Source organism: Mauremys mutica, unplaced genomic scaffold (genome assembly GCF_020497125.1).
Source record: "Mauremys mutica isolate MM-2020 ecotype Southern unplaced genomic scaffold, ASM2049712v1 000184F_np12_subseq_742607:802116_obj, whole genome shotgun sequence".
NCBI classification, from domain to species: Eukaryota; Metazoa; Chordata; order Testudines; family Geoemydidae; genus Mauremys; species Mauremys mutica.
The window spans coordinates 1-59,510 of NW_025422876.1; the positions used below are offsets into that span (position 1 = coordinate 1).

Here is a 59,510-nt window from a genome sequence, read left to right on the forward strand (position 1 = left end):
GTACTGTGTATGACACAGGCAGAGCCCTGAGAAGGGACTAAAGGGCCTTGTCATAAACAGATAGTTAAGGGTTAATGTCTCTTTTACCTGTAAAGGGTTAAGAAGCTCAGTAAACCTGGCTGACACCTGACCAGAGGACCAATAAGGGGACAAGATACTTTCAAATCTTGGTGGAGGGAAGTCTTTGTTTTGTGTTCTTTGTTTTGGGGGTTGTTCGTTCTCGGAACTGAGAGGGACCAGATGTCAATCCAGGCTCTTCAAATCTTTCTGAATCAGTCTCATGTTTCAAATGTGTAAGTACCTAGCCAGGAAGGCGTGTTAGTCTTATGTTTGTTTTCTCAACCTGTAAATGTTTCTTTTGCTGGAAGGATTTTTACCTCTGTTTGCTGTAACTTTGAACCTGAGGCTAGAGGGGGTTTTCTCTGGCTATATAAATTTAAATACCCTGTAAAGCAGGGGTCTCAAACTCAAATGACCCCGAGGGCCGCATGAGGACTAGTGCATTGGCCCGAGGGCCGCATCACTGACACGCCCCCTTGCTGCCCCTGGCCCCACCCCCAATCCACCCCTTCCATGAGGCCCCACCCCTGCCCTGTCTCTTCTCCACCTCCTCCCCTAAGTGCGCGGCTCGCCGCTCCTCCCCCCCTCCCTCCTGGAAAGTGCTAAGCGCCACCAACAGCTGTTTGGCGGCTTGGCGGCAGGAAGCGCCTGGAGGTAGGCAGAAAAAAAAAGAAGAGTAATATAGTAGTATAGTATTAAAATATAGTATGCTATTAAAAGTCAATTTATTAACTTTTTTATTAACTTCTTTAACTGTAATGTGAAACGTCAGTGCTAATATTGACGTTTTGTCAAATTTTGTACTAATTTTGGTTATGTCATTGTGACAGTGTTGGTTGACACTTTAATGTAGAATCTACAGTTTTAATAAATATATACACTCAGTAATGCACCTCACTCAAAGGACAAAACACGCACTTAGATTTACTGCCTAAGGCTCTGGGAGGGAGTTTGGGTGGGGGTGGGGGAGGGGGTCTGGAGTGCAGGCTCTGTGCTCGGTGCAGGCTCCAGGCTGCGGCAGGGGGCGGGGGTGCAGGCTTTGGGACGGAGTTTGGGGATAGGAGGGGGTGCAGGGGTGAGGGCTGTGGGGCTGAGGGTGAGGGGTTTGAGGCATTGGAGAGGCTCGGGGCATTGGAGAGTCTCAGGACTAGGGCAGAAGGGCAGGGGAAGGGCAGCCTGCCCTGGCCCTAGTGCAGGGGGGCGCTAGGACCCTGCGGCAGCAGGTGATGCCGGAAGCCGGCATAGCGGAGGAGTGGAGTCAGCCTGAGCTCCCGGGCAGGCTCCCGGGCGGTGAGGGGGCAGCAAGTGGGGGCCGGGAGACACTGGGGGAAGGCGCGTGGGGGCAGCAGGTGGGGCCAGGGGAGAGACCCGGCCCCAAACATTGGGGAGCAGTGCACGGGGAGCTTAGGCACAGAAAATAACTCGGGGAGGGGGGCGGGGTGAGGGGAGTTTGGCGGCGACAGGCAGTAAATGGGGGACAGGGCCGGCTCTAGGCACCAGCGGGCCAAGCACCCGCTTGGGGCGGCATCCTGGGGAGGGCGGCAGATGGCCCCGGTGGACCTCCCTCAGGCATGCCTGCGGGAGGTCCACCGGAGCCGCCGACCCGCAACCGCCAGAGCGCCGCCCCCCGCCCCAGCAAATCCTAGCCGCGGCTGGGAGTTAAAAGACTCTGGGCACCCTGCCGCGGCGGGCAGCTCGGAGCCTTCTAATTCCCAGCCGCGGCTGGGAGTTAAAAGGCTCTGGGCTCCCTGCCGCGGCGGGCAGCTCGGAGCCTTCTGATTCCCAGCCGCGGCTGGGAGTTAAAAGGCTCTGGGCTCCCCGCCGCGGCGGGGAGCCCGGAGCCCCCTCTGATTCCCAGCCGTGGCTGGGAGTTAAAAGGCTCTGGGCTCCCTGCCGCGGCGGGCAGCTCGGAGCCTTCTGATTCCCAGCCGCGGCTGGGAGTTAAAAGGCTCTGGGCTCCCCGCCGCGGGGAGCCCGGAGCCCCCTCTGATTCCCAGCCGCGGCTGGGAGTTAAAAGGCTCTGGGCTCCCTGCCGCGGTGGGCAGCTCGGAGCCTTCTGATTCCCAGCCGCGGCTGGGAGTTAAAAGGCTCTGGGCTCCCTGCCGCGGCGGGCAGCTCGGAGCCTTCTGATTCCCAGCCGCGGCTGGGAGTTGAAAGGCTCTGGGCTCCCCCCCGCCGCGGGCAGCTCGGAGCCCTCTGATTCCCAGCCGCGGCTGGGAGTTAAAAGGCTCTGGGCTCCCTGCCGCGGCGGGCAGCTCGGAGCCTTCTGATTCCCAGCCGCGGCTGGGAGTTAAAAGGCTCTGGGCTCCCCGCCGCGGCGGGGAGCCCGGAGCCCCCTCTGATTCCCAGCCGCGGCTGGGAGTTAAAAGGCTCTGGGCTCCCTGCCGCGGCGGGCAGCTCGGAGCCTTCTGATTCCCAGCCGTGGCTGGGAGTTGAACGGCTCTGGGCTCCCCGCCGCGGCGGGGAGCCCGGAGCCCCCTCTGATTCCCAGCCGCGGCTGGGAGGTAAAAGGCTCTGGGCTCCCTGCCGCGGCGGGCAGCTCGGAGCCTTCTGATTCCCAGCCGCGGCTGGGAGTTGAAAGGCTCTGGGCTCCCGGCCGCGGCGGGGTGCACGGTGCCCCCTCTGATTCCCAGCCGCGGCTGGGTGTTAAAAGGCTCTGGGCTCCCTGCCGCGGCGGGCAGCTCGGAGCCTTCTGATTCCCAGCCGCGGCTGGGCGTGAAAAGGCTCTGGGCTCCCCGCCGCGGCGGGGAGCCCGGAGCCCCCTCTGATTCCCAGCCGTGGCTGGGAGTTAAAAGGCTCTGGGCTCCCTGCCGCGGCGGGCAGCTCGGAGCCTTCTGATTCCCAGCCGCGGCTGGGAGTTAAAAGGCTCTGGGCTCCCCGCCGCGGCGGGGAGCCCGGAGCCCCCTCTGATTCCCAGCCGCGGCTGGGAGTTAAAAGGCTCTGGGCTCCCTGCCGCGGCGGGCAGCTCGGAGCCTTCTGATTCCCAGCCGCGGCTGGGAGTTAAAAGGCTCTGGGCTCCCCGCCGCGGCGGGGAGCCCGGAGCCCCCTCTGATTCCCAGCCGTGGCTGGGAGTTAAAAGGCTCTGGGCTCCCTGCCGCGGCGGGCAGCTCGGAGCCTTCTGATTCCCAGCCGCGGCTGGGAGTTAAAAGGCTCTGGGCTCCCCGCCGCGGCGGGGAGCCCGGAGCCCCCTCTGATTCCCAGCCGCGGCTGGGAGTTAAAAGGCTCTGGGCTCCCTGCCGCGGCGGGCCGCTCGGAGCCTTCTGATTCCCAGCCGCGGCTGGGAGTTAAAAGGCTCTGGGGTCCCCGCCGTGGCGGGGAGCCCGGAGCCCCCTCTGATTCCCAGCCGCGGCTGGGAGTTAAAAGGCTCTGGGCTCCCTGCCGCGGCGGGCAGCTCGGAGCCTTCTGATTCCCAGCCGCGGCTGGGAGTTAAAAGGCTCTGGGCTCCCCGCCGCGGCGGGGAGCCCGGAGCCCCCTCTGATTCCCAGCCGCGGCTGGGAGTTAAAAGGCTCTGGGCTCCCTGCCGCGGCGGGCAGCTCGGAGCCTTCTGATTCCCAGCCGCGGCTGGGAGTTAAAAGGCTCTGGGCTCCCCGCCGCGGCGGGGAGCCCGGAGCCCCCTCTGATTCCCAGCCGTGGCTGGGAGTTAAAAGGCTCTGGGCTCCCAGCCGCGGCGGGCAGCGCGGAGCCTTCTGATTCCCAGCCGCGGCTGGGAGTTAAAGGGCTCTGGGCGCCCCGCCGCGGGGAGCCCGGAGCCCCCTCTGATTCCCAGCCGCGGCTGGGAGTTAAAAGGCTCTTGGCTCCCTGCCGCGGCGGGCAGCTCGGAGCCTTCTGATTCCCAGCCGCGGCTGGGAGTTAAAAGGCTCTGGGCTCCCCACTCTAGAGCTGGCCCTGGTGGGGGAGCTCCGCGGGCCGCAGGGAAGAGCTCCGCGGGCCGCATGCGGCCCGCGGGCCGCATGTTTGAGACCCCTGCTGTAAAGCATTTCCCATCCTGATTTTACAGAGATAATTTTTACCTTTTCTTTTTCTTTAATTAAAAGCTTTCTTTTTAAGAATCTGACTGATTTTTCATTGTTTTAAGATCCAGGAAATTGGGTCTGGACTCACCAGGAGTTGGTGGGGGGGAAAAAGGAGGGGGGATGGTTAATTCCTCTTTGTTTTAAGATCCAAGGAGTTTGGATCTGTGTGAAGCCTCTCAAGGCAACCCAGGGAGGGGAAAGTCTGGGGGGAAAGGAAGGGGGATGGTTAATTTCTCCTTTTGTTAAGATCCAAGGAGTTTGGATCTGTGTTCCCCAGGGAAGGTTTTTGGGGGGACAGGGAGTGTGCCAGACACTGATATCTGGATGGTGGCAGTGTTACCAGGTCTAAGCTGGGAATTAAGCTTAGAAGGGTCCATGCAGGTCCCCACATCTGTACCCTAAAGTGCAGAGTGCGGGAGGAAACCTTGACAGGCCTGATCCTTCTCTCACTTACACCAGGGTAAATTAGGAGAAACACCACTGGACTCCATGCAGGAAAGGAGAATTGGGCTCATAGATATGAAGGGCTTGATCCTCTGTGGCGCTGAGTGACATTGACTCTCATTGCCTGCAGTGCTGCGGGCACAGGGAGGTCTCCAGTATGGGGAGGGAGCACCATGCGCTGTACGGATGCCTGCTGGTGTCCCTGAGATCTGCTGGCCCCAGCAGTCCTATGCCAGCCCCACTTTTCCTCACCTGGCAGCTCAGTGTATGGGAGATGGCCTCCACATGCACCTCTGAGATCGGGTCGTTGTTGGAGGAAGAGGCCTCCACGATCTGTCCCAGAACCTGCAACAGACAGGGAGAGGCATCTGGTGGAGACGACACAGGGGAGCAGCATATCTGAGCTGCGCAGACACAAGCTCTTCGCTCATAGAGACTCCTGAGGCACCTAAGTCTCTGTGTGTGTCTGCTTCACCCCAGGAGGGCTTCACTATCTCTGGAAAGAGTGAAGTGGGGAGCTCTTGTAACACCGACAGACCCCAGTTGTTGATGGGCGGGATTGAACCTGGGACCTCCGGAGCTTAGTGCATGAGCCTCTACTGCATGAGCTAAAAGCCATGTTGCTCTTAGCTAAGGCTGTAGAGTAGACTCATTAATCTCGCTCTAAGTGGTCTTGGTGCCACTAGATGGGACAGAGCACCACACCCAGAAGGTGTGTGGGTTACACTCTGCCCAGTGCAGAGGCCCTGCCAGACTAGGGCCAAATTCTGCTCTGACCCTGGTGCAGCTCACTGCCATGATGGAGTCACTCCCTGCCTCACATGAGTGGAACAGGGGAATTGGGGGCTGCAGGAGGACATTGTGAGGACCCATGTGGATTCAGGCCCTCTCCTCCTGAATCCATGTTCACATCTGTCCTCACCAAAAGCTATGGGTGCTCCAGCCCCAAAGCAGCTATGGACCGAGTATACTGAGTGTAATCACTAAGGGCAGATTCAGCAACCAGAAGCACTGACCCATGGGCCCGTCACACAAGATGATAGGAGGAGCTCTGCATAGTTACTCAGGGGTAAAAGCATCTCTCTCAGCTCTTCAGGTAGACACAGATGGCTCCACACATGCACGGCGTGGCTGTGGGGGAGGCTTGGTCCAGGGCTGAGACAAAGTTCATTACAGAGCAGCTTTGCCCCTCAGGGATACCACGCTGGGGACAAACCCTGCCACATTCAGGAACCAATCTGCACAGGTACATCCCTGCCTCGGCCCCTTACTCCAGGGTTCATGCTGTAGACTCTCCCCCAATGCCCCCTGGGCTCATGCTGCTGTAGCCTCCAGCCCCGGGACACATGGGTCTCTGCCAGTGATTTCCCTACACCCCCCCAGGGGGGGGTGTACACCCCCCTGAATTTTCCCAACACCCCCCCCAAGTTTTGTGAGCTAGTTACATACCAATTTAGTGACTGTTTGGAAATCTGAATTTAAACTGAAACATTAATACACACTTTAAAAGCTTATACAGTATATGATAAAATACGTGTATCTGAAAAAGTATAAGAGATTTGAAAAGTATGAACATAGACTAGCTTCCTTGCTTCCTTATACAGCTGTTTTTTATGATGTCAGTGCATTGATTTCGGTGATGTTGGCCAACCTAATAATTTCAAATGATGATTTGTAAGCAAAGTCTAAATGAGCTCTCCCTGACAGCTAGTGATGAGCTGGGGCTAAGGCTTCAGGGCCAGATTATATTTACATTCACACCTAATCTACGTAGGTATCCAGCAAACAGAGCTGTGTTGTCCAAGTGATAGATTTTGGCTGGGGTTGGGTTACAAATCACTTGAATGTGGGGGGAAAGGGGGATGAAATGTTGTTCTTATTGTATGAGTAAAGGGCAGTAGAACTGTACTTAGCCTGTGATGATCTGAAGGCATCAAGAGAGAGGGTGGGGACCTGTCCCCCTCCACTGTTTAAAGACAGAGCTGATTAGGCTCCATAGTCTTTTGTTCTGTTAAGTGATCACTGCAGCTGAAATCACTGACAATCAGGTCTAAGTGCTTAGTCCTGTTGTGGGGACAGTGTTCCTGTGGGTACAGTGTTTTTGTGTAAGAGACAGCCCATACTGCACTAGCAGTGAGGTTCCCCCACTGAGAGCTCAGCTGAAATCACTGAGAGCTGGTGGAACCTCAAGAGACCAACTCACAGAGGTCACAGTGGTAGGTGACAGCAGAAGGTGACTGTTCAGGGCCATTGGCAACAGAGCAGTGGAGTGAACGGTGGCACAACGAACAGCAGTGGCCAGAGTGAACTGTGCCTTTTTGTCCCCCACCTGGGAGGTGTACTCACGTGAAAGCACCTCTGAACTCTGAGTGTCCACTGACCAAGGACAACACTGGTGAGTGGGGTGTGGTGGAGGGAAAAGTGAGGGCCACGTTAAATAAACATTTGTTTGTTGGACTATATTTTACTCACTTTGCTCCAGAATGCTAGATTTGTGACTGGGAATGGAAACTTATATAAATATGTTTCCCAGTAGGCCAAGTTTTTTAAAATGCAGTATTTGCCAAGGTTGTTATCTCACATTGTTGCTATCTTGGGAGGTCATTATGTTGGGGAGTTTCTGTACTAAACATTTTTATTATAATTAATTTTTACATAAGAATGGTCATACTGGGTCAGACCCATGGTCCATATAGCCCAGTACCCTGTCTTACAACAGTGGTCAAGGCCAGGTGCTTCAGAGGGAATGAATAGAACAGGGAATCATCAAGTGATCCATCCCCTGTTGCCCATTCCCAGCTTCTGGCAAACAGGCTAGGGACACTCAGAGCATGGCGTTGCATCCCTCTCATCCTGGCTAATAGCCACAGATGGACCTGTTCTCCAGGAATTTATCTAGTTCTTTTTAAAATCCTGTTATAGTTTTGGTCTTCACAGCATCCCCTGGCAAAGAGTTCCCTGGGTTGACTTTATATTGTGTGAAGAAATACTTCCTTTTGTTTTTTTAAAACCTGCTGCCTATTAATTTCATTGGGTGTCTGCTAGTTCTTGTGTTATGTGAAAGATTAAATAAAATTTCCTTATTCACTTTCTTCGCACCAGTCAAGATTTTGTAGACCTCTATCATATCCCCATTAGTCATCTCTTTTCTAAGCTGAAAATTCCCAGTCACTTTAATCTCTTCTCCTGTTTCATACCCCTCATCATTTTAGTTGCCCATCTCTGTACCTTTTCCAATTCCAATATATATTTTTTAGGATGGTTGACCAGATCTGCACACAGTATTCAAGGTGTGCACGTACCATGGATTTATATAGAGGCAATATGATATTTTCTGTCTTATTATCTATCCCTTTCTTAATGATTCTCAACATTGTTTGCTTTTGTGACTGTTGCTGCACATGGAGTGGATGTTTTCAGAGATCTATCCACAATGACTCCAAGATCTCTTCCTTGAGTGTTAACAGCTAATTCAGATGCCATCATTTTATATGTATAGTTGAGATTGTTTTCCAATGTGCATTACTTTGCATTTATCAACATTGAATTTAATTTGCCATTTTGTTGCCCAGTCACCCAGTTTTGTGAGATCCCTTTGTAGCTCTTCGCAGTCTGCCTGGGACTTAACTATCTTGAATAGTTTTATATCATCTGCAAATTTTGCCACCTCACTGTTTACCCATTTTTCCAGATGAATATGTTGAATAGGACTGGTCCCAGTACTGACCCTTCAAGGATACCACTATTTATCTCTCTCCATTCTGAAAACTGATAATTTATTCCTACCCTTTGTTTCCCATCTTTTAACCAGTTACTGATCCATGAGAGGACCTTCCCTCTTACCCTATGATGGCTTACTTTTCAAAAGTCAATTTAAATTAAATACATTTTTTTTTAAATTATATATTTTTTTTAGAAATCTAGATCTGTTATGTGTTTTGGTGTAACTTGCATTTCCCTTATGTTAAATTTGCATTATCCTAACAAAACATTTACTTTATTCACTTTCTTCACACCAGTCAAGATTTTATAGACCTCTAGCATATCCCCCCTTAGTCGTCTCTTTCCTAAGCTGAAAATTCCCAGTCATTTTAATTTCTTCTCCTGTTTCATACCCCTAATAATTTTAGTTGCCCATCTCTGTACCTTTTGCATTTCTAGTATGTCTTTTTTGGGATGCGGTAACCAGATCTGCACACAGTATTCCAGGTGTACATGTGCCATGGATTTATATAGAGGCAATATGATATTTTCTGTCTTCTTATCTATCCCTTTCTTAAAAAAGCAAAGGTTTCAGAGTAGCAGCCGTGTTAGTCTGTATTGCAAAAAGAACATAAGCTTTCGTGGGCTACATCCGATGAAGTGGACTGTAGCCCACAAAAGCTTATGCTCAAATAAATTTGTTAGTCTCTAAGGTGCCACAAGTACTCCTGTTCTTTTTAAAAAAGCAAACAGAATGTTGGGACTCACTGACTGCCGCTGCCCACTGAGTGAATGTTTTCAGAGAACTATCCACAGTAACTGCAAGATCTTTCTTGAGTGTTAACAGCTAATTCAGACTCCTTCATTTTGTATGCATAGTTGAGATTGTTTTCCAATGTACATTACTTTGCATTTATCAACATTAAATTTCATCTGCCATTTTTGTTGCCCAGTCACCCAGTTTTATGAGATCCCTCTGTAATTCTTCGCAGTCTGCCTGGGACTTAACTATCTTGAATAGTTTTGTATCATCTGCAAATTTTGCCACCTCACTGTTTACCCATTTTTCCAGATCATTTATGAATATGTTGAACAGCGCTGGTCCCAGTACCGACCCCTCAGGGATACCACTATTTATCTCTCTCCATTCTGAAAACTGATAGTTTATTCCTACCCTTTGTTTCCCATCTTTTAACCAGTTACTGATCCATGAGAGGACTTTCCTCTTACCCCATGATGGCTTACTTTTCAAAAGTCAATTTAAATACTTTTTTTTTAAATGTATATATTTTTAGAAATCTACACCTGTTATGTGTTATAGTGTAACTTGCATTATTCTTATGTTAAATTTGCATAATCCTAACAAAACATTTACTTTATTCATATCTCTTTTATATATCTCATTGGTTCTGACACCCCCCCCCGTAAATTCGAACACCCCCCCTAATTTCAATTCCTGGGGAATCCACTGGTCTCTGCAGACATTGAGGGTCCTCGAGGCACAACGTGAGTCTCCTGCAGTCAGCAGGTGTGACAGAGACAAGGCCTGGCCCCGAAGCTGTGGAGCCAATGGTGACACCCCATCAGTGCACCCAGACCCAGCAGCTATAGACCCTGAGACACAGGAGGGAACCAAAACCTCAGCTAAAGGTGGAGAGAGGGCGACTCTCACCCACAGCCCCAGGCTGTTCAGATCCCAGGGTTTTGTTCAGCTCTTTATAAGGACAGGTTCAATCTGTGCAGTTGGTGTCCAGCTCTGGCTTTGGGGTGGGAACCCCCAGGGTCACAGAGTGCTGGGATCCAGGACCAGATCAGCTCTGTCTCTACCCACCGTGTAGAACAAAGGCTCTGCCCAAATGGGTGATAGGGTGGTACTGTACCACTGACAGCTGTGACCTTGCCCAGGATAAGGAGGGGTGTTAGAATATAGATAGTCAGGCCTGCCGGTAAAGGCCTAGACTTTAAGACCTTAGGTGTATTTTTATCACTTAGTTAGTTATAGAGGTATTAAAACAAATAATCAAAATCACAGTCTGCCTGTGTATCGGCCTTCTCTGACTAGGATAGTCTGAGGCCTCGTTCTTTGGCTAAGGCCTTTGGCTAAGCAGCAGGGGCAGCCATAAGCTGGGAAGCGTATGAGCACATCCTCATGTCCCAAACCAATCACATCGAAATAAGGTGCTATTGGGCTGTTGGGAAGACGATCCTGTCCTGATAGTGCCCATCACCACCAGATAAAGAAACAGATCTTAAGATGGATAAAGAAAACTTAGTTTGAGAGCAGCCTGTCTGGCAAGAAATCACTTCTCAATGGCTGTGGTTGTGAAACCCTCATTTCTCTCTGTTTTATCTTTACGGGCCCCACTTTTCTATTGTTAATCTGTCTGAGTCTCGAATTGTTTCTGTCGGCTGTAGAATTAATGTTGCCAGGTGTAAGTTAATTAGGGTAGTGGGATATAATTGGTTAGAAAATTATGTTACAATGTTAGGACTGGTTAGCGGGGCGGCTCTAGCCATTTCGCCGCCCCAAGCACAGCGGCACGCCGCGGGGGGCGCTCTGCCGGTCGCTGGTCCCACGGCTCCGGTGGACCTCCCGCAGACGTGCCTGCGGAGGGTCCGCTGGTCCTGCGGCTCCGGTGGACCTCCCACAGGCGTGCCTGCGGATGCTCCACCGAAGCCGCGGGACCAGCGGACCCTCCGCAGGCACGTCTGCGGGAGGTCCACCGGAGCTGCCAGCCGCCCTCCCGGCAACCAGCAGAGCGCCCCCCGCGGCATGCCGCCCCAAGCATGCGCTTGGCGTGCTGGGGTCTGGAGCCGCCCCTGCTGGTTAGTTAAATTTCAGTAAAATGATTGGTTAAGGTATAGCTGAGACTATTACTATATAAACTGGGGTCAAGCAGGAAGTGGAAGGGAAAATTGGCATCATGTTTGCTGGGGGGTGGGAACAGGAACAGGCAACAGGGACATGGGGTAAACGCTCTGCAGTGTCAGAGCTGGGAAGGGGGACACTGGGGAACAGATTCTATTGGTGTGTAGAGATAAGCCCGACTGGCGTGAAGGGCTTCAGAATATGCCTGCTTGGAAACTTAAACCCCAATAAACATTGCATTGGCTGCACTTCGGACTTCTGGTCTGCTTTCTGTCTACGTGACAAGAACCAGCAGAAAGGGTGAAGGGAAAGCCCTCTAACAAAGGGGAATTCCCCTGGCAGCATAAAGGACCTCAGGTGCTTCAGGAGCTCCTGCATCATTGGGTCAAAATAGCAGACAGTGAGGGTGGCCAAGGTTTCACAGGCAGCTGCCTGGAGCTTATACTGGGAGCAATGTGTCTAACCCCCCTAGGCAGCTTTGAAAATCTCAAGCCTAGCCCAGAGAGTGCCCTGGAGAGGCCTCACCCCAGACAGGAAGACATGTCTCTTTGGAGCAGGGGATGTGGCTCTTCTAAGCAAACTCCTGGGCTTTTCCTCTGGGCAGAGGCACTTTACCCTGATCCTGATCCTGTGGGTGAGCAGAGCTGGTGTAACAGGACACAACCCCACTAGCACTGCACACGCTCACACCAGATGGGAGCCTGGCACAACCCCACTGGCACTGCACCTGCTCACCACAGATGGAAACCTGGCACAACCCCACTGGCACTGCACCCGCTCACCACAGATGGGAACCTGGCACAACCCCACTGGCAGTGCACCCGCTCACCACAGATGGGAACCTGGCACAACCCCACTGGCACTGCACCCACTCATCCCAGATGGGAGCCTGGCACAAACCCACTGGGACTGCACCCGCTCACCCCAGATGGGAGCCTGGCACAGACCCACTGGCACTGCACCCACTCACCCCAGATGGGAGCCTGGCATGGCCCCACTGACTCCATTGGCACTGCACCCGCTCACCCCAGATGGGAGCCTGGCACAACCCCACTGGCACTGCACCCACTCACCCCAGATGGGAGCCTGGCATGGCCCCACTCACCCCATTGGCACTGCACCCGCGCACCCCAGATGGGAGCCTGGCACAACCCCACTGGCACTGCACCCACTCACCCCAGATGGGAGCCTGGCATGACCCCACTGACCCCACTGGCACTGCACCCATTCACTCCAGATGGGAGCCTGGCACAACCCCACTGGCACTGCACCCGCTCACCACAGATGGGAGCCTGGCATGACCTCACTGACCCCACTGGCACTGCACCCATTCACCCCAGATGGGAGCCTGGCACAACCCCACTGGCACTGCACCCGCTCATCCCAGATGGGAGCCTGGCATGGCCCCACTCACCCCATTGGTACTGCACCCGCGCACCCCAGATGGGAGCCTGGCATAACTCCACTGACCCCAATGGTGCTGCACCCATTCATCCCAGATGGGAGCCTCGCACAACCCCACAGGCACTGCACCCGCTCACCCCAGATGGGAGCCTGGCACAACCCCACTGGCACTGCACCCGCTCATCCCAGATGGGAGCCTGGCACAATCCCACTGGCACTGCACCCGCTCATCCCAGATGGGAGCCTGGCACAATCCCACTGGCACTGCACCCGCTCATCCCAGATGGGAGCCTGGCATGACCCCACTGACCCCACTGGCACTGCACCCAGTCACCCCAGATGGGAGCCTGGCATGACCCCACTGACCCCACTGGCACTGCACCCATTCACCCCAGATGGGAGCCTGGCACAACCCCACTGGCACTGTACCCGCTCACCCCAGATGGGAGCCTGGCACAACCCCACTGGCACTGCACCCGCTCACCCCAGATGGGAGCCTGGCATGGCCCCACTGACCCCATTGGCACTGCACCCGCGCACCCCAGATGGGAGCCTGGCATAACTCCACTGACCCCAATGGTGCTGCACCCATTCATCCCAGATGGGAGCCTCGCACAACCCCACAGGCACTGCACCCGCGCACCCCAGATGGGAGCCTGGCATGACCCCACAGGCACTGCACCCGCTCATCCCAGATGGGAGCCTGGCACAATCCCACTGGCACTGCACCCGCTCATCCCAGATGGGAGCCTGGCACAATCCCACTGGCACTGCACCCGCTCATCCCAGATGGGAGCCTGGCATGACCCCACTGACCCCACTGGCACTGCACCCATTCACCCCAGATGGGAGCCTGGCATGACCCCACTGACCCCACTGGCACTGTGCCCATTCACCCCAGATGGGAGCCTGGCACAACCCCACTGGCACTGCACCCGCTCACCCCAGATGGGAGCCTGGCACAATCCCACTGGCACTGCACCCGCTCATCCCAGATGGGAGCCTGGCACAATCCCACTGGCACTGCACCCGCTCATCCCAGAATGGAGCCTGGCATGACCCCACTGACCCCACTGGCACTGCACCCATTCACCCCAGATGGGAGCCTGGCACAACCCCACTGGCACTGCACCCGCTCACCCCAGATGGGAGCCTGGCACAACCCCACTGGCACTGCACCCGCTCACCTCAGATGGGAGCCTGGCATGGCCCCACTGACCCCATTGGCACTGCACCCGCGCACCCCAGATGGGAGCCTGGCATAACTCCACTGACCCCAATGGTGCTGCACCCATTCATCCCAGAGGGGAGCCTGGCACAACCCCACAGGCACTGCACCCGCGCACCCCAGATGGGAGCCTGGCATGACCCCACTGGCACTGCACCTGCTCACCCCAGATGGGAGCCTGGCATGGCCCCACTGACCCCATTGGCACTGCACCCACGCACCCCATATGGGAGCCTGGCATAACTCCACTGACCCCAATGGTGCTGCACCCATTCATCCCAGATGGGAGCCTGGCACAACCCCACAGGCACTGCACCTGCGCACCCCAGATGGGAGCCTGGCATGACCCCACTGGCACTGCACCCACTCACCCCAGATGGGAGCCTGGCATGACCTCAGTGACCCCACTGGCACTGCACCCATTCACCCCAGATGGGAGCCTGGCACGACCCCACTGGCACTGCACCCGCTCACCCCAGATGGGAGCCTGGCATGGCCCCACTGACCCCATTGGCACTGCACCCGCACACCCCAGATGGGAGCCTGGCATAACTCCACTGACCCCAATGGTGCTGCACCCATTCATCCCAGATGGGAGCCTGGCATAACCCCACAGGCACTGCACCCGCTCACCCCAGATGGGAGCCTGGCACAATCCCACTGGCACTGCACCCGCTCATCCCAGATGGGAGCCTGGCACAATCCCACTGGCACTGCACCCGCTCATCCCAGATGGGAGCCTGGCACAACCCCACAGCCACTGTACCCGCACACCCCAGATGGGAGCCTGGCACGACCCCACTGGCACTGCACCCACTCACCCCAGATGGGAGCCTGGCATGACCCCACTGGCACTGCACCTATTCACCCCAGATGGGAGCCTGGCATGACCCCACTGGCACTGCACCCGCTCACCCCAGATGGGAGCCTGGCACAACCCCACTGACCCCAATGGTGCTGTACCCATTCATCCCAGATGGGAGCCTGGCATGACCCAAAATTCACCAGCCTGGCCTCCAAACCAGGGGACTGGCTCCAAAGTGCCAGATGTTTGTAACGTGTCAGTTGTGTTATTTGCTCTGTGTCTTATTGCTGAATCCCACCCCACCCCCATGTGTAGGGAAAATGGCACCCTGGATGAATTTGTATTTTTGTGCCCCTGGCCCCCACTGCCTCCCTAGGCTTCCCCCCCCCCCCATTGCCCCGGGCTCCACTGCCTCCCCCCCCCATTGCCCCAAGGTCCCTTCCGCGGCCTCATGCCCCAGGCCCGCCCTGTCCTTCCCTCTTGACCATGGTGCCCATGCACAAGGCTGGCCCCGAGCCCTGCTGCTGTCTGGGCTGGGTATGGGGCGCTTGTGAGCAGCATTTCCTTTTGGGCTACTGCCTGCTGGGCTGCACAGGGGACAGAGTTCACTGGCCAGCTGGCAGGAAGGAGGAACCGCCTGGGCTTGGGACAGTCCCAGAAGGCGCAGGCAGTCGGGGGTGTGGGGGAGAAAAGCCCGCCGGCTTGCAGCATGTGCAGGTGGGACTAGGAGTCGGGCTGGGAAACCAGGTGGGGCAGCGAGCAGGGGGGCTCCATTTGGGAGCAAAGAGGCTGGCGCTGCTGCCGTGTCATGCTGCACCATGCAGGCAGCGAGGAGGAGCTTGAGCCCTTTGCTTCTTGACACATGACCCCCCAACCACGGTGCCCACCACTAAGGCCAGCCCTAGTCTTGAACTGGTATTGGCCAAATGAGGTGGAGAATAAAGTCTTTTCCTGTGACTCAGGTTATCAAAGGAATCTGCCAGTCCCACTCTTGACCTGACAAAGGGGAGATATTTGGTGGCCACTGAACTCTCCAGCAACTCATCCACTTTAGACATAGGATATGGGTCATATTTCAAGAGTGCATTTATCTTCCGGAAATCCATGGAAAAATGGATTGATCTGTTCAGCTTTAGCCCAAGTACAATGGGATTCCTCCACTCACTAGGGGATTCCCCAACGACCCCTAGGTCCAACACAGCCAGTAGCTCCTTGCAGACCATTTCCCACAACTTCCGTGGAATGGGTTGTAGATTCTCAGGAACCTTTTCCGCTGGTTTGGTATCCACATGATGGTAGGCTAGGTGGGTTTGTTCAGGCATTGAACAAGGAACAGACACCAAGGAACAGTTCAAGCCCCCTCCCAGTGCTGGTATCCTGGTTCCTTTCTGCTCAAGCAAATTAAATCTAAGGTTCTATATGAGCTCCCCTGCCTTTCCCCAAAACATTCCCCAGTGCATGAAGCTATCAGCCCAGACATGGGAGCTGAAACCTTCTCAAACGGGAAGACAAGTTACCCTATTTTGCTCAGTCAAACTCTCAACTATATATATTGCTCATGATATCGGGGGACTGGGAAGGGCTCAGCTTCCTAGGCAGAGAGTCTGAATGGGGCTGTGGGAGGCTCTTGTTGTTCTGCACACAGGGGTGGCTCTAGACATTTCACCGCCCCAAGCATGGTGGTACGCCCGCGGGGAGCGCTCTGCCGGTCGCCGGTCCTACGGCTCCGGTGGACCTCCCGCAGGCATGCCTGCGGAGGGTCCGCTGGTCCCGTGGCTCCAGCGAAGCCGCGGGACTAGCGGACCCTCCACAGGCACACCTGCGGGAGGTCCACTGGAGCCGCGGGACCAGCGGACCCTCCGCAGGCATACCGCCGAAGGCAGCCTGCCTGCTGCCCTCCCGGCGACCGGCAGAGCGCTCCTTGCGGCATGCCGCCCCAAGCACACGCTTGACGTGCTGGGGCCTGGAGCCGCCCCTGTCTGCACAGCCTGTTTGGAGGTGGACACCGAATAAGAACCTAAGCACTAGTGATCACTCAACACCACAGATATGACGCGCAGCCCACTTCCACAGCCTGTCTCTTTAGCACCATTGGGTTCCGCGCTTCCAGAGGGATTTTCTGGGTGCTTGAGAAATGATCTTCCTCCCCTCCCTGTATCAGACCCACTTACAAAGGCCAGAGATGGATTTGCAGTGAATTCCACCTAGTGCTCCTTGTAATGTGTTCCATAGCTGGGACAAGTGGTCTCAGGGACCAAGAGATCCCGGTTAAACTACATGCTGTTGTGCTGGCTCCGCAATCAATCAATATCTCTGAAGGGGGTGGTGGGGAGAAGGTGTTTCTTGGCCTATTGAATTGCTATGGGAAGTTTGTTCCTCTGCTCCGCGCTATCTGCAACTATAGGTTCAACAGTTGTTACCTTCCGATCCTCTGGGGCAGTCGCTGACAGATTGTACATTCCTGTAAGCAGCTCAACCACGTCATTCTTCAAGTCCTTCAGAACCCTTAGCAGTGCAGCATCTGTGGACTCATTGCTCAAATTTATCAGTTTGTTCCAATACCACCTCCGTGGGCATCTCACTCTCATAGTTCTTCATCTCTATTACTGCCCATGTCTGGCGTTGGTGTCTCCCCAACAATCGCTGAAGACTGAGGCAAAGAAATCATTTAGCCTCTCTTCAGTGTCCTTATCCTACAATAATTGCTCCATGGAGGTCCAGTGGACCTACTGATTTCCATGCAGGCTTCCTGCTTCTGACGTACTTAAAGAATTTCTTGCTGGTTGTTTTTATAGCTTTAGGTATTTGGTCTTGTCATTTTGCTTCCGTCTCTGATTTGAGGGGTGTGGGCCTTTACAGACTCTGTTATAGCAGCCTCCAGGCAAAATCTAATTTTAATGTCTTGACTTTTGATTGCAGTGCCTTCCTCATTTCATTAAATCTCACTGTCTAAAGATTAGCATCACCATGCTACCTTCCCTCCCCCCGACCCCGAATGTTGAATTTAATTATACTGTGGTCACAGTTACTTAGTGGCTCAAGTATCGTTACTTCTCACACCGACTCCAGAGAGTCTTACTTTGGATGAAGTCATGAGCACCCTCTCTGCATGTGTCCTCTGCTCCTAACCGTTCCAAGAAACAATCATTGAAGGTGCCAAGAAATTGCATCTCTAAACCTTGCACTGTGAATACTTGACCATTTTAGACAAGGGTTGCTGACGTCTCCCCTTATTCCAAGCTTCTTAGACTTTGTTGTCTTTGATCACTCCTGTATCCTTCACAGCTTTTTCCTGACAGGGAGCCCTTATTGGGCAAGGCTGTTTTCTCCACAGAAACAATGGTGACCTTTTCCAAGACCAATATACAAGCTGAAAAATTCCCCCCTTGCAGCAAACCTGATGCCACACAAAGGAGGCATTAGAGAAAACACGCTTCTGCTTGTGTGGGATCCCAGGGGCCCCCTTTGACTAGGTATACATTAGGTTTTACTGTGAGTTAGTTGATTGCCAGTTGATTTTTTGCAGGGGAGGAACTGGAAGCCCTTGTACCATTAGACACCACTTTATGTAAATTTGGGTAGTTTTTATGCAGTTCTAAAGTCCATTGTTTTTGTCACAATATGTTGCCAGGTTTTCAAATGAATCAACTTACAATAATAAAACAGGACTGTTTAGCACCTCCAGGGCCAAAAGTGGCCTGTAGACCACAGGTCTGACTCCACTGTGATCGACAGATCCAATGGCTAGATGTGCTTCATCTCCTGCCAGGCCCTGGGGAGAAGGGCCAAGAAGGCAATCCTGAGTCACATCCTGTGATATCGGAGCACCTGAAAGAGAGCAGTAGAGCAGTGCTGACACCAGGGGGCCCTTACATCAGCCTCTGCCTGATGGTGGAGCTTCAAAATGAGCACTTCTGACCATGGACTGCATCTCTGGTAGTGGAAAATGGTCTTCTCACAGCAGCCATTTTTGATTGGCTGTGACTCTCTAAGCAGGAAAGTCCATCTCAAAGTTCATGGGTCAATGCAGCAGTAGCTCCAGGGTCCAGGAGCTGTAGATTGAAGAGCCTTGCTCCAATGGGCTAACTGAGTGTTAAAACAATTCTGTGTGATCTTCCAGCTGCACCCCGGGAATGGGTTTGTTTCTACTAGAGGACACTATGTTCCTGAGAGAGCATTTCCTGGGTTCCCGGCTGAACCAAGTGATGATGGAGGAGTTTGAGGAGTAATTGCAGATCCTGGGCTTAGAGATAAGGTACTCAGCACATTAGAGCATTTGGTACATCCATGAGAGCCTTATGACTGAGATTTCAGACTTGTGATCATTCGGTGTGGGCAGTAATTGAATGTTACTCCATGTCATTACAGGAAGCAGACACCAGTCACACATGCTGGCGAGCACGTTACATAGAGGACACCTGTAAATATGAAGAGGAAGCCAAATGTTACTTACCCCAGTCTCTGCAGTTTGCAATTTGGATGTTTCAGTCCCTCACACAGCAGCTGCACTCCTGAATCTCCCAGAGAAACATTATCACGCAGCTCCAGCTTCGTCAGGCTCTGGCTGGTTCTGAGAACAGCGGCAAGATACCCACAGCTGGCACCCTTGAGATCACAATTCCACAACCTGCAGGAGAGAGAAAACACCAAGCAAAGCAATCACTGCATGAACGGGACTCATCACAGCTGTTATAGGAGGTGGCCACACCCACCAGCCCCTCTACCCAATCAGCATAAAAAATGGGCCAGAAGTCCTGCCCTAGACCCTGTCCCAAGACTCATCCCTTGGCCAATGAAAAAACAATGTTGGGTGTGACATCCTGCTTAAGCCTCACTGCTTGCACTCCACCCTGACCAATCAACACTGAGAATGGACCAGCAATTTCAACTCCCAAAAACCTCTGCCATTAGCCAATAAGAAATAAGGTTTCGGGTAATTCTTCCTCCCTAAGCACTGCCCGGTCCAACCAGAATTCAGCCTGGGCAGAAGGCTGGCCCTTAAGTCCCACCCACTCAGCTCTCAACCAATCCATCTGGACGTGGTACTGATCAGCCCCAAAATGGTGCAACCCAGTCGGAGCAGCCCCATCGCTACAGGGAGGCTGTAGTGGGAGCCACCTCCCCGGGCAGCTGGGCCAGGCTCAGAGCAGGTGCTGGGAGATTCTGCTCCTCCCTGTCCCTGGCACTAGTTTGGTTGCTCCCGGTCGAATGCAGCCATCTGTCTATCTGTCCCTTCCACCAGCTCCCAGCTTTGATGATCAGGCCTGCAGAGGAGAGGCACTGCCAGGCCTAGCACTGGCAGCATCACACCCACCTTCCATTGAGACCAGGGAGCTAAGGGAGGAGATGAGTCCCATGAGAAAGGGGACCTCTGAGATTTGAGGAGAGCAACCATGTGAGCTTGTTCACAGGGCCTGTTCCAGGGTCCCTTGTGGGGTTATAAACTTCTGTTTATAACCCCACAAGAGGAGGGATAGCTCAGTGGTTTGAGCATTGGCCTGCTAAACCCAGGGTTGTGAATTCAATCCTTGAGGGGACCAGTTAGGGATCTGGGGGAAAAAAAAATTGGTCCTGCTAGTGTAGGCAAGGGGCTGGACTCGATGACCTTTCAAGGTCCCTTCCAGTTCTAGGAGATTAGTATATCTCCAATTATTACTATTACATAAGTTTGGCTGTGTTCTGTAAATCCCCTGCAGTCTGGGCTCCTGATGGAGTGAGCTGCCAGCCAGCTAAGCTGGGAATTATGGTAGCAGTCTGCTGCTTATCTCCATATGCTGCTCAAGGACCACCTGCAAGCATGTCTGTCACACACTGCTACTTCGCCCTTCCTCAAAGTCTCACAGGGAGCCTCCTTGACTCCCCTGACTGATTCCTCTCCACTCACAACTGCTGCTAAATCCTGCACATGTGTCCCAGACCCACCAGAACTGGCCCCTTGCACAACTTCCTCCATAACTATAGTTGCTTTGAAACTATGTCACTCTACCAAACGGGGAGGGGAGCCCACAAAGTTTGGGAGAGAAAGAAGGGCCCCTGAGGACAGTATAAGGGGAGACACGTCTCCAATTCTGTAGTCCTGACTCGGGCCCAGACATTAGAGACACACACATCCTATCAAGCACTTTACATAGAGGACATCTGTAAATACACAGAGGAGGCCAAATGCTACTTACCCCAGTGTCTGTAATTTGCAGTTTGGGTGTTTCAGTCCCTCACACAGCAGTTGCACTCCAGAATCTCCTATACACTGATTATAACCCAGGTCCAGCTCTGTCAGGCTCTGGTTGGTTCTGAGAACAGCAGCAAGACGCCAACAGCTAGTGATGCTGAGGAAGCATCCATTCAACCTGCAGGAGAGAGCAATGCAGAGGAGAGCGATCATGGCATGTATGGGGCTCATCACAGCTGCTCTGACAGGTGGTGGAGAGAGAGGAGGAGCACTATCAGAAAACCAGGAAATACTCAGTTAAGGTACCTTGCAGAGAGATTTCTCAAGCAAAAAGAGCTTGATCCTTTCTCCTGAGCCTTCTGAGTGCACTTTGGGAAGGAATGATGCACCGAGTGATATTCTGGTACACGTCCCCCCCTGAGATAGATAAGGCATGGACATGAGTCTGCTATGATGTAGAAAGTTGTACAGGGGGTAGGACCCTTGTACAGGGTAGCAAAAGGGGAGAGAGAAAAACTATTTAGATTTTTTGTTAAGGCAACAGGCAAAGGAAGGTTAAGAGAGCTTGTGTACTCTAGTTTATCTATAACACACCTATCGCTAAGTCACACAGTGAGCAAGGGACACAAACACTGCAAGTGTTGCACTTCAGAGCCATGGGTGATAAAAAGAAATTGAGGGGCAGTCAGTCCTGCTCTGTCCTTTATGCTTTCAGCTGGGGAGGTGTCAGAGCACACCCGAGGCACAGGTGTGGCCCCAACAGACACTGCTATTCAAAGAACCTGATGCACACGGGGAGCATGCAGACCAAGAGTGGAACCCGTATGGACAATCACTTGAGGAATGAGTCTATACTTATTTTGTCCTCCTTGGGACATTCCCTTTCCCAATGGGAATTTAATACTCGATATTTTCTTTAGTTAAAAAATGTCTACTGAATCAAAACTAATTGCCTGCCTCTTTTTCAGTGATACTGCCTCACAGAATTCTCAGCAGTGTGTGAGGAAGGTTTGAAGAGGATGTTAATAAAGTTTTCCTTCCATCATCCTTAAACATTTATATTGTGGCAGTGCCCCAAACCACCAATCAAGATTGCAGCTCTATTATGCTGGGTGCTGTACACTGAGTGAGACAGTCTCTCCCTAGAAGCTTTACATCTAAAAGGCACAAAACACTGGGTTGAGGGATGGGACGTAACATTCACTTCTTTGCATGTGTGGTGATTGGTGCAATTTTGTTAGTCCCTTGTTTTCTTGTTTAATTGGGGCTGAGTGTGAGATAATAATAGTAAGTAAGAAGGAAAAGGGGACAACATCTTCATTCCCTGAAGGATCTGTGAGATCTTCTTTCCCAGGAGCTCCAGCAGATACATTTAAAAGTTTACAAGAGTTTTTTGGAAGACGTGCAGATGATCTTGATATAGCCATCAATGGTACAAGAAACAGAAAAGCACCACCTTTTGGATACCCATTAGCCTAAACAACTGGGATCATTTCTTGTTTCTAATAATGAAGGTATCCTGGAGCCAGCTAAATATCTTCAGATTCACAGCAGCAATCATCTCCCATCTCTATGTGGGCAAGGTGCCTCCATCAGGGCCCTCCAAACAGGTTTGAATATTTCTATTCCCACTTTGTCACTGGTTGTAAGAGCTGCTAACAGATGGCTATATCTTCTAGCCAGAAAATTTCTTCTCTAGCAGCACTCTAGGTGCAGATGGCCAACTGCCAGGAAGTGCTGGCCAATTATGATTTCCTCACATGGAAATCACCCTTCTCGTCCTTTCCTTGCTATCATCTGGGAGCTGTTTGAGAAGTCCATGAAAGTGGGTTGTTTCTGAAGATCAGCAAGCAGCTATATTCCAATGATGATGCCTTGGCTACTGTGCCAGTGCCCATAGTCCTTCTGAGCAGAGTCTCATGGCTGAAGAGTTCCAGTCTTTGGCCACCCATCCAGACCATGACTGAGGACACCTCTCAAAGGTTTGGGATTGTTCAGTGTCAAACTGATGATGTCTTTCAATACCATAAAGACTCTACAGCTGTTCTTAGGCCATTCAGCCTGTGCCCACCCACACCACCCTCCCAGTCTGCAAGAAATCAACACTCAACCATTTTTAGAGGCCAGGTGAGGGGTTGGATTTTATTCATTTCTTTAGTACTTTTGTTAGTTTTTTTTTCCAGTTCTTGTTTTGTTATTTCATGGTTTGGTTTTGTAGCTGAACTAACAGTTCCTTTCTATCCTGTGTTTCCCTTGTGAGGAGAGAGAGAGAGGAGAGTTCTCTGGGCCCAGAGGAAAAATACCCCTCGGGGTCCTCCCTGTGGCTCAGAATTCTTACCCAAGTTCTCCCCCACCCACAGGACTAGCTCTCACCGTCTCGGGGTGGTGTGCAGTGTCTTGGGGGAGGATGGCAGCAATGAGTGGACGATGGAGAACCATTGGAGAAGTGGATTTAGTTGGGGTGTGGGTCATCCAGCTGTTCATTCATTAACTAATTACCCTGCTCTGTGTTCTCCTTTGCAGATCTCAGGAGAGTGGAAGTTGCTGACGAGGCAGTGAACAGAAAGCCATGGCAACCCTTCAGTGAAATCAATGGATTATGGGAGGTAGACGAGAATGCGCATGCCATGGCAGTGCAACATTTTTCAAAAGAATCCTCAAGGGATCAAAGCAATATTTTTCAAAGTTGATATGTTTTTGAAATTCAAATGCTATCACATTATATTTCTTATTCCATTTGTCTTTGTTAGTCCAGGGTTGGGAGTGTTTGGGCTGAAGCAGCACAGTGGGACATGGTGGTGGACAGGAAGTGATTGCAAGAGATTGGCTCTGAGCAAGGCTGATGTGATCCCTTGTGCACTGTTGTGAGCACTTGTGTGTGTGGATGTGCAGTGTGATCGGGTGGCAGGTAACTATGCTGCTGCTGGCAAGGCCAACTTTCTCTAGCATAGATCTAGCCAAAAGACTGCTAATCCATCCAGCACCCTGCAGAACAACTCGACAGCTAGACCCTGGCCATAGAATTCCTCGTCAGAGGGGATCACAGTGAGCCTTGGATTGGCCACGTTCAGAGCAAAATGCAAGACCATCTTTTTGCCAAAGCCCTTTCCAGTAAGACCACCAAGGTCAGCATGAGATGCAGACAGTGAGGGATGAGAGTGTAAGAAGAGGAGAAAGAGGGGGCTGGAGGTAAAAAGAGACAAACTGCTATTCCCCTTCTCCCTCCTCTTCTCCCAAACAATCCCACAACACCAAACCCATCTATGAATTAGGGAGACGTGAGATCACATGAGGATAGGTGGTTGTTACATGGATTGTTACTCAAGGATACGTACAGGGCTTAGATACCATGGTGACAGACATCTTAAAATTCCATACAATGGACAGATCTTCTCTCTAGCCTCTGGAGTCTTTCCTGAGCTCCAACAATTTCCCCTGGCCACACTGCTTACCTCTGTCTCTCTCCCTCATCTCGTCGTATGGTAATTGGGTTAAATGTCATTGAATTGCTAAGGTGACCAATAGCTCTTATGCCAATTCCATACATATTAAATGGAAATTTAAACACATTCCTAAGTAGTTAGAGGCAGTTGGAAACAGCAGCCATGGTACAGAGAGCTGAACGGCTGTAGAATTTCCAGGATAACAGCAGTAACATGGGGATTTTGAAAAAAGTTAGTTTCTTACTGTAGTTTCTTTAATTTACAGTTTGGATCCTCCAGTGCTTGGCAAAGCAGGTAAATACTTGATCGCTTTGGTTGTCCCCTAAAACGAGAGAACAGAAATTTCCTTTGTTGTTCTCTGGAGACAGATTTTTATTTCCTGAACATTAAAATATCACCTTGGATGTGGTGATCATATACTACACATGAGCTATTCTGCAGTTTCAGTTCATTGCAAATCCCCCATTTAAAAATGTATCTAGTACATGAAGATGGACCTTAAATGCAGAGTCAAATAGAATAGGTTTTGCTAAGTGAAAGCACCCATTTGTTTTCTGAACCTGTAGTACTCTTGGCCAGATTTACTGGAGATGCACTATCAAGCTATCAACCCCTGCCTATACTCTGCCAACAATGCCAGCCTTCATTAAGCTTTAATCCAATTCTCTCTCAAATGTCTACCTTCATGTTTTCTCCCACGATGCCTGTATGCATGAGCAGAGCCCACTATAAAAATTCAGACATCCACTACATTAATCTCCTCCAAATCCCGCCTTGAAACTCACCTCTGCCATGAACTGTAGAGAACACTTGTCAAAGCCGGGCTCCTGGGGTGCTTGCCCCCTGCTTATTACCAATGCTCATTATACTAAACATTATTTCATTGTTACCCATAACAAATGAGAGGACAAGGTAGCTGTTTTCTCATATGCAAAGACTAAGTTCTTCGGGGCAGGTGCTGTCTTTATTATACATGCTAGTGCTTTGCACAATGTGGACCTTGTAAAAGCAGCAAAGAATCCTGTGGCACCTTATAGACTAACAGACATAATGTGGACCTTCTTTCTGATAGGAACATTCATTTGATTATATTTGAAGTATTCAGAGTATAACAATTCACTTACTGCCTCCCTAGATACATACAATACACCCTCGTGATAATGCCCTTCATATTTCCGATCCTTCAGCTATAACTAACCCGGTCTCTGAATCCCAACTACTGTACAGTGCTGTATTCGGGGGGGGAAAAAAAGGCTGTTGCACATGCATGCACATTTTTTTTTAATCCAGCATCATATGTTGAGCTCAAGAGTAGAAACTAAGGAGTGAGCCCCCACCTAGGCTCCCAGATCCCCAGCCTCACCTAGTGGGGCTCACAGCCCAGAGCACCAGCTGCTGCAGGGGCTGACAGCAGACAGTCCGAGCCCTGCTGCCCTGGCCAAATGCACCGAGGTCACCTAAAAATCATAGAATATCAGGGTTGGAAGGGACCTCAGGAGGTATCTAGTCCAACCCCCTGCTCAAAGCAGGAACAATCCCCAGATTTTTACCCCAGTTCCCTAAATGGCCCCCCCGAGTTTAGCAAGCCAGTGCTCAACCCCTGAGCTATCCCCCACCCCCACCCCACCCCCACCCAAATCATGCTCTGTGGCTTACTCCTAGCCTTAGGTATCATTATGAATAATAATTAATTAATTTAGCTAATGCCTCTATCTAAGGCAACTTCATTAACTTACTCCAGCAGTTTATCTTTCCTTTTGATTATCCTTTTGCTAGAACGACTCCCTGGCTATAACGAACAAAAGGCTTGGATCCCGACAGGTTTGTTATAGCGAGGGTGTACTGTACTCAGGCAGCTAGCCCTCTCTGCCACTTGTCCTGCCACAGCTCAGCTTCGATTTGAATGCGTTAGCGCCATCAGAGCTAGCACGGGTATGGCTACTCAAGCTGGAAGTTACACCTCCTAGCTCCAGTGCAGACCTACTCAGGTACATCTACACCTGGAGCTAGGGGTGTGATTCCCAGCTCGCACAGACATACTCTTGCTAGCTCTCGTTAAGCCAGCAGGCTATAAATAGTGTAGTCACAGTAGCACTGGCATATTTGTACTGTCCTGAGTATAACCCTCCTGTGTCCCATGGGTCTGTACTCGGGCAGCTAGCCCGTGCCACTGTCCAGCAGCCTGTGCTATCACATCTACACTATAATGTTTAGCATGCTAGCTTAATGATAGCAAGTGAGAGTATGTCTGAATCACACCCCTCACTCCTAGTGTAGATGTAGCCTAAGTGAGGAGTTCTCTACCTTTCTTGGGAAATTTTTGACATAAAGCAAGCTCTCTTCCCCCACACAAATCCTTGGTCTCAGCTACACCTCTGTTCATATCCCATACACATAAGATTACAGCAAACATTCGAGTTGCTGAGAGGGCAAGTTGGACAAACAATCAGAAGAAAGGAAGAACATTTTTTGTTAGTGCGAACCCAAGAAAGCCTCTATAACTGTACCATAGCTTGCTGAAAGATTAGAATTGCTTTGTGGTAGGTCACAACCATTTATTTATCAAAACATAGGGGGAAATAATGTTTCATTGGTTAAAGAAAATTTGCATGTTTCTGAGCTCAAATACTTACTGACATAACCACTTTGGTAAGCCTGGGAATTTTTCTTCCTCATGGTCTTCAAATCTAAATACACAGTAATGTATAAGAAGTGACTCCAGTTGATGACAATGTTTTACACAAAATGAAAGAACCATTTGATCCATTTGGGTAAATATTTTTTCCCATGTCTCTAAGTTAGTTAAATGTTCCAATGCATTTTTCACAAAGTTTTCTTCTTGGATCTCATACAAATAGTAAAATTCCTCTAGATAGTAACATTGGTTAATATTTGATGGCAAGGATGAAATAACCCATGTCTTTAAATCTGGCTTAATTTCATGGGATATTTTACATCCAAGTTTTTCCTCTATGTCCTTCATTCTGTTTTTATTTAAGAGACCAAACAAGAAGTGCACTGTAATTAAACAACTTGCAGACTGCCCATGGTGTATTAACAGCTCTTTTACATCTCGATTAGGAATCACTGAATCTTTCATTGTTTCTTCATCCTCCTCTAGTACATAGAATAAAGCTGCAAAAAACTCCTGAAAGGTTAAGTGAATAAAACTGTAGGCACATTCACAGTCAATGTCTTTTTGAAAAATGTTCTCATTCAAAAAGAGGGGGAGAGAATCTACCTGATCTAAGCCATGCTTCTTGATTTCTTCTTCCTCAAATAGTATCTTCTGCTTCCAGAGTCCATCAACAGCCAAGGAGCAAAGTCTCCTCAGGCTAGCTTGCATGTGTGGCTTTGAACTGCTGCTGGGAGACTGGACTAAACTGAAAAGATAGAGCAGATACACTTCAGTGAGTGTTTCTGAAGTTTGTGCAAGATCTTTACCCCTTTCCATCTGTTGTTTCAGAACCGTGCAGATGATCCAACATACAATGGGGACAAAGCACATGGTGAGGAGAATTTCATTTTCACATACAAAGTTAAAGGCTGTTGTTGCTTGTTTTTCATCTCTGAAGAATTTGTTGAAATATTCCTCCCTGTCTTCCTTGGAAAATCCCAGGATCTCTGCATAACGTGGATATTCCAAAAACTGCCTGAGTTTCTCCAGAGCAGTTGGTCTTGTAGTGATTATTAAGTAGCATTCAGAGAGAACTGTTTTCCTAAATAAACTGCTCAGTATGATTTCCACTGGCTTCTTCTCCCAGGGATCAGAGCACAAGTTATCTTCTGGCTGATCAAAGGAAAATCTCAGTTCATCAAAACCATCAATTATGAACAGAAGTTTTTCTGTATTTTCCAGAATATGTTTAATTGGGGCACTATTATTGGGACAGTGTTTTAAAATCATGTCAGCCATGTTTCCCTGCTTAGTAAGAAGGTTCATTTCCCTACAATTTATGTAGAAAACATAGTCAAACTCATGATAGAGTCTTCCAGCTGCCCAGTCCAACATGATCTTCCTTGCTGTCATTGTTTTCCCAATCCCTGCAGCTCCCAGCAGCACAACAATTTGTGGCATTTGTCCATCTTCGTCAGGTTTAAATAAAGTATCTATGGTAATTGAAGAATGAGCTTGTTCACTCATGATTTCTGCATGTCTCCATCCCACTGCCATTATTTCATGTTCTCTCTCCTTTTCATGACGATATTTGTTAACAATAATAAGCTTTGTGTATCTGCTGTTTAGAGTCACATTCTCACCAAGACGAGCGTTCCTGTCTTTTATTAGTTGGTACTTTTTTTGTATATGTTTTCTATACTTCACCCTGTAATCTAAGACAGTGACAGGATGCTTTAGAAATTCAGAATAAAGATATATCTACACAATAAAACTTTTAAACAATAGAATGATAGTACCTTAAATGTATTAAACCTCATCGTAAAGGACCCCCAAAACCATTTAACTATAGCGTGATCCCGTAACCCTTGACAAAATTGCCCATGTGAGTAAAGACTGTAGGAATCACTTCACCCACCCCTGAAATGCAGCCACCTATAGGACGAACAATGTTAACACTGCACAGTGCCACTTGTAACAAATGAGGACACAAAGTGGGGAAGAATGTCACATCCATTTAACACAGCAATGAGAATGTAGGTGGGAAGATTGTAACTGCACAAACTAGAGAAGTTGCTCAGGAGACAGGGGATTTTAAGAAGCGCTATAACATCTTCTACGACTATAAATGGGGATTTCCAATTTCTGCCTCCCTTTAGACGATGGTCCCCGCAGCAGCGTGGGTCCTCCAACACCATCCTGGTGCAATGGTTCTGTACTGACTTAGGGGGTAGAGTTCCAATTAATCACCAGCGCCATTCTCTGCAGCACCTGGAATTTTTCCTTGAGGTCCCCCATCCATTTCCTCACCTCCCATCCAACCCTGCTTAGCTTGAGTGAGCTGAGATGATCGTCAGAGAGGTCATTTGTTATTCTACGAGTAGACAGAATTTGAGTGATCTGTTTTCATGCCTCTAATCATTGCTAATAATGAAACATTTTCTGTTAGAATATCACATACCTTCTGCAGATGTTCCTGGTGTCTGACTGGGACCCAAAGCTGAAAGAGAAATTGCATGTGAACATCAGTGTAACAGTATCACAGTGTGTGTCATACAAGTGAGAAAACTGGGGATAAGTAATTCCTTCAGGGGTCTGGGCTTTAATAAGCTTCCCCAAGAGCAGGCAGGCAGAATTTCTTTGCAGGCATTACTTCAGTGAACTCTGTTAATAATGGCCACCACACACCTTGCTCATTGGCCATTCTATGTAGCCATTAACACAGGCTTCACTGTCCCCTTTTCTTTCTATGTCCCATGTATTTAATGTGATGCACACACAAAGCTGTCCCCACCCATCCAGGCACTAAGGATAAACTCAGCACTGGTGACACCCTGATGCAGGAAAGCTATTTTTGACCTGTTGGGGTTGAGCAAGAACTGTTCTTAAGGCTGACTATTCTATTGATTCTCACCACAAAGGTGAATGTTTCTGAACAGTCTGGTAAAATTCCTTAGTGTCAGTTTTGAGAAATCAGATACAAAGGGAAGTTTTTGTACTATAAGAAATTATTCAGCTGCTCATTTAGAGCTTGGCAACGAAAACCAGCATGTTAAACAGGTATTTGTTCTCAGTGACACTATGTCCCTTTGCCATGTTTAGATATATTTGGTTTAGAAATAACAAAGGTGTAAGTGCATGCAAGTCATGCACAGTACCCAGTTCTCTAGTCTGGTGTAGATTTTTAAACAAATCATGCTCAGAGGTGAAGAACTCTACGTAGATGCACTATAGGGCAACTAGATAATCACCCTAAGTAAAATATTGGCCAGATCCCAGGGTTTAACTGAGGCCTGGTCTACACTAGGACTTTAATTCGAATTTAGCAGCGTTAATTCGAACTAACCGCTCAACCGTCCACACCAGGAAGCCATTTAATTCGAACTAGAGGGCTCTTTAGTTCGAATTTGGTACTCCACCTCGACAGGTGGAGTAGCGCTAAATTCGACATGGCTAGCTCGAATTAGGCTAGGTGTGGATGCTAATCGAACTTAGTAGCTCCGGGAGCTATCCCACAGTGCACCACTCTGTTGACGCTCTGGACAGCAGTCCGAGCTTGGATTCTCTGACCAGCCACACAGGAAATGACCCGGGAAAATTTGAATTCCTTTTCCTGTCTGGGCACTTTGAATCTGACGTCCTGGCTGGACATCGGGGCGAGCTCCGCAGCACCTGCAACGATGCAGAGCTCTCCAGCAGAGGAGTCCGGCCAATCCAAGAATAGAAAGAGGTCCCCAGCATGGCCAGACCGGGAAGTCCTGGATCTGATCGCTGTGTGGGGCAAGGAGTCTGTGCTCTCGGAGTTGCGCTCCAACAAGCGGAATGCAAAGACCTTCGAGAAAGTCTCCAAAGCAATGACAGAGAAAGGATACAGCCGGGATGCGATGCAGTGCCGCGTGAAAGTCAAGGACCTGAGACAAGGTTACCAAAAAGTCAGAGCGGCAAACAGACGCTCCGGAGCACAGCCCCAGACATGCCGCTTCTACGAGGCACTGCATGCCATTCTCGGTGGGTCTGCCACCACTGCCCCACCAGTGACCGTGGACTCTGAGGATGGCATAGTGTACCTGGACAGTTCCTCGGCGATGTTCGCCGATGGGGAAGATGAGGAAGGGTTTGTGGAGGACGGCGCAGGCGACAGCGAACACAATACCGCTTGCCCTGACAGCCAGGATCTTTTCATCACCCTCACAGAGATCCCCTACCAACCCTCCCCGCCCGTTAACCCAGACTCAGAATCAGGGGAAGGATCAGGCGGTAAGTGCTATAAACATGGAAACTTTTATTTTTTAAAAAACGGGTATAGAAAAAATAGAAATACTATATACAAAATTTTACATGTCAAACTATATAAATAGTAGGTCCACACATATAGGGATTGAACAATAATCCTCTTGGGACAGTTCAACAAAGCTCTCAGAGAGCAGCTCGAAAAGCCTCCGCAGGAGGTTCCTGGGGAGAGGTGCCTTATTCGGTGCTCCATGGAAGCACACTCTTCCGCGCCAGGAGATCCTAATGTAGAGAGGAATCATCGCCTCCACCAGCATTGCTGCATATGGTCCTGGTCTGTGCAGGGCTTCCAGTAGCATCCGCTCTCTCTGACTGCGAGTGACCCGCCTCAGGGTGATGTCGGTCTGGACAGGCTGCATCTAAGTCGGGCAATTAGTGTATTGTTACTATTGTTAACGGTTTACAATTAGGTTGCATAACAACGACCCTCGCTTAACAGCCACGTGCTGGAGGCCACAGAGAACAAGCAGACATTGATCTTTCCCGTGCACTGGCGGGAGGGGCTGGAAAAGGCTCAGCCTTTCTGCTTTCCAGATTGCCTTTAGCAGGAGAGCACAGCTATCCACTAACTGATAAGCATGATCTACTTTAAGGCTTACCAGGACTGTCTGCAAGACGGATTATGCTGTCTCTCCCCGCTTGTCCGCTCTCCTGTGCAATGGCGCCGCCAATGAGAGCGTATTCCGAAATCTCGAACTTTTCCTGAGATCTTGTGAGACTTGGTGCCCTGTATGGTCTTGTTCAGAGAAACTGACTAGACTGTGTTCACTGTTCGCAAACATGTATCTGTTCAAGGAAATCATTTACTGTTTCCCATCACACAGCTTCTGATCTTTCCCAGACTGCCCCGGCATCCCCCTCGCAGAGGCTGGCTCAGATTAGGCGGCGAAAGAAAAAGACTAGGGACGAGATGTTCGCGGAACTGATGGCCTGCTCCAGAGCCGAGGCGGCAGAGCAGAGACAGTGGAGGGAGACCCTCTCTCAACAGCATCGCACACACATCGAACGGGAGGATAGGTGGCGGCAGGAAGACCATCAGGCGACTCAAACGCTGCTTGGGCTAATGAGGGAGCAAACGGACACGCTCCGGCGCCTTGTTGATGTTCTGCAGGACCGCAGGCAGGAGGAGAGAGCCCCCCTGCACTGTATCTGCAACCACCCTCCAACGCCAAGAAGTCCTGTCCCCCCCTCACCGAAAATTACAAGACGGAGGGGCGGTAGGGGCCGTGAGAACTGTCACTGCACCACAGCTGAGCGCTAATGTTCCACACACCTCTGACGCTATAACTGTTTAGAAGCACTTCCCTTACAGGATCACCCCAGTCCCAAATCCAAGTTTCATCACCCCACTATGTAGTAGATTAATAAAAGCTGTTTGCTGTTGTTCACTCTTTCCGTCACATCTTTCGTGTCAGAAGACTGTGTATGTGGGGGGGGGGCAGGGGATTTATAATTGCACGGGATAGCCTACATTAGCAGGGTACAGACTATCGGGGGCAGGATCAACTGCAGGGCACACACAGACTGCATTCAGTAGTCACCAGGGTCCCTCTGTGTGGTGTATGCTGCCCCGGGTCATTCTGTGATGTGTACGCTTGTCCACGGTCCTAGCGCCTGCCACCCCCTAATGTTAAGGCATGCTGCCCTTACCATGCACTTCCACCGTAGGCGCGATCCTCTCCGCTGCCCTGAGCCCCAACAAGAGCCCTCATCCACGGACAGATACTCACCCTTCCCCCACACCCCTCACCCCTTCCTACGCCCAAACCCACAACCCAGAGCCTGCATCCAATTCCGTATGCAAAGACGGCACCACTCGCCCCTTCCTGCAAACCCACCCCTACATGCACAACCACTTGAAACCGTCCCCCACCCCAGAGACCTATGTAGGAGCAGGAGGATGTCCGTCCTGTATTATACAAGCGGTCTGTACATCAGTGCACACCGTACCCAGCACAGTATGCGTCCATGTTTCAAACCCTGAACAGAAATGCAAAGTAAAGGAAAGATTTATTAAAAATAACTGTTCCATTTAATATGTTTAAAAACGTGTTTTGGAAGTGGGGGAAACTTGGAGAACGGGGTATGTAACCGCAGATCTCACTCAACACATAGAGACACAGGCCCAGGATCAGCTTCTCTTAAAATCAAGTGTAGAGTCATAGGTTACCCTGCTCTCCGAGGAAACTTGCTTTCAAAGCCTCCCGGATACACAGCGCTTCCCGCTGGGATAGTTTTTCGGCACGGGTGTCTGGCTGAGCGTAAACAGCAGCCAGGCGATTTGCCTCAACCTCCCATCCGGCCAAAAAGGTCTCGCCCTTGCTCTCACAGACATTGTGGAGCACACAGTGAGCAGCAATAACTATGGGGATATTCTTTTCGCTGATGTCCGAGCGAGTCAGTAAGCTCCGCCACCTCCCCTTAAGACGTCCGAAAGCACACTCCACCACCATTCTGCACTTGCTCAGCCGGTAGTTGAAGAGTTCCTTCTCACTGTCCAAGGCGCCTGTATAGGGCTTCATGAGCCAGGGCATTAGCGGGTAGGCTGGGTCCCCGAGGATCACTGTAGGCATCTGCACATCCCCAACTGTTATTTTGTGGTCCGGGAAGAAAGTTCCTGCCTGGAGTCGTCTAAACAGACCAGCGTTCCTGAACACACGCGCGTCATGAACCTTGCCCGCCCACCCAACGAAGATGTTGGTAAAACGTCCCCTATGGTCCACCAGTGCTTGCAGCACCATTGAAAAGTAGCCCTTTCGGTTAATGTACTCGCTGGCCTGGTGGGCTGGTGCCAGGATAGGGATGTGAGTCCCATCTATAGCCCCACCGCAGTTTGGGAATCCCATCGCGGCGAAGCCATCTATGATGTCCTGGACGTTTCCGAGAGTCACTACCTTTGAGAGCAGTTGCTCAACGATTGCGTGGGCTACTTGCATCACAGCAACCCCCACGGTAGATTTGCCCACGCCAAAGTGGTTCGCTACTGACCGGTAGCTGTCTGGCGTTGCAAGTTTCCAGAGGGCTATGGCCACTCGCTTCTGCACACTCAGGGCTGCTCGCATCCGTGTGTCCTGGCGCTTCAGGGCAGGGGCCAGCAAGTCACAGAGTTCAAGGAAAGTGCCCTTACGCATCCTGAAGTTTCGCAGCCACTGTGATTCATCCCAGACCTGCAGCACTATGCGGTCCCACCAGTCCGTGCTGGTTTCCCGGGCCCAGAATCGCCGTTCCACACCATGAACTTGACCCATTGCCACCATGATCTCCACGGCGCGGCGTACCCTGCTTTGTGAGAGGTCTGCGCCATTCTGTGACTTCCTGTCCTCACCGCACTGCCGGAGCCTCCTCGCCCGATTTCTCAGCAGCTGACTGTGGAAGAGGTGGACGATAAGGTGCGAGGAGTTGACAACGGCCATAAGTGCAGCGATGATCGCAGCGGGCTCCATGCTCGCAGTGCTGTGGCTTCCGCGGTGTAACTGACCAGAGAAGGGCGTGAACAGATTTCCCGCCGGCGCTTTCAGGGAGAGAGGGTGGGAGTGACGGTTCAATAATGACAGTTACCCAAAACCACCCTCGGCACATTTTTTCCCCCAGCAGGCATTGGGGGCTCTACCCAGCATTCCAATGGGCAGCGGGGAGTGCGGGAACTGTGGGATAGCTTCCCACAGTGCACCGCTTCCAAAGTCGACGCGGGCCCTGTGAATGTGGACTCAGAAATTCGAATTAGTGTATTTAGTATGGATACACAAATTCGACTTCATAAGGTCGAATCCACAAATTCGAACTAAGTTGATTCGAAATAGTCTTGTAGTGTAGACAAGGCCTGAGCAAACTGGCCTGTTCTAAGTTACACCAGCAGCACTGTACCAGGATTGCTGGAGTTCATTCCAATTCCAGCTATGCCCCTAAAATATGCTTGTGATGCGCTATACCAGACCCTCTGAAGCCCCCTCCTGGAGGCCTTGTGGCCCTGCCACAGCCCACCCCAGAAAAGGTCAGTAGAGAGGGTCTTCTATGCTGCCTAGAGTGGCTGTGTGAGGAACAGCCAATCAGGGCCCAGCAGCCTAGTATAAGAAGAGCTGCAGGGGCAGAGGGCATTCAGTTCCTTGCTGGAGCTCGAGGTGTGTGACTGGCTGATGGAGCTGCAGAACCTCGGACCGAGCAGTGCTACCAAAAGCCAGGGAAAGTGAGAAAGGAGGAACCAGAGCTGGTTGCTGGGACTCCATTAGGATGACCCTGAGGTAAGGGTGAAGGTGACATGGGGCCATGGGGAAGTGGCCCAAGGAATTAGAGCAGTGGTGCGACATAAAGGGAGACAGCACATGGCTGCTATCTACAGGGCCCTGGGCTGGGACCAGGAGTAATGGGCAGGCCTGGGTCCCCCCATTAGCCACTGGGGGGAGTGGCCTGGACATTGAGGCACCACAGAGGGGGAACTGAGCTGTAGTGGCCCAGCTGGAGAGCTGTGACCAGAAAGACCGAAGACCTTGTTTCCAGGGAGGGAGCCCTGGGGCACTGCCCTATCCCGGAACAGGGATAAAGTGAGAGAGTGCAGGCATGTGCACTTGGCCAAGGGGGTGCTTGCGAGAGATGAGTGTGCCCCATCACAATGCTCTTTAATTCATATCAATTAACCCTGTGCCAGAGCAGGGCAGAACTGACTAGATCAGAGAGATTCCCAGCTGCCCGCTTGAGGCAGCTTTCACTGCCTAAAGAGAGCAGCCAGAGGCATGGCCAAGATCTGGCCTGCTGTGTTTATATAATAAAAGTATTATGAACATATCCCATGTCCATTGTTGTGGAAAATTAGCCACACGGTTGATTTTAGATCAGACAGCCTGAGGCTCCTTTATTTTCATACAAGCATGCATGCAGGGAGAGACAGCATGTCCCCATGCAAGGGTTAACTGCTCTGGCTGTTACAACTTTTACCAAGCTTATAAAGGTTAAAACTGCAAAACGTAGCACGCTTATTACACACTGTTATTGCCTTATTTGGGATAAAATGCTAATCATAAGCAAGCTAATCAATTGCTTATTCCATTTAGGGTTTTTCCTGTTATTGTCTTTGGCAGTCGAGCTGGTGGTCTGACTGTTCTAACGACCCCTATTTTGCGGTTACAGTTGCGAAAGCTCTTGCCACACTCTAATTGTCACAAGCTGTCACAAGCTGAGCTGGCACACATGGGCCCTCCTTTTGTCCCTCTCTTCTAGTTCCCCTTTCCCTGGTTTCTTGCTTCTCCAGTGACCCTTATACAGATAAACAAATTTAGCAGAAGTTCAAACCTTTGCCCTTATACAGCAATTGGGCTAGCTACAGACCTTGGGCCTGTGAGGCAGGGGCTAGGGTGCACTTGTAATTCTGGGCCTATAAAGGGTGGGGGAGGCTGATTTTCCCTATCACCATACATGATGAACCCCAGGGACAGTAAGTCAGGAAATACAGCAAGAGATAAAGGGACTCATGACAGCAATCCTTAAAATGGGGAAATCCATAGATATGGCAGTAAGAGCTATTCTATTAATAGAGAATCTACCCAGTCCCCCACACTAGAAAAGAACTGTATCCTGGGCTACTGGGACATTTTCAGGCTTCCTTAGGATTTGGAACCTGTTCCCTTTCTTAGTTTGCTGTTGTTCCTTCTGCACCTGTTTCAGGGAATACTGAAGGACAGAGGCTGAGATGTTACAGTCACTGTAGGTTTTCTTACCTTTCTCTGTGAGCTTCGCAGCAGCATCTCTCCTGTTGATCTGGGTGAGAACACAAATAGCTACGTTCACTGCACCATCTTCACAATAGAAGGTACACAACAGATCCACAAGTTTAAACTGAGTGTTGGCCTCCTCCAGCTGACATCTGGGGATATTCTCTCTTCCATCATAATCAATATATGATAATCTGTGTTTAAACCTGTCAAACTCATCTGCCAAGAGGCTTTCCAGTGTGTTTAGAAGGCTGTCTCTTAGATTCCTCTCTCTCGCCATCATTGGATATCATACATAATCTGAAAAATGTAGGAGATTAAAACTAAATTCTTCCCTTTAATCCCAGACCCACCACAGCAAGTTTGTAAACAGGAGCTGCCACTCACTGGTAGTGTAGGCACAGTACTTACTACTTTTCCAGTCAGAGACAGACACCTGCAAGAACTGAAAAGGCAGCAAGAGGCAGATGAATTACTGAACCAAACCACTGCAAAGAGCTGGATAAAACTGACAAAGTCAGAAACTTCTGTGAACCATGCTTGGCCATTTTCAGGGATCTTCAAGACCTGTGAAGAAGGAAGATCAATACAAAATGATTAGAAGGGGGATTTTGACAGAGTCAAATCCTTGAGAGTGCATCTACAGTGCAAAATTATTTGGCAACATTTAGGTACATACATGAATAGCTACCCAGCATGGGTATCAATAGCAGGGTAGAGGGTGAGGCACAGATTAAGCCAGGAGAATAAAGACACAGCTGAAGAGGGTGGGCCAGGGTAGGTACCTTCCTGTTCTCTACTGGCCCAAGCTTTTTAGCAGTGTAGTGTCCCTCCAGCTCCCATTGCTGAAGCCCTTCCTCACTGGTGGGAAAGCAGCAGGGAAAGGCTGCCAGCTCCCCACTGCTGGAGCCCTTCCCCGCCACAGTGCCAGGCTCTGGCAGTGGGGAACAGCTGAAGCCCCTCTGCCAGAGCCTTTCACTCGCTTGTAGCCACACACTGCATGGTGAACATGATGTGCTTTTCAGTGTGGTACAGTAGAACCTCAGAGTTACAAACTGGCCAGTAGGCAATCATGCAGCAGCAAATACAGTACAGTGTTTAAACATAAACTACAAAAAAAAAAAAAAGGGAAAACAGCATTTTTCTTCTGCATAGTGAAGTTTCAAAGCTGTATTAAGTCAACGTTCAGTTGTAAACGTTTGGAAGAACCACCGTAATGCTTTGTTCAGCGTTATGAACATTTCAGTGTTACAACCACCTCCATTCCTGAGGTGTTGGTAACTCTGAGCTTCTCCTGTACATGCCGTCTATGCTGGTGTGTAGTGTACGTAGCCAGGAGATCACAGTTGGGGTGACAGATTCTCAGGAAAAGGAGACTACACAGCAATGTACTAGCACACCTCGACTCTGCTTTGTGTGGGTGCCAGCAGGAATCAGCCATTGGACCCGCTGGCATCTTATTGCGTTACCAGGTGGATCTCCAGTACACCCGGAATGGATCGCTACCCTGCGACTGCACCTGTGAACAACACCCCACCTGTCCCCACGCCCCACAGAACCTCCAGCCTGTTCTCCAGATCCTTTCCCCGGTGTCAGGGTTGGGGAAAGGATCCCAGGTGAGGTCCTAGCCACACACCTCTGCACAAACATCAACCCTGCCTGCTAGAGGCTGAAAGTTACCCCCGGAACAAACACCGCACCTAACAATAACATCCCACTTGTAGCTAGCCCAGGCAAAACCAGGAGCAGACCCAGGTCAGGATCTCCCCCCAGCACAGCGCAAAACAGCCCCTCCCCTCCCCTCCCCTCCCCTCCCCATGCACGGCTAGAGACAACACCGACTCCGCCTCTCGCCTGTGCTTGCAAGCCCTCTCCCCGCCTTGAGTCAGCCCAACCTGTCGGGGTGCGGGAGGAGCTCAGACTGCAGGTCAGTTACCAGGCTCGGTCCCTGCCAGTTCCAGGCTGGGCATGTGCAGGAGTGTCCTGGCTCCAACAGCTCCGTCCCAGCCCAGGGCTCCTGCTTCGTTTCTGTTTCTGTTTCTGTTCTCAGCTTCCCACTGACCTCAGCCCACCCCCGCCTGCTCATTCTCTCAATCCCTCCCACGGCTCAGAGATATCTCTGGTCTTGGCCGCGGCTCAAGAGGGGGAGGGTGCCAGCCAGCCAGGGTGTGCAGCAGAGTTTGGGGGCGGGGGGTGGAGAAGGGAAGGGGATGGAGGTGCAGAGCTGTCCGGCAACAGACGGATGCTCTTCCTGCATTCCTGAACGATGACCTTAGGGCTTGACAGTTCAATAGATCCACCCTGACACAAGGCTGAAGGTGCCGGCAGCTTGCCCTGTCCTTCTCGGGGCTGTTTGGTGTTGGTATTTCATCCCGGGTGTACACACTGGCGTGGTGCTTAACGATAAATTGGGAAAAAAGTTTTATCACCCCTCTCCAGAAAGTTGTCAATATTCAGAGTGACCACTAGGTGGCATAAAAAGAGTCAAGAGTCTGTGTAAACCGGAAATTAATCCAGTCTTGCATTCACTCCAGCCACGGTGTGCTGGGTCTTCCTAATCTTGGGGAAGGAGCGGGAGTCCAGGGTGGAGGAGAATACGGGCTGAGTCAGGAGGGAAAGGCAGGAGCTATAGAGGAGGAGGACGGGAGCTGGGGGTAGTGGGACAGGCAGGAGGTGAGAGAGTGGAGAGATAGGAGCAGAGGGGAACAAGGAGAGGCTGGGGGCACAGGGTCTGTAACCACTAAAGCACCAGCTCTCCAGAGCTGGAATGGAACCCATTAGCCCTGAGCCTCAATGTTCCTTTGCTGTCTGGCAAATAGCTGTGAAACCCACTGGCAAAGTGTGTGTCTCCATCCCTCTCTAGTGAGAAGGCCACATAGACAATAACCAGGGCCGCCCAGAGGGGGGGGCAAGAGGGGCAATTTGCCCCGGGCCCCACAGGGGCCCCCACAAGAGTTTTCGGGGCTCCTGGAGCAGGGTCCTTCACTCGCTCCGGGGGGCCCGGAAAACTCCTGCGGGGCCGGGCGCAGGAGCTTCTTCCGCTCCCGGTCTTAGCCGGCGGGGGGTCCTTCCGCTCCGGGGGGTACGGACCCCCCACTGGCGAATTACCGCCGAAGCGGGACCCGCTGCCGAAGTTCAGCTCGGTCTTCGGCGGTAATTCGGCGGCGGGGGGCCCTTCTGTTCTGGGACCCGCCGGCGAAGTGCCCTGAAGACCCGCGGTGGGGGCCCCCCGCCACCGAATTACCGCCGAAGACTGGGCTGCACTTCGGCGGCGGGTCCCACTTCGGTGGTAATTCGGCAGCGGGGGGGCCCCTGCCGCGGGTCTTCAGGGCACTTCGGCGGCGGGTCCCGGAACGGAAGGGCCCCCTGCCGCCGAAGACCCCAGGCCCCCGGAATCCTCTGGGCGGCCCTGACAATAACAACCTTCTGTTGCTACCCGTTACTTCATTAGCTCCAGAGGTGCTGTGCTGTGAATCTAAATATCCCAGCCCTGCTGATAACCCATGTGTGGGGTCAATATGATTCCATACGGTAAAACTTTTGATTGTTCAGTTAAAAAAATACCCCACAACAATGTAGGAAACTACATTAAAAGGCACATTCAGGTTAGAAAGTCAAGCAGTCAGAAGTTAGAAAATGCCAGACTTAAGGTTGCCCAGGCAACCTCGATCAAGCCCCCTTGTGCTTATGCATTAGAATTAATTACATGATCACATACTATTTTTGTCACAGGACCCCTGCCTCATTCAGTGCAAAGGATAGGTAGCTGTTTAATTCTTTTTATCTTCATCATTTACTGGGTGGCCCCATCGTTTATTTACCTCACACCATCCAAACCCTGCTCTGAAGACAGAATTATTAATCTCCTCTTAGGTTTTTATATCATGCCCTCAGCATAGTATCTTTATTCTTCATTAACATTAATGAATTAATCTTTACAGCACTCCTGGGAGGTGAGGTAAGATAGGATTATTACTCCATTATACATGCGAGGAACATATATTAAAGCCCAAATTTTCAAAAGTGCCAACTAATTTTGGGTACCCAATTTGGGAAGCCTAAGGCCTGGTTTCTTGGACGAGTTAACATTTTGAAGCACTTTATATGTTCAGAGCAGAGGTCTCACTTCCGATATAGTTGTGAGTGCTCGGCACTTCTGCAAAGCAGACCCCAGCTATCCAAGTATACAGTATCCAAGCTATCCAAGTATGCAGACAGCAAGGAACAAACTATGGAAAGTTTAGAGTATGTGACTTGCTTTACATCACATAAGAATTCTATGACTGTAAGGCAGCATTCAACTGCCTTAGCCACAAGAGATCCTCCTTCCATTTCCTGCCATTCTTCTTTCACTTCCTGCAATCCCCTGCCTTTTTCACTACCTAGCTTCCAATGTCTGTAATGAGTGAGTTAGGGATCCTACAGACAACAGCCTTCTTCAGTACACAACCCTGATTTGTTCCCAGAGCAGGTCCATCCTGTACACTGAATAAGGTTGGGGTTCTCTCGAAAAAAAATAGTATGCAATCATGTAATTAAAGACTGTATCGTAATGTATACACACTAGAGGGGTTTGTTGCACAGCCTAAATTCTGGCATTTCCTAACTTTCAAGTAATTGATTTTCAGTGTTAATGGCCTTTTAACGTAGTTTTTTGGATGCAATTATATTTATCCCTCCACTGTAAAGCCAGGCTGTTTAGGACTGTACCAGACTCCAAATGTACAGGATTCTGGGGGAGAGAAAACAATAACCAGTGCATTTTAGAAACCTCTAAAAACTACCTGGGATGAGAATTAGCTGAACTCGGAAGCTGTTTGATGTCACCCCGCTCACCATTCACAAGGCATTTCTAGCTCCTGCTGTGCTAATTACTTTTCGGAGAGCCATCTGATCATGCTAAGGGCGTCACTTTAGATCTGTTTTATATCCACAGGGCCCTGCATTACTGTACTCATTACACCAGAGCAAAATAAGTGCACAGTGGGAGTAAAATGCACCCCAGTCAGGATGGTGGCTTGTACCTGCCCCATATAAAGCTCCATTATCATGATAAGGGCTATTCTCAGTCATTCATTCCCAGACAACAGCTGCTCAAACTCTGAGGCAAATCTTAATATGCAGCAATGTAAGTACATGGGACAGAAAGTAAACTGTGCACATTAGATGGAAACAAACCCTGGCAGACAGGGTACTTTGGTTTCACTCATCTGTTTCTGCATGTGATGTTATCACAAACAAGAAGTAATTAAACCTCAAGAACAGAGTGGCTTTCTATTTTCTGAGTGATAAGCAACTATTTAGGCAGTGACACTGAGCATGTCGTAAGAGATTTGGACATCAGGATGCACCAGTAGTAAAATCTCAGGCAAAACTGTGTGACTTCCATCAAATGGCTCTACACACTCAGGGTGATATTCTGCCATCTTTACTCATGTTGATTTCAGTGGGGTTATACCTGAGCTGTAAAGAATAATAATTAATTTGGCCACCAGCAGATAGGAGCCATAATCAAACAGAAAAGAAAAAAGAAAATGGCTTCACAACCAAAAATAAAGACAGATGGTGATGCAATCTAGGCAAAATAACTGAGTGTTCTTCCTGAATTTCCCACCAGACACCGCTGAGCTGCAATGCTTAACCACAGTCAGATTCTATAATGAGAAGAAATTTATCGTGAGGACTACGCTTTGAAGAATAGAGATTTAAAACATATTAGGGCAAGTATGACCATTCTCTCAAAGGAACAATTATTTAAGAATGAAAGTGTTTCAGATACTCCATTCTTTCCTGTCTACAGACAAATCTATGCATTTAATACCCAGGATGGGAAGGGTTTCCAGAGACCTTTTACAAAAGTGGGAATTGTAATATCCTGGTTTCTTGTTCTGAGCCTGAATTTTATAATGTAACCAGTTATTGCGGGTACCTTAGTTTCTGGGTGCCTAAATTTAAACAACTTAAAAATTAGGCTCTTTTCAAGTATCTCCTGTTGGGCACCCAAAATTACCAGTCAGTTCTGAAAATCTTAGCCTAAATGTTGGATTTCCAGCTTCTATACAGAAATCACAGACATTGATATGGAGGAAAAAATGTGGCCATTAGTTAAAATGGGGGAAAACTGCAGAGAAATCTCTTAAGAGCAGTGGTCCTAGATTTGGAAGAGATCTGCCACCACCTCCTCTGTGTGTTTCTATTAAAGTAACTCACTCTAAGGTGCTGCTCCAATGACATATCACTACCTCTTAAAAAATTTAAAGCAGTTCCGAGGTTTACTAGAGACAGTGTAGAGGGAAGATTCTATTCACACAGGGCCGGCTCCAGACCCCAGCGCGCCAAGCGCGTGCTTGGGGCGGCGTCCCGCGGGCGGGCGGCAGGCAGACGGCTCCGGCGGACCTACCGCAGGCATGGCTGCGGAAGGTCCGCTGGTCCCGCGGCGCCGGTGGACTTCCCGCAGACGTGCCTGAGGAGGGGCCACTGGTCCCGCGGCTCCGGTGGAGCATCCGCAGGCATGCCTGCGGGAGGTCCACCAGAGCCGCAGGACCAGTGGACCCTCCGCAGGCACATCTGCGAGAGGTCCACCGGCGCCGCGGGACCGGCGACCGGCAGAGTGCCCCCCACGGCGTGCCGCCCTGCTTGGGGCGGCGGAAATCCTAGAGCCGCCCCTATATTCACAGCATCTGATGGGACATCTATCCTCAGTTTGGTCTTTGAAATCAATGGATCCTGAGTGCCATCAGACCACTGGGTGATATTGCTGTGTCACCTTGTAAAAGGGAAGTGCGCACTAGGGATAAACTCCTGCCCTCATTGAAGTCAAGGCAAAACTCCCATTGACTTGAGTGGGGCTAGGATTTCACCCTTGAAAACTCTAAGCTTGGGCTTAACATCCTGATTGCAACAAAATTCCCCTTAGCTGCATGTTAGTAAAAGAACAATCTTATAGAGCAATTCAGATGGGAAAAAGAAAGAGAACTGCTACCAGCAACAGGTCAGCATGTATGAATGTATGGTCCTGTGTCCTAAAACAAATATTAGAGATACAGAACTAATTAGTAAAACATTAACACTGGGGCCCCTGGGCTTGGGGAAAAATGTGTGTGGGGTTTGGGTTTTTTTTTGCTATTCACACAACAGACATAATATGAAGGATGGCATGGGCACAGTGCGGTCCAGATAATTATGTTCATTGAATATACACACCACACAAGGCTGTCTGGTTGGGTTCTGGCAGCTTCTAATGCATAGAACGCAGTGAGTGTCGCTAGAGGGTTCACATATTTTTAAAGGGATATTACACTATTATGTACTACGTACTCCTCCCCCTTTGATGTACAGGATGTTAAAGTTACAAATACATTTCTGTCAAAATTGCTATCAGTAAATATGCACCCTGCTACAAATTCAGTCTGAGAGGTAGTTTATGACTTCTCTCTGGATAACACAGGCATTACAAGAGTATCTGGGACAGTTTCTGCTCTATCTGGTGCAGCCGTATCAGCAACACCTTCCTGTTCTGTCATCGTAGGGTAATCTGTGTAGAAACAAACATGAGGCTCGCTGGTACTAGCACAAGGAGTTTAAATTCTCTCCACACTGGCACTGCTCTGTTACTTTCCTTAATTCAGCCACTATTCAGAAATTGTTTCATTTCCTCTTCAATTCTGTCTGTAAGTGCAGAAACGTTCTGCAATCCCCAGTGGCTTTGGGGATGGGGGATTTTATGGAATTTTCGCAATCAGCAAATATTGTGTCTGTGGGTTTAATAGTAGCTGGCCTGCTGTGCAGTGGGTTACACGTTTGAACCCCGGTTACACTCAGTAAAAATGCCACCCTTTCCTCCTCAGTTTATATCATTGGCTATTATACAGTGTTCCAGTCTCTCTAGTCCTCTACTGATCCAGCAAACAAGTCCCTTTCCCACCAACGACCAGTCACTTTTAGCCTTTGTTTCCCCCTAAATAAGTAGTTTACTCTCAGTGCCAGTGGCTGCAGCTTTCTTTCTAGTTTCCCTTCCTTGAGGCCTCTGCAGTCACATTCTGTCACTGCAGTCCTGGATTAAGACCCCATCCTGATCACCAGCTGTCTTTTGCTCTTCACACAACATACGTAATACGAAGGAACCACATGAGCACAGAGTGGGGGCAAATACCGACACTGATTGAATATACATACCATGCAAGGCCTAGCTATGTGCAACCTACTGTGGTTCTGGCAGCTTCTAAAATATAGACTACAGTGAGGACCATTAGAAGGCTCACAAACTATTTAAAGAGATACTACCCTACTCCTGTACACTACAGTTACAAATACACGACTTGGGCAAGCTGAACCAAACTTGTTGGGCAGGGCTACGAACCTCTTGTTCACCCCACTCCTTTTTACTGTTTCTTCTAAACCTCTTCCTCAGCACAAGGGCTAGTGGGGCTGTGCTGTCTGGGGCAGGAGGGACAGGTAGATTCTGCTTCCTGCTGCCTGCCCCTGGACGATGTGTTGCCTCAAGCATCCATTTAAAAAAAAAACACCTTTGCGTGATCGCGCTGGAGGAGCTCTCGGGTCTTCAAAGCCATCACTGGCAAAAACAGGCAAGTTCTGCTGCTCGAGCCTCCTCCAGAGCCTGCCCCCCTCAGGGCCTCAAACCCCCTCTGCTCCTCCTCAAAGGCCTCCATAGAGCCACCTTGCTTCCTTCAAATCCCTCCTTGAAACTCTCCTCAGCCATCATGCCTACAAAATCTCAATGGTCAGGCAGATGGTACATTGTGACCACCCCTTCCACTCTGACCAGTGGGTTTCCTTTTGCTCCCCGTGTCTCTTGCCTTACACTTATACTCTGAACTACTTGGCTGGTGGCAAAAGAATAACAAAAGGGAGTCGTTGATGTTAAGTGATTTCTGGCTGAAATGAAATAGATGTAATTTAAAGGACTGGCTCCCAATCAGGAGAACTGGTTTATCAGGGGAGATGTTTCCTTGGCAACAGAGTCATCTGGGAAGGGACAGCAGTCACCTTTTGAGGCTGAACAGAGAATCACCCGACAGAGAGGACTGGGAGTTATAAAAATGTCAGAAGCTGTTCTTTTTGGTTTCTTTTCTTGGGTCATTTTTCTCCAGCTCAAGAGAAGGGTGAAGTAACCCAGCATGTTGGAGCCAGGTGAAGCAGGGGACACTATCTTTCTGAACAGAGATGGTCCCCCAAGAACTCCCAAGGGAAGGGTGATCTGCATTTAGGATGTTTGGTGTGTTCTATATGGTCTGTACTCTCGTGCTTTATCTGTTAAGTAAAAGAGCAATGGTGTTAGAATCTGTTCTGTGTCTGTGTGTGTTATAGGCTTTACACTTCCCTCGTGCCTCCTGAGTTAAACTGTACTCCAGAAAGCTCACAGAGGGCGTGTTTAAGCTATGGGGGAGTGTGAATGGTCAGCACTGAGCCCAGGACCACCTAGACAGGGGGTTGCAACACTTAAGAGTACTAGGCAGAGGGTCTGAGCCCCAAGACTGTGCCTAGGGACCTCAAACACTGGGGCTGTGTGGGTCCCAAGTCAGGCTCTGGAGGCTAAAAACATGTGGGGACCCAGCAGCTGGGTTCCCTCAGCACTGGCCAAGACAGGCGCTTGACTGGGACCTGCAACAAGGTAACACAAGATAGCTGTGAGCCAAAGCATGGAGGTATTGGTAAGCAAACATGGAGTCATCAAATCATGTTAACTAGGGCCAAGATGTTAAAAAACAGGAGCCTGAAGTGAGATTCCCTCCAATAAGAGATCTGAGGCCTGGTCTACACTAGGACTTTAATTCGAATTTAGCAGCGTTAATTCGAACTAACCGCTCAACCGTCCACACCAGGAAGCCATTTAATTCGAACTAGAGGGCAGGTGGAGTAACGCTAAATTCGACATGGCTAGCTCGAATTAGGCTAGGTGTGGATGCAAATCGAACTTAGTAGCTCCGGGAGCTATCCCACAGTGCACCACTCTGTTGACGCTCTGGACAGCAGTCGGAGCTTGGATTCTCTGACCAGCCACACAGGAAATGACCCGGGAAAATTTGAATTCATTTTCCTGTCTGGGCACTTTGAATCTGACGTCCTGGCTGGACATCGGGGCGAGCTCCGCAGCACCTGCAACGATGCAGAGCTCTCCAGCAGAGGAGTCCGGCCAATCCAAGAATAGAAAGAGGTCCCCAGCATGGACAGACCGGGAAGTCCTGGATCTGATCGGTGTGTGGGGCGAGGAGTCTGTGCTGTCGGAGCTGCGCTCCAGCAAGCGGAATGCAAAGACCTTCGAAAGCAATGATAGAGAAAGGATACAGCCGGGATGCAATGCAGTGCCGTGTGAAAATCAAGGACCTGAGACAAGGCTACCAAAAAGTCAGAGCGGCAAACGGACGCTCCGGAGCCCTGCCGCAGACATGCCGCTTCTACGAGGCACTGCATGCCATTCTAGGTGGGTCTGCCACCACTGCCCCACCAGTGACCGTGGACTCAGTGGGTGGCATAGTGAACCTGGACAGTTCCTCCTCGATGTTCGCCGATGTGGAAGATGAGGAACGGTCTGTGGAGGACGGCGCAGGCGACAGCGAACACAATACCGCTTTCCCTGACAGCCAGGATCTCTTCATCACCCTCACAGAGATCCCCTACCAACCCTCCCCGGCCGTTAACCCGGACTCTGAATCAGGGGAAGGATCAGGCGGTAAGTGCTATAAACATGTAAACATTTATTTTTTATAAAACAGGTATAAAAAAATAGAAATACTATATATAAAATTTTCAATGAAAAACTATATGAAAAGTAGGTCCACACATATAGGGATTGAACAATAATCCTCCAGGGACAATTCAAGAAAGGTCTCATTTAGGTCCTCGAAAAGCCTCCGCAGGAGGTTCCTGGGGAGAGGTGCCTTGTTGGGTGCTCCATGGAAGCACACTCTTCCGCGCCAGGACATCCTTATGTAGATGGGAATCATCGCCTCCACAAGCATGGCCGCATATGGTCCTGGTCTCTGCAGGGCTTCCCTTAGCATCCGCTCTTTGTGACTCCGAGGGACCCGCATCAGGGTGATCTCGTTCATGAAATGCTGCATCTAATTAGGGCAATTAGTGTATTGTTACTGTTGTGAATGGTTGACTTTTACTTTGCATAACAATGACCCTCGCTTAACAGCCACGTGTTGTAGGCCACATAGGAAAAGCATACATTGATCTTTCCCGTGCACTGGCGGGAGTGGCTGGAAAAGGGTCAGAGTATATGATTTCCAGATTGCCTTTAGCGGGAGGGCACAGCTATCCATTAACTGATAAGCAGCATGTACTGTAAGGCTTACCAGGACTGTCTGCTAGACGGATTCAGCTGTCTCTCCCCACTTGTCCGCTCTCCTGTGCAATGCCGCAGCCAATGAGAGCGTATTCCGAAATCTCGAACTTGTCCTGAGATCTCGTGAGACTTGTTGCCCTGTATGGTCTTGTTCAGAGAAACTGACTAGACTGTGTTCACTGTTCGCAAACATGTATCTGTTCAAGGAAATCAGTTACTTTTCCCATCACACAGCTTCGGCTCTTTCCCGGACTGCCCCGGCATCCCCCTCGCAGAGGCTGGCGCAGATTAGGCGGCGAAAGAAAAAGACTAGGGACGAGATGTTCGTGGAACTGATGGCTTGCTCCAGAGCCGAGGCGGCAGAGCAGAGACAGTGGAGGGAGACCCTATGTCAACAGCATCGCACACACATCGAACGGGAGGACAGGTGGCGGCAGGAAGACCAGCAGGCGACTCAAACGCTGCTTGGGCTAATGAGGGAGCAAACGGACACGCTCCGGCGCCTTGTTGATGTTCTGCAGGACCGCAGGCAGGAGGACAGAGCCCCCCTGCAGTGTATCTGCAACCGCCCTCCCCCGCCAAGAAGTCCTGCCCCCCCCTCACCCAAAAGTACAAGACGGCGGGGCGGTAGGGGCCGTGAGAACTGTCACTGTACCACTGCATAGCGCTAATGTACCACACACCTCTCACGCTATACATTTGTAGAAGTGCTTCCCTTACAGGCTCACCCAGTCCCAAATCCAAGTTTCATCCCCCCACTGTGTATTAGATTATTAAAAGCTGTTTGCTGTTATTCACTGTTTCGGTCACGTCTTTCGTGTCAGAGGATTTTTCTGTGTATGGGGGGGGAGGGGATTTATAATTGCACGGTATAGCCTACATTACCAGGGTACAGACTTGGGGGCATGATCAACTGCAGGGCACACACACACTGCAGTCAGTAGGCACCAGGGTCACTCTGTGTGGTGTATGCTGCCCCGGGTCATTCTGTGATGTGTATGCTTGTCCAGGGTCCTAGCGCCTGCCACCCCCTTAATGTTAAGGCACGCTGCCCTTACCATGCACTTCCACCGTAGCAACGAGCCTCTCCGCTGCCCTGAGCCCCAACAAGAGCCCTCATCCACGGACAAATACTCACCCTTCCCCCACACCCCTCACCCCTTCCTACGCCCAAACCCGCAGCCCACTGCCGTCATCCAAACCCCTATCCAAAGAAGGCACCACTCGCCCCTTCCTGCAAACCCACCCCTTCCTGCAATCCCTCCCCTTCATGCACAACCACTTGCAACCGTCCCCCACCCCAGAGACCTATGTAGGAGCAGGAGGATGTCATTCCTCTATGGAACAAGCGGTCTGTACATCAGTGCACACCGTGCCCAGCACAGTATGCGTCCATGTTTCAACACCTGAACAGAAATGCAAAGTAAAACAAAGATTTATTAATAATGAGTGTTACAATTAATTTGCTTTAAAACGTGCTTTCGAAGTGGGGGAAACTTGGAGAATGGGGTATGTAACCACAGATCGAAATCGACACATACAGACACAGGCCCAGGGTCAGTTTCTCTTGAAAGCAAATGGAGAGTAATAGGTTACCCTGCTCTCCGAGGAAACTTGCTTTCAAAGCCTCCCGGATACACAGCGCTTCCCGCTGGGATATTCTCTCGGCACGGGTGTCTGGCTGAGCGTAAACTGCAGCCAGGCGATTTGCCTCAACCTCCCATCCGGACAAAAAGGTCTCACCCTTGCTCTCACAGAGATTGTGGAGCACACAGCAAGCAGCAATAACTACGGGGATATTCTTTTCGCTGATGTCCGAGCGAGTCAGTAAGCTCCGCCATCTCCCCTTGAGACGTCCGAAAGCACACTCCACCACCATTCTGCACTTGCTCAGCCGGTAGTTGAAGAGTTCCTTCTCTCTGTCCAAGGCGCCTGTATAGGGCTTCATGAGCCAGGGCATTAGCGGGTAGGCTGGGTCCCCGAGGATCACTGTAGGCATCTGCACATCCCCAACCGTTATTTTGTGGTCCGGGAAGAAAGTACCTGCCTGGAGGCGTTTAAACAGATCAGAGTTCCTGAACACACGCGCGTCATGAACCTTGCCCGCCCACCCAACGAAGATGTTGGTAAAACGTCCCCTATGGTCTACCAGTGCTTGCAGCACCATTGAAAAGTAGCCCTTTCGGTTAATGTACTCGCTGGCCTGGTGGGCTGGTGCCAGGATAGGGATGTGAGTCCCATCTATAGCCCCACCGCAGTTTGGGAATCCCATCGCGGCGAAGCCATCTATGATGTCCTGGACGTTTCCGAGAGTCACTACCTTTGAGAGAAGTTGCTCAACGATTGCGTGGGCTACTTCAATCACAGCAACCCCCACGGTAGATTTGCCCACGCCAAAGTGGTTCGCTACTGACCGGTAGCTGTCTGGCGTTGCAAGTTTCCAGAGGGCTATGGCCACTCGCTTCTGCACACTCAGGGCTGCTCGCATCCGGGTGTCCTGGCGCTTCAGGGCAGGGGCCAGCAAGTCACAGAGTTCAAGGAAAGTGCCCTTACGCATCCTGAAGTTTCGCAGCCACTGTGATTCATCCCAGACCTGCAGCACTATGCGGTCCCACCAGTCCGTGCTGGTTTCCCGGGCCCAGAATCGCCGTTCCACACCATGAACTTGACCCATTGCCACCATGATCTCCACGGCGCGGCGTAACCTGCTTTGTGAGAGGTCTGCGCCACTCTGTGAATTCCTGTCCTCACCGCGCTGCCGGAGCCTCCTCGCACGATTTCTCAGCAGCTGACTGTGGAAGAGGTGGACGATAAGGTGCGAGGAGTTGACAACGGCCATAAGTGCAGCGATGATCACAGCGGGCTCCATGCTCGCAGTGCTGTGGTGTACGCGCTGTAACCGACAAGAGAAGGGCGCGAACAGATTTCCCGCCGGAGCTTTCAGGGAGGGAGGGCGTGATTGACGGTTCAATGACAACAGTTACCCAAAAGCACCCTCGACACATTTTTTCCCCCAGGAGGCATTGGGAGCTCTACCCAGCATTCCAATGGGCAGCGGGGACTACGGGAACTGTGGGATAGCTTCCCACAGTGCACCGCTTCCAAAGTCGACGCCAGCCCCGTTACTGTGGACTCAGAAATTCGAATTAGTGTATTTACTGTGGATACACAAATTCGACTTCATAAGGTCGAATCCACAAATTCGACTTAAGTAGATTCGAAATAGTCTTGTAGTGTAGACAAGGCCTGAGTTTCAAAAATGCTGAGCTCCCATTGACCTCAGCTGCTGACCTCAGAGACTAGACCAGGGACCAGTCTTCAAACCTCAACTGCCAGGTCCTTTTTAACTTCTAGGACATAAGATTTAAGATTTCTGCTAACTCTTCCCTAGTGTATCGTTTCTCCCCCTTCTATTTTCTCTCTGTTCTTTTCCATCCTTTCTGTCTTCTCTATCAGCAGTTTCAGGCTTGGTCAATTTTGGAATTGGCTTGGTTCCATTATATGATTGCTGTAATCAGTTTGGAAGGCTAAAGCAGCCTGAGAATCCCTGCATGGGCGTGAGAGAGAACTGGTGGGAAGAAACTAGTGCAAACGTCAGCTGAAATTGGAGGAGTGAAGTGAAACCCAAAGGTCGAGTGACCGGTTTATGACCAAGTTGACCATGTGTCCTGCTTGCAGCACTCTGGAGAAGCAAGATTAATAGAAGTTCCTGTTCTTTTCTATCATTTGCTTAGAGTTGGTAAATCATTAGAAAATAGGGTATTATAGAATCATAGAAATGTGGGGCTAGAAGGGACCTCCCAGCTTGGTGTCATCCACAAATTGTATAAGTATACTCTCCAATCCATTATCCAAGTCATTAACGAAAATACTGAATAATACCGGACCAGGACAGACTCTTGCAGGACCTCATAAAATACACCCTCCCAAATAATCATTGATATCCTTAAGTCTGGCCTTTCAACCCATTGTGCACACACCCTAAGGTAATTTCAGCTAAACTGCATTTCCCTAATTTGCTTATGAGAATGTCATGTGGGACTGTGTCAAAAACCGTACTAAAATCAAGATATCTCATCTACTGCTTTCACCTATCCACTAGGGGAGTAACCTGAAGGAAATTAGGTTGGTTTGGCATGATTTAGCATGGTCTGGCATGATGACAAATCTATGCTGGCTGTGTCTTATAAGCCTATTATCCTCTAGTGCTTACAAATTAATTGCTTAATCCTTTGTTCCAATTCCCTGGGATCTTTGTTTCCCCTTTCAAAGATAGGTACTATGTTTCTTTCCTCGGTCCTCTGGGACCTCACCCATCCTCTAGGAATTTTCAAAGATAGTTTCTAACAGTTCTTCAGCTACTTCCTTAAGTACACTATGATGGATTTCAGCAGGCCCTGCTGATTTGAATACATCTAACTTATCTAAACATTCTTTAACCCGTTCTTTCCCTATTTTGTCTTGTTTCTTACCCCTTGTCAATATTAATTATGTTGAGTATCTACCTCTTTACCTCTTTAGTGAAGACTCAAGCAAAATAGTTATTAAACACCTCAGTCTTCTTGATGTTCTCAGTTATTAACTCTCCTTCCTCACTAAGCAGAGGACCTACACTCAGAGCCGTCTCTAGGGTATGGTGAATTGGGGCCACCGCACTGAGCCCTGTGCTTTGGGGGCCCCCATGCGAATCATGAGGAGGCGGGCGGGGAGGTGAGGCAGAGGTGGTCGAGAGAGCGGGGTGAGGAGGTGAATGCGGAGATGAGCAGCAGGCAGCCGGGGAGGGGCGGTGAGGAGGAGCCCCCTTACCAGAACCTCCCCCCCCAGTGTTTCCCACCAGCCAGCAGGCCCTGCCAGTCAGCACCTCCCCTTGCTCTCACGCCTCTCCCTGCCATGGATCAGGTTTTGCAGCATCAGGAGGCTCTGGGAGGGATATAACGCATTCAGGGGAGGGGTTGGAACTGGGCGGGGAAGAAGCGGGGTTGGGGGAAAGAGGCGGCGGTGGGATGGGCGGGGGCGGAGTGGTGGTGGGAAGAAGCGGGGTGGGGATGGGGCCTTGGGGGAAGAGGTGGAGTGGGGGGCGGGGTCCGGGTAGAGCCGGGGGGAGTGCCCCCTGACAGATTAGAAACTCGTGCCTATGCCCCAGGGCCCAGCATCTCCCAAGGAACGGCCCTGCCTACACTTTCCTTCATTTTCTCTTGCTCCTAATGTAATTAAAGAACCTCTTTTTGTTGCCTTTTATGTCCTTTGCTAACAGGACTTATTTTATGCCTTAGTCTTTCTGCTTTTGTCCCTACATGCTTGTGTTATTCTTTTGTACTCCTCCTCAGGAATTCATCCAGGTTTCCATGTTTTGCAGGATTCCTTTTTGATTTTCAGGTCATTATGGAGTTCCTGATGGAGCCATATTGGCCTCTTACTGTTCTTCTTATACTTCCTTTGCATCAGGATAGTTTGCAGTTGTGTGTTTTAATATTGTCTCCTTGAGAAACTGCCAGCTCTCCTGAATGTCTTTATCCCTTAGATTTTCTTTCCCTGGGACCTCCTACCAGTTCTCTGAGTTTGTTAGTGTGCTTTTTTTTAAACTCGTCCTTATTCTGTGCTCTCACTCCTTCCTTTCCTTAAAATCATGAAATCTGTCATTTCATGATCACTTTCACCCAAATTGCCTTCAACCTTCAGATTGACAACCAGTTGCTCTCTTGTGGTCAGAATCAAGTCTAAAAATGGCTGTCTCCCTGGTTACTTCCTCAACTTTCTGAAACAAAAAGTTGTCCCCCGTACTCATGTTTTGCCATATTATTTTTCTAACAGATGTTTGGGTAGTTAAGGTCCCCCATTACTGCCAGATCTTGTGTTTGGGATGTTTCTAGTGTTTGCTCTAGAAATGCCTCATCCACCTCCTCTTCCTGATTTGGTGGTTTATAGTAACCCCCTATCATGTTATCACCTCTATTTTTTCCCCTTTTACCTTCACCCAGAAACTTTCAACTGGTCTGCCCCTTACCTCCTTCTGGACCTCAGAACAATTGTATATGACCTTGCTGTATAATGCAACACCTCCTCCCCTTTTTCCTACAAATCTAAACAAAAAGTTTCAAGTTACTTTTTTCTGAAATGTTTTGGATTTTCCCCACTTGCTGTTTCATGAGTTTTTCTAGTAGGAAAACAAAATAAAGTGGGGGGAAAGGGGGGAGAGGAAGACCCAGGGCTACTTTTTCAAACCTTTTTGCTGTTTAACACAATAAGAAAGTGTGATGAGGTAAGTTTTCCCCCCAATTTCTCACATTTGCTTACTGTTTCCCAACTTTAGCACCTTTTTGTATGACCATAAAAAGGGGGTGGGAGAGCTAGCTAGCTCAGTGGTTTGAGTATTAGCCTGTTAAACCCAGGGTTGTAAGTTCAAGCCTTGAGGGGGCTATTTGGGGGTTTAGTGGGGGATTGGTCCTGATTTAAGCAGCAGGTTAGACTAAATGACCTCCTGAGGTCCCATCCAACCCTGATATTCTATGATTCATGGTTGTACAGCAGTTTATGAAGTCTTAGGTATTAGCAATGTGTTGCAGAAAGAGGGTAGAACTAGATAAGAGTTGATAAGTTCAATATTGGTGCAGGTAGCAAGCATATAGATGTGTGGTTGTTGGCCTGTTGTTCTTAGCTCCTCAATGCTTGAGGAAAATATTACAATTGAATAGAGCTACTTTAACTGATGATTTTTTTGTGTGTATACATAATATATATAAAATTACCCTTTAAAAAATTAGCAGCCAGCTAAACCTGTCATGGGTGAGTCATGGGCAGCCAGCCCTAATAGTCAGAGGCAAAGTCCACAGTCACAAGACAGGAGACAAGAGATGGCTGGGCCGGGACACTGAGGATGGGTTTCATAGGTCTCAGGAAAGCTCTTGCCAGGAGGCTGCTAGGTGGAGGCAGCAGTGGCTCCAGACACCAGCGCCCAAGCTGTGGGGGGTGGCCTGCCGGTCCCTGCAAGGGCGGCAGTCAGGCAGTTTACAGAAGCTTGCCTGTGGGAGGTCCGCCAGTCCCGCGAATTCAGCGGCAATTCGGTGGTGGGTACACGGAATCCACGGGACCGGGGACCTTCTGCAGACATGCCGCCAAAGGCAGCCTGCCTGCTGTGCTTGGGGCGGCAAAAAAGCTAGAGCCACCCCTGGGTGGAGGGTTGGAACATGGCTGCTCCTCTGAACCTTGTGGACCTGGGTTTGGGCCCCATGCCAAATTTGCACATACAAACCTCTACAAAACAGAGAACTGATCAGTGAAGGGAGGCTTCATTATACCATAAAATCCATACATCCCATCAATGTCTCATGCAGTCAGACCCTGACCCTCCCTAGGGGACTCGCTTCCACCACACACATATGGATACCCAGTGATACACAGAATTCCTCTCACTCTGTAATGCAACTGCTGCACCCCACATTGCCCATATGTGAGGGTACTCCTCCGTCTGTCTATGGAGACTGGTAGGTTTGGGCCCATAAAGTTCAAAGATTAGTATAAAAAATTAAAAGAAGAATCAGATAGTTTAACATTTCTGTCTGAACCCAAGTCCAGGCAAAAATGAAATTAATTAAACAATATTTTATCCCTGTGGTTATCTTTGGTGTAAGATGTAGTGTGTCGATATTGCTGTGTTGTCAAGGGAAGGCGAATTAGGGGGGAGTGAGTAGGTGGCACATACAATGGATAGTGTGGATATATTCATCTATTCAGTATGGAATGGTGCAGGGGGTGTCTGTCAATCTTAAAAGCAGCAAAGAATCCTGTGGCACCTTATAGACTAACAGACGTTTTGCAGCATGAGCTTTCGTGGGTGAATACCCACTTCGGGCCACTTTGTCGGATCATCTGACGAAGTGGGTATTCACCCACGAAAGCTCATGCTGCAAAACATCTGTTAGTCTATAAGGTGCCACAGGATTCTTTGCTGCTTTTACAGAACCAGACTAACACGGCTACCCCTCTGATACTTGTCAATCTTAAGACATTTGCTCTGGAATGATCAAGTTCAGTGACCCTTTAAGGTGACTTCACTCTGCATTTTCATACTCCACAATATGTTTTTTAAATGAAACTTTCCTTCGTAGGTTTAAAAGGGGAAAAAAATTGGAAACACATTCAGTATTCTTCTAATAAATTTTACCTTTAAAGTACTGATAGATATTTGCAACCGTAATTCCAGTTGCTGAACCTTTTTTTTTTTTTTGTGACTAGGAAAGGGGCAGGGCTGAGTCTAATAGTGACTGATTTTAAAGACACTGGAAATGCAGAGCCCATATATAGACTATGAGAGCACTCTCAGATTTCACCAGATTGCAGAGAACACCTTTCCTCTACTTTAGCATGAAAAAGTTCTAAAAAAAAAAAAAAAAATCAAGCTAAACAAACTCTCTTCAGCGCCTCAAGGTGAGTCCACAATGTAGAATATTTTTATTGAGCTGTCATATTGCTGTTAGTCAGGTTCGCTGAAGAAATCCAGAGTTTTCTGTGCAGATAGAAAATGGACACACATGTAGAGAGCTCTCTGGTCCCTTGTAGAGACAGAGGGGTGTATGTTCAAGATCATATTTTACTGATTTATCTTGTATGAAAACCTAAAGGGAGAATGTGTCATTTGCTCTAGTTTCTGAATCTCTTTTCAGGTCTCTTGTATTTCTGTGTGGGAAAGTGGCAGAAAGAGACATGGCGGGGGAGGGGTGGGGGGAGAAGCAACAGCCCCTTTTGTGTCTGCAAGTGGAAGTTAAAGCTGGGTGAAATATTTCAGCTGAAACCTTTTTTCACCAAAAAATGCAGATCAGTGTTGGCCAAATCACTTTGCAAATTGATTTTGACAAATTTTTTTTGGTTGGGGCAGGGAGAGGGGAAGCAAAATATTTATTTATTTTATTTTATTTATTTTGGAGAATTTGACGTGGTTTGTTTAGGCATTTTGGAAACAAAATATTTCAACTTTGCATTTAGAAATGTCTTGGTTTTGGAATTCCCATTGATTTTTATTGAAAAGGTTAAAAATGAAATAAAAAAGAAGGGTTTTGTTGCATCCAAAACAATTTTGTTTTGATTTTTCAGAACTGCCACTACACTGAAAAATCAATTATTTGCATCATCTCCAGTGCAGATGAGAGGGGATTTGAGAATCCCAGCCCCACAGGGGAAGGAGAAAGCATTGCTTGCTCCACAGCATTTTTCTGTTTGTTGCCCCCAGTCCCACTTATGCCCTTCCATAGAGTTCAAGATCTCTTATATGGTGAGGGAAAACAGTCCTGGGGTGGGCAGGAGAAATTGACCCTCTTTGTGACATTCTTGTATCTTGATTAAAAAGCCTCCTTATTTTGGCCCACAAAATGCTGCCCCATGTCACACCCTCTCTCAGCCACCATTTTGCAAGTGCTCATTGAATAATGACGTGGGGTTTGAACGTTTTCTATTAATATTTTTAGTGGGTCTAGAAAATGTATAATAATAAAAGCATCTTTGTGACTTTTTTCTTGCAAAATGTTTTCAGAAATAACACAAAAGAATAAAAAAGTTTATGTGGGAGAGATAGGACAGTATAATCAGAAAGGAAAAACATACAGTAAAAATTACGAAACAGAATAAGAAGTAGGCACCAGAAACAACAAGGAAGCCCAAATTACATCAGGAGAAGACTTTCATATCCATATATAGTAAAGCAAAGTGGTTAAATTCCTCTGGTGGCTTCTGGGACATGGGTGATAGTTTTGTTCAAATGCTGAAAAGTGGAGCCAAATTGTTGAGAAATAACTAGGACCCCCATTTCCCTTTTATTAGTAAGGTTCTTCATAAAACCAAATGAGCCTGCAGCATCGTTTAATCAAATAATTGTGTCTGGAGACTTGTTCTCTTACTAACATGCAGCTAAGGAGAATTTTGTTACTGTTGGGAGATTAGGCCCAAGCTTGGAGTGGGGGTGAAATTCTGGCCCCGTTCAAGTCAATGGGAATCTTGCCTTTGACTTCAATGGATCAGAGTTCATCTGTGGTACATACTCCCCATCACAAGGTGGCACAGTAATATCATAAAGAAATCCAGCTGCAGTCTGGATCCAATGATTTCAAAGATTAAATCAAGGGTAGATATCTAAACATTTGTCACCTTCAGACACTTATCTGAAAGGAACTCCTCCTCCCCCCATCTCACCCCACTGAGCTGCTTTATTTTATTGGAACAGCAGCTTATACTGCGTTACTTTCAGAGGGATGCATACAGAGGAAGTGGTGGCTCTTGTAGAAATCTGGGATCACTCCTCCAGAGAGTTTGCTGAAGTTTGCTGAAGTTCTTTTCCCATTTTAATGTAGTGCCATTTTTTTCTTTCCATACCAATGTTTGTGCTTTCTATGGAGAAATTGGAAATTACACAATTTAAGATAAGGTTTTCAAGAGTGACTCATAATTCTGGTGCCCAGCCTGAAACACTGAAAACTGGGGATTTTTCAAGTAAGTGCCGAACACTCACCCTCTGAAAATCAGGCCCCTTCAAGGTGTCTCAATTTAGGCACCCCAAGTCGCTGGTCACTAATGAAAATCTTGGCCTCAGAGCCAAAAACACAGGATATTACAATTTCCACATTGGTAAAAGGTCTCTAGAAACCCTTCACATCCTGACTATTATGTGCATAGATTCAGCTGTAGACAGGGGACAATCAGGGTCGAAATATTTCCATTCTTAAATACATGACTGTTCTGCTGAGAGAATGGTCACATTTGCCCTAATGGCTTTTTTTTTACGCTTCTTTTCTTTCAAAGCTTGATCCTCCCCAGAACAAATGTCTCTCTCCCCCCTCCCCCGAGTATAATCTGACTTTCTGTGACTAAGCGTTCCAGCACAACAGTGTCTGTGGAAGGGGGTGGGGGTAACTCAGGAAGAGCACTGAGGTTTTACTTAGATTTCTTAGGCTGCTTGGCTATGGGTGGTGGCAAGATCCTATTCAAGGTGCCTCCATCTTTATCCCACAAGCCACGTCAAATGGCACATCGTCTTTTATACAATGGTTGGACAATGCTGCAAAAGCTGTCCCCCTTGCACACAGCCTGTGGGTCCAATCTTTATCTCTGACTCATTGCCCGCAGACAAAAAGTATTGCAATGGCTAGATACCTCCTAGAATCATAGGGCTAAAAGGGACTGCTAGGGTCATCTAGTCTAACCCCCTGTCAAGAGTTAAGAGTGACCCTCACTCTTAGCACCTTCTGACAAGCCTGACACTGTCAGAAAGAAAACCAGCTGTCTCCTTCTGAAGGGACAGCTTATGAGCAGGGTGGCCTCCCAGGATTTGCAGGGCTTCTTTTGAAATGTTTTTTCTCTATCAGCCATAATATATTTTCAGTGTGTGCACACATGTATTCAATGTAATTTTTGTATTTTCTTTGTAGTTTTCAAAATAAGCCAAGTAAATTAAGAATGGTAAATATTTT

At 49.6% G+C, this 59,510-nt stretch overlaps 1 protein-coding gene and 1 long non-coding RNA gene across 2 annotated transcripts; one reads left to right on the forward strand and one right to left on the reverse strand.

The window, feature by feature from the left end:
* Positions 1–4,590: 4,590 nt before the first annotated feature.
* Positions 4,591–38,744, reverse strand: LOC123357007 (NACHT, LRR and PYD domains-containing protein 3-like). The gene is made up of 9 exons (XM_045000266.1): positions 38,642–38,744; positions 37,158–37,313; positions 36,753–37,046; positions 29,216–29,254; positions 26,771–28,469; positions 24,382–24,459; positions 20,699–20,872; positions 18,979–19,152; positions 4,591–4,862 (listed from the first exon to the last, which is right to left on the reverse strand). Exons 3-9 carry the CDS (start codon positions 37,027–37,029, stop codon positions 4,778–4,780), a joined length of 2,526 nt encoding a protein of 841 aa, XP_044856201.1. The 5' UTR covers positions 37,030–37,046; positions 37,158–37,313; positions 38,642–38,744; the 3' UTR covers positions 4,591–4,777.
* Positions 22,311–27,655, forward strand: LOC123357008. Its single transcript, XR_006575486.1, has 4 exons — positions 22,311–22,821; positions 23,218–23,300; positions 24,403–24,431; positions 27,604–27,655. It is a non-coding gene; the product is annotated as an uncharacterized LOC123357008 (long non-coding RNA).
* Positions 38,745–59,510: the final 20,766 nt, after the last annotated feature.

What these genes read in the sequence shown, in the direction of transcription:
- LOC123357007 (XM_045000266.1), bottom strand. Translation starts at nt 37,029, where the DNA reads ATGATGGCGAGAGAGAGGAATCTAAGAGACAGCCTTCTAAACACACTG. An exon ending in ACCAGGAACATCTGCAGAAG is followed by an intron (nt 28,470 to 29,215) that starts GTATGTGATATT and finishes TCACTGTCTTAG; the next exon opens with ATTACAGGGTGAAGTATAGA. An exon ending in TTACCAAAGTGGTTATGTCA is followed by an intron (nt 24,460 to 26,770) that starts GTAAGTATTTGA and finishes CTCTCGTTTTAG; the next exon opens with GGGACAACCAAAGCGATCAA.